General features: G+C 38.7%; 1 protein-coding gene across 3 annotated transcripts; it reads left to right on the forward strand.

The window, feature by feature from the left end:
• Positions 1-37,747: 37,747 nt before the first annotated feature.
• On the forward strand, positions 37,748-41,620 carry BZIP9 (basic leucine zipper 9). 3 transcript variants are annotated; one of them, XM_079051125.1, is made up of 6 exons: positions 37,748-38,184; positions 38,997-39,117; positions 39,336-39,480; positions 39,850-39,925; positions 40,022-40,147; positions 41,213-41,620. In XM_079051125.1, exons 1-6 carry the CDS (start codon positions 37,939-37,941, stop codon positions 41,477-41,479), a joined length of 981 nt encoding a protein of 326 aa, XP_078907251.1. In that variant the 5' UTR covers positions 37,748-37,938; the 3' UTR covers positions 41,480-41,620. The 3 variants fall into 3 exon arrangements, with proteins under 3 accessions (XP_078907251.1, XP_078907252.1, XP_078907253.1); XM_079051126.1 differs by lacking the exon at positions 37,748-38,184 and adding an exon at positions 38,333-38,377; XM_079051127.1 differs by lacking the exon at positions 37,748-38,184 and adding an exon at positions 38,340-38,473.
• The last annotated feature ends 30,469 nt before the right edge of the window (positions 41,621-72,089 follow it).

Here is a 72,089-nt window from a genome sequence, read left to right on the forward strand (position 1 = left end):
AAAAACGTTAGTACTTTCAACATTAATAAATTCTCCTGAAACAAAACCAGATGGCTTGCCATAAACCATGAATGGTTCACTGGCAATCTCCTCTTTGGATAAGGGTTGATACTTATAATTGTGATTGAAAGGAGGAGGTACATTATCGTATCCTAGACCCTTTTTCTGGTTCTGTTTGAACTGCAGGCAATGGTCAATCATGTTGGTAACTACCTCGCTTGATACATCAAACCTTTTAAAATTAAAATTTGCAGATTCAAATTGTCTCTTTAATGTATCAAGCTCAGCAGTTAACTCATCATTCTGTCTCTTAACGTAATCATAAAGTTCACATTTTTCACTGTATTCTGTCTGAATCCTTTTAAAGTCCTTAATTTTTGTTTCTAACTGGGCCTTTAGGGGTTTTTTTCCTCTTCTAAGTTGATAGCCCTCATATCTAAGGTCCTCTACTTCTCTACGTACTAATTGTATTTCATCATGAAGAAGTTTAACAAATTCATTACATGCCTGAGAACAAGAAGGTAGATTTACCTCACTTTTCCTGGGCTCGGAAGTAGAAGACACCATCAGAGCAAACTGCAGCTCCATCATTTCTGCTTCAGGATCAGCTGCATCATTCTTCAGGGGAGCATTATCATTGATTTGAGTTAGGTGAGTGTTTTCTGGCCCTGAAATATTCAGAGCCTGAATCTGGTCCTCCCAGTCAAATGACTGAGAAACCATAGCAGTCTCACCATTAACTGCAGCACCTCCACGATTGTTTCCCACTGCAACCATTGTCCTGTTATTGTTCGTCCTACGATCCGGTTTTGGGCACTCACGAGCAAAATGACCCGGCTCGTGGCAGTTGAAACATTGCAGCATTCCCTTATTGAACCCCGCCTTCTTGTCAGCATTCATTCCCCAGTTATTCTTCCCCGTCTTTTTAGCAAACTGCTTAGCCCTGAAAACAGCCATAGCAATTTGCCATGTAATGTCCATCTCTTCCACGTCTTCTGGATGAATCTGATCCAGATCAGCAAACGACAGCTGAGGTGGAAGCTCTCGAGCTATAAAAGCATTCTATCAGTTAACAAGCCCTGTGGCTAGAGCCAGATTTTCATCAGTTTCCTTCGTGTTTGAGGAAGAGGCTACAACTGGCACATTTGGAGGGGGAATAGCTTGTAGAGTGACAAATGGCTGGCTTTGAGAATGAGGAATGGATGATGCAGCAGTGAAGGTCTAAATCTGAGGTTGTTGAGCAGCAAATGCTTGACCTGAGGAAGACATGATTGATGAGAGTGCATTGTTAGAGGAGATTCCGAGATTTGCAGTTGAATACGAGTTCACATGGTTAATCTCTCTCTGTTTATCATCAATATCACAAGCTTTGATGATCGCCATAGTTTCAGCAAGAGTGAGGCGATTCAGATCCTTAGTCTTCTTAATCACAGCAACATTCATGTCCCATGACCTTGGAAGAGCATTTAGAAGCTTCTTGTTTATCTCGGACTTGGTCAAGAAAATCCCAGATATGTTCATGTCAGTAGTGAGAGTTGTGAACCGATGCAGCTGCGCCTCCAGAGTCTCTCCGGGAATGTAGTTGAACATATTGAATTTTTGTCGCAACATGTCCTGGCGACTCTCCTTCATATCTTCATTTCCTTCATATACCTTAATCAGGGCTTCCCACAAATCTTTAGCTGAAGTATACTCTCGGAAACCTTGAGCAATATCAAGAGATAATGCCATGGTCAGAGTGGCTAAAGCCCTTTCCTGCTCTTCAACTTTCTCAAACTCTTCATCTGTGTAGTTCTCAACAGCTTTGTCAATCACTTGTCCTCCAACCGTCATAGTGATTCGAACAGGACCCTTGATGATGCTTCTCCAGACTTTAAAGTCTTTAATTTTTAATGTACTTTTCAATATGGTATTTCCACTATGGAAAACCATCTGCAGACATCAGTCTTGGAATACGCGTAGTTGTGCCCATGACAGTATCAAGTTCGTGAAAATGGGTTTGACTTTGAGATTCCATCAGAAATTAAAGCAAAATAATATCATAAATGAGTTTACGGTTGATGTGTTTACGGCCGTAAACTGAGTTTACGGCCGGGGTGATTACGATCTAACTGTTTACGGTTATTGAAGATTAGTTTACGGTTAATGAAGATGTTAAGTTTACGGTCCAAGAACACAGTTTACGGTTGATGAATGTTCTTGATTTTACGGTCGTAAGCTGGGTTTACGGCCGTAATCTCTAGGTAGTAAACTCCCAGAAAGTGCGTTTTTGGAGTAGATTCAATCCCTTTAACAACAAAAACACCAAAACCAATCTCGAACAGTAAAGAATGTCAGTTTAAACTGCCGAAAACTCGATTGAATGAAGCTTTGACACCGGTTTTGCTCTGATACCAATTGTAAGGTCCTAAAACGGATCTTTACTAATGATCAAGGCGATCAAACAATCACAAGCAATCATAATAATAGTAGAAGAAGAAGAAGAGAAATCGATCAATCAAGCTTGCACACGTTTATTACTGAAAACGTCTGGTAGAACTCGATATACTGGCCGTGAACTCTATTGCATCAACAACCTTACAATGACCTACAACTCCTCTATTTATACTAGACTTGGGCCGCAAACAGGGTTTACAGCCGTAAACAGGCTTACGGCCGTAAACTCACCATCTGGCCGTAAACAGCTAAACAACCCACAAACTGACATTAAAGACTCAAATGAACAAGTACAATGAAAGCCTAGACCAAACCATTAACTGGACCCTTCACAAACAAAGTCTCTCTCCATCTCTCTCGCTATATCTATCTCTCTCCCAAATCTCTCTCAAAATCTCTTTCAACTTTTTATAATCACTCGGGGCATCCCGAACCTTAATTTATTCAAAAACAACTCAAAACGGGAAGATAAATGGAGAAACAGCTTTAAGGAACCGAACCCTCTTAAAGAACCGAAACCCCTTAAGAAACCGAAACCCTAATAAGAACCGAACCCTCTTAAAGGACCAAAACTTCTTTAGGAACCGAAACCTCTCAAAGGACCGAAACCTCTTAAAGAACCGAAACCCTCTAAGGAACCGAAACTCTCTTAGGAACCGAGACCTATTAGGACCGAACCCTCCTTATAGAACTGATCTCACTTTCGGCCCGGAACAAGCCCTTTCGGTCTATTTCGATCCATTTCGCTCCAACTCGCTTTCGGTTCCCTCCTGACCAAGTTCGCGTGCAAGGCTTTTGGACCGAACCTACCTTTGGTTCTCACCCTATGGGGACCGAACCTTCGGTTCTGGTCTCGTAGTTTCGCTTCTTTTCCCGGTTTTCGAGTAGTTTCGTCTTTTAAGCTCGTTTTTCATGATTTTAACATGGGATTTTCACCCAAATTCGTATTGTGGCATATAAGACCCCATATTATCATATTTTAATCACATTTTGAAAGGGGAGGATATTAACTAAAAATAATATCTATTGGGTGAGATTTTGTGATAGATGGTTGACTTTCCCTAAAGTGTGACACAAGCAATCCCTCATACCCTCATAGGACAACCCTCGGTCACTATTCATCCCTACCTAGTCAACTATTTGTCCTTTGACACCCCTCCTTCAGCTGGATAGCTTGATCAAAAGCTGGAAACTCTCATCTCTCCTTTCACTTTACTCACTCTCTCACCAAGAAGCAAACACTTCTCTCTTATTTCCTTCTCTAGGAACTTGAGACTCCAAGGCTGCCTTTGAGCTTTTCACCCTCATTCAGTAAGTATTCTCATCCTACATTGAACATTATTCACTCCTTCACTCAGATTATGAATCTATCATAACAAAGGTCACCATAATTGTTCTTAGATCTTCAACTCTCCAAGCTCCCACCAAGTGTTCTTAACTTGGAATTTATCTAAGCAAATCACTCAAGGTGAGTTCATACCCCTAAATTTTCATGTTTTCTTCAATTTTTAGGGGGGGGGGATACAAGTTAACACACCAAAAACTTAACTAAATTCAAACAACAGCTTACATCAGAAAAGTTGAGTCCTATTCACGGACTGTTTTGACCATCTTAGACTTAATTTCTTTCAAAACTGTTTAATATGAAAGTCGTTCCAGTTTATACCTTTCTAATGACTACTTGCACATATCCATACGATTTTTCTACAATTTATGGTAATTTTTACAAAACTGCCTATCATTTCAGAAATGAATTCAGACCAGTATGTGAATATGAACAATTTCACACAAGTTAGAGACTTCTAAAAATCATAATAAAAATTATGAATAAACTAGACACATTTTCTAAACTCTCAGAGTTTACAGAATCAGTTTTCAAGTTCGTATGATTTTTCTATGATTTTTCTAAAACGGTGCAGAAAGATTAAAAACTAGTTAACAGCTTACAACTTTCATAACACTTTGTAACATGTTGAGCAAAGTGTTTATCTTTGATGATTTCATATTTTACATGTGTTTTCTGTTAAGTTACATTTAAATAACAGAAATTACTCATTGAATTGTAAGAATCCTTTATCATTGCAAATATACAAGGTGAAACATAAGAATTATAGTTATGTTTTGCTAAACATACTACTTACATAGAAAAAGGTTTACACTCAATACAAACGGGTTTTTTCATATACTACATGATAAACTATAGTAGTAATAGTTTATGGATTTCACATCACGAATTTATTACACAAAGGGAGGTTTCACTTCCACCACTGAAAATGTTTTACATTCAAACTATACGTAAACTAGTTAATGTAAGTTGTGAGACAATTATTCAATTGTACTCTTAGAGTACGGGTTAAAATTCCTGCAAGTTATAACCATAGTCTCTTCTAGGGAGAGCGTGATAATTTTGTATAGATCTATATTGGGATTGACACCCCACACCTCGCTGCTAGCTACAGCAGGACCTGCAGGTCTACGGGTGACAAAAGTCATAAGATCTTGACGTCTGAAAAACGTTGTAGCAGGTTAATTCTAGTTAGAGTATGGTTATAACGACTCACATAGGGAGTTAACAACATTTCAAGTTTATGGGAAAATTCTACTTTAAAAAGGGGTTTTATCTATTTAAAACTACAAACACGTCATACGTACAAAATACACACATACTCTCGGTCTTGGGATTTAAGACTACATGACTTTTATAAGGAAAATATTGGATTTTTCTTGGATACACATTACAATTTCAAACACGTTATAAGTATAAAATACACACATACTCTCGGTCTTGGGATTTAAGACTACATGACTTTTTTTAAGGAAAATAATGGATTTTTATTGAAGCATACATTACCATTACGAACAAAGGTTTTCAAACTCTACATCCAAAAGCTTATGAACTCACCAACTTAATTGTTGACACTCTTTCAAAACTACTTGTATTCTCAGGAAACCAGTGAAACAGGTAACCAACTGCTTTTGAGGATGGGACGCAAGACGTCAATTTATACATTTTGTCATCATAATGAAATTGATTTTGAAACATGTAAACTCATACTATGGTGAAACTTTTTCAATTATATTTATGATGGTTGTATTTACTATGAGCACTATTATACTTGTTGTTGTGATACTATACATGAAGTCAGCCACCTCCGGACATTTCCGCCATCCTTGGTTTGGGGGTGTGACAGACTGGTATCAGAGCATTGTTTATAGTGAACATAGTATATCAAACCACATAAGATATACAAACTATAAACACAAAGGGACTAAGATTCTCCGATTTAAATGTTTTTCCCTACAAATATACTTTTAAAAATAATAAAAGCGTTATTTTTATGAAAAAGTATAAGTACATACATGCATACCGATGTAGTGTCACGTCTAAGGAAAATGCGAAAGTTAAAAATAGAGGAGTTGTGCAATGTGAGTTTACCTTGGGATATGCAATCAAGTCTGGGAGGAATATAGCCTGATCAACTATATTCGTCCGAGAAGTGATTATTATATGCCGGGGATAGTCATAGTGGACAACAAGTCTATTAACTTACCAACACCCATACAAGAAACACGTTAAGAATCAAACACAACCGTTAAAATACTATAGGAGTATTTTATGTTAACTAAGCACAATATTTCTAAGATTCATTATGTGCCTCTTACACCCCTATTCTCGTACAGACGACATGGCAAGATTTCATTTACCCAGAGACCCCTACTTTCCGAACCAGGGGAACGGTGGTTGGTTGGAAGCAGAACCGGAAGAGAATCCCGAGGAAGTATTCGAGGAGGAGCCTGAAGAAGACCCCAAAGAGGACGAAGAAAAAGAGGAATTGGAGGACGAAGAAGAAGAGGAGGAGCTGGAGGAGGAAGTCATCAACCCTCCTTACATCGCCAGGATGCCTGCGAACCGATTTGGCTACAACGGGCCCAAGCCCCGTTGGGCAACAGTGATCGAGAGATGGAGTCGTCAACAACGACAACGATCACTATTTGGCGATCAACGGGGTTACTACGACCTCAGTCATGGGGGACCGGGTAACAGAGCCCTCCCAGTCGTGATCCAGCAGATCACGAACCTTGGGGACCAGAATAGGGAAGTGGCGAATCAAGTTCGGGATCTCAATGCTGTTGTAGAAGCCTCAGATGCTCGTACCAGGGACTTGGAAAAAGACTTCTATCCCATGGACCAATTCATCGAGGACCTTACCACCACTCGGGCGGAGGTAAGGGAGTACCAGATAAGGCACGTGGCTCTCGAGGAAAGAGTGAAAGCGGCCGAACGCCGAATTGCAGAGCTGCAGGGAGCCTCGACCTCGTCTCAAGGCCGCAAGGGACCAGCTGATACCACCCGCCTCGAGTAGTGCTTCCAACTACTCACGTTTTGTTATAAACTAGGTTTATGGGTATGCGTTGGGCTACTTCTTCTTGCAAGTAGTTTTGACCCTGCGTCTAACTGATTACACTAGTCAAAGGGTCTATGTGCTGTCAAAATCTTCTGTTACGTTGATATAATGTAGATCTTCTATAAGGTCAAATTTTCCTAAAAGCATGTACTAAATTACATCAAGGAAAGTTGGCATGCATTTTATTTTACTGGGAGTTCACCTCAGATTGCATAACATAGCATATCAAACGAATTGCTTATGGTAACTCTGAGATTATTTAATATATACCCCGAGGTTATATGTAATTAAGAGGCGATCGACTTAGAAATGGCGAGTCCGCCTTGGACCAACACTCCTTCCGAACAAACTTAACACGCGTGTCAATAAGAAGTTCCGACGACGTCATCCGACATAGATTGGCTCGGTCCTCACCATACCAATCGCATGCGTTACCGAAGAGACCCCTGAGCTTTAACCGACTGATTAACAAAACTCTCGTCACTTTAACGACAAAATAGATATGAACCTCAGAATCGTCTCTCACTTCAAGCCTCCGAAGTACTCATGCGAAGAGTATTATATCCTCCCGTAACCCTCCCGAAGTATTCCCAACAGACCTTTTGGGAATACCATATACGCAGCAAATCAAGTTCAAGCACAGAGGGTAGGGACTAATATGGTTAACCTATCACTGTTAGGTGTAAACGCGAGGGTGGTATATAATTAAGATTATACGGACTTAAGATGTGTGTTTCCGCCCTACTTCCTGTTTCTTGTTTGATTGTGGACTTGGGGTAGAGTCACCCATCTGACCGTCCTATAAATCTTAATTATATACGACTTGTATACATTAGGCGATGATGGATGGACCATGTAAGAGTCCTACCATGAACTTCAGGACAAAAGCTGCCCAGAACTACGAGTGGACATCCTACCAGTGGATAAACATAGACAAGTAAGCCAAGTAAGCCAAACCCACACACCCTCCACCGACCAGAACAGTCGACCCAACAGTGAAGATCCACTGGACTGTCAAGCGAGGATCAAAATTCACTTGGGAACAAGAAGATCGTATGGAACAGAAGTACCCGCCTCTCTCCCTAGTTCATGAGTAACCACTTAGGAGTTGAATTTCGGGACGAAATTCCCTTTAACGGGGGGATGATGTCACAACTCGAAATTTTTAGATCAACTAAAGCCTAAACCCAAACCAAGTACAAGTGAAACTGCATTGCAATTCTTGTTGCATTTTATCATCTATAGCCTTAGGACTTATTTAAAGAATTAACAAAGAGGTATGGATTGAAAACTTAAACTAAATAAGGGTGTTAAAAATGGACATAAGTTAAAGGTATAGGGGTTTAAAACATAAATAACCCTCGTTAAATGAGTTTTCACCCAATGCAATTAATGGATTTAAGGAGTTTACGTTTGAGAAATCTTACCAACATTGAGTTTACGGTCCAAGAAATTAATTCCAAAGTAGTTCACGGTTTGAGAAATTCGAAAACCCCTTATTCTTTTGACTTAAGACCGTAAACACCCCCTATATATATATATATATATATATATATATATATATATATATATATATATATATATATATATATATACATATGTATATATATATATATATATATATATATATATATATATACATATGTATATATATATATATATACATATGTATATATATATATATACATATATATATATATATATATATAGAGGCTTAAACCAATTCATTTCACCCTTTTTCATCCGTAAACACTCTCAAAAATCCTCTCAACTATTATCCGTGAACCTTCAAACCTTCATAGATTTCACCCAAATTCCTTCAAATCTTCATATCCTCATCAAGAACACTCAAATTCATCTTCAAATCTTCAAGGGATCTTCAAGAACATCAAACCTCAACCGTAAACCCATTTTCTAGTCGTGAACCCATTTTCAACATTTTCCAAAATAATTTCCAATTAAATTGTAAGTATCCCTTAACTAATTAAATCACTATATATTTAATTATTATTTAAATTAATATCTTATTAATTTAAATACGACGTCGGAAATAATTATTTTTAGGATACGACTGCTGTCACGTATTCTAATCTGAGGCTTTACCATTAGCACTTCGCAACTCAACCGAGCACACTCTTTCGAGGTGAGTTCATAGCCCCACATTTTTCCAAGCTTTTTCAATGTTTTTAGGGAGGAGAATACAAGTAAAACACAAGTAATCTTGTGTTTAAAAATATAATTTTGTTTATTATATTTTCTTACTGTTAACATGCATTTGAACATGGAACTTATTAAACACGGCAAACATTGTGACTACTAGACCTACAAACAATTTTACGAAACATGTTAAAACTCAACTATTTTAGAGGCTCAGATTATAACACGAAAAAACAAACTTATAAACTATATTAAGTTTAGTTTATGGAACGAACGAACTACTTTTACAAGGTTACACATTGTTTACAAAAAGGTTTTCATTGCATTATTCATGAATTCGTTGAAGGATCAATTTGTGAGACACGTCTTCGAGTACTTACCCAAGTACCAAGGGAAGTCTATACTTATGAACCAGAGTCTCCTGGAGGGAGAGCGTGAGTTTGTGTATAGATCTATACGGGACTGACAATCTCGCGCCCTGACAATTAGCTACAGTCATTCTGGGTGACAAACGTCATTAACATTTACGACGTCCGAAGTATGTCGTAGGGTTTAACGTCCATCGGTATGGTTATAAGAACTCACATGGATAAAACAACGACTCATTCACGTAATAATATACTTAACAATCAGTGTCCAAGGTTAATAACTATGTGATTACTTAGTATATACACAAGGGTAATATGAAATTAACATCCGACATGCAGTGGGATGGGTGACTTCCGCCTCATTTCCTGTTCCTTGTTTGGTTGTGGGCTTAGGGCAGAATCACCCAATCGATGGTCTGTTCGATCTACGATTTTATAACTTGTATGTACAAAGCGATCATAGGATGGTATTAACATCACTTCCAGTTTACATAACAAACACGTTTTCGGCTAGTTTTATTTAATAATAAGGCTACACTTTAACAACTTAAGTATGGGAAATACTCGTACTTTTCAGTTTGGAACATTTAAGTCATCAACTTACTATTATGGGAAATATAGGATTTTCCAGGACAAACATCAGTATTTTACACACAAACGGTTTACCATCAACTAGCGTACAATCATTGCTAATTCTATAATTCCTTAGTTTATACATCAAGGTTATGTATGAATAATATCCGATAAGTAGTGGAATGTGTGGTTTCAGGCTCATTTCCTGTTCCTTGTTTGGTTGTGGGCTTAGGGCAGATCCCCACAATCATTTGTCCATTCGATCTTGGTTTATATATATCTAGTATAAACTAAGTGGTCATAGAAGGAACTGGTATTATCATATTCTTACAAAGAAAATATAGGATTTTCTTAAGGAACATATTCATTACATTCTAAAGGACTACAGTTAACTCTATAAGTACTTATTGAATACGTCAGGGTTACATACATGAGGATCCGATAGACAGTGGGATGTGTGGCTTCCGCCTCGTTTCATGTTCCTTGTTTGGTTGTGGGCTCGGGGTAAAACCACAAAATCAATTCTCTATTCGATCTGGATTGTATGTGACTTGTATACACTAAGTACTCATAGAAGGAACTATTACGAGTCATTTTACTTATCATTCATTACATCAGGAAATATAGGATTTTCTAGAGAAACATATCATGTTTTATAAAGAACAAAGAACCTGTTTTTTAAAACAAAACGCTTATAAACTCATCAACTTTAATGTTGACACTTTCAAAACCACTTCTATTCGCAGGCCACTAGTAGACAGGTACTCGTACAGGGTTCTAGAAGATGGAGCATAATAGCTTCGAGTCGTTATTTTGCTATCTACTTTTGGAGTCAATCAATTATGTTTTGAATATAATGTAAACATTTTAATATCAATACAATGGTTGTTGTTGCTTTGATTACTATTATTCAATTGTTGTGATAATATACATGACGTCCTCCGCCCCCGAACGTTTCCGCCGTTCTGGTTTGGGGGTGTGACAATATATTATTTTCATTTTATTTTTTTTCTTTCTGTTACACACACACCAAAAATTACAAATTACAAATTAAAAATTAAAAATTATTGTAGGTTGTTAATATCGTGCCACTGAAAGGTCAAGGTCAAGATGGGTCTGGTCCCAAGTTTACTCAAAGTACACAATTGGTGACAGAGAGCTACCAAGTTGTTTGATTATGGATCAAAAAGTTTAGTCATTTGGATCCAAACATGATGTATGGCCATAATTCGACGAGCAGGTCTATGAAGGGCATCTTCGTCCAAATGGTAATGAGATATTTGTTTGTTATAAATCTTATGGGAATTGAAATTGAAAATCTCCATTTGACATTTTCAGGTGAAAGGATGTTGGTTTATAAGTATATGCATAAAAATAAGTATATGCATACGACGCGTAAATACATATGATTATGAATACGTATATGCATATACATAAGACTAAGTATATTCATAAAGCGATTAAATACATATGATTATGTTTATGTATATGCATAAGTATATGCATATGCATAAGAATAAGTATATGCATATGCATATGAATAAGTATATGCATATGCATAATATGACATATGCATTAAATAAGTATATGCATATGCATATGAATAAGTATATGCATATGCATAAGAATAAGTATATGCATATTCATATGAATAAGTATATGCATATTCGTAAGTATATGTATATGAATAAGTATATGTATACGCATAAGAATAAGTATATGTATATGCATATGAATATGTATATGTGTATGCATATTAATATTTATATGTATATGCATATGCATAAGAATAAGTAGATGCATAAGGAAAGCATATGATAATGAATAAGTATATGCATATGTATATGTATATGTATATGCATATGCATATGCCTTTTTAGATGCATATGCATATGCACATCCATGTGCACTTATGCATGTACATATGCATATGAATATATCCATATGCATATACATGAACATATACATCAGCATACACATTTTATATGCATATGCATCTTAAGATGCATATGCATATGCACATACACATGAAATATATATGCATGAACATACATTTACGTATATACATATTCATATGCATCTTAAGGTGTATATGGACATGCATACTGATACATTTTTAAAACATCACCCGAGCCCGCTCGTTCTCTCTTCGTTTCAACTTTATTTTCTTCTATCAACTGATCTCATCCTTCTTCTTTCCCCGCGATTACACCTCACCAAACTAGTGTCTATGGAAAGAGAAATATAAAATAATAGTAAGATTATAATAGCAATAAATTGTTGTGACACACAATTAATAGTATTCTAGATTAAGGTCAACTAACAACAACAATCACTGTCTCTTGTTTCGAGTCTTCATGAAAACTGGTAAAGATGTCATATTTGAAAAAAAAAAAAGTTGAAAAACCATTATAATTGTAAACATAGCAGCTCTTAGACACAACACCTAGGGCTACTTTTGTCAACTTCAACAAATATAAAGTTTTCAATATTTTTCATTCCTCCAAGCCACAATTACTGACACCAAGGGTAAGAATGACAATTTTTCTGAAAAAATAAAAGGATAATCTGGTTAATTTTTGTCGAAATTGGTAACCAAAGAGAATTGTATAACAAAATCCCATTAACCAAATAGCAGATCATGGCCTTGAGTACCAACCAGGGGTAATTTTGTCAAAATAAAAGAAAATATTATTTTTATCGTCATATTCACCGTCTCTTCAAACTGCCAATAGAAGCATGAAGTAACATCGCTTGTAACCTTCCAGCAAAAGATTCTTATTTTACATCTATGTATGACCCGCTAATGTAATCAGGTTACCAACTAAGGGGCGGATCGTGTCATTTTACCATGATATATAGACTAAAATCCAAACACTACAACAACTACCATCATATTTATATAAATAATTTTATGCTTCAATCTGACATAAGTGCAATAAATGAACATAAAAATCAAGCAAAATGCAATAAATGACATTGAAATGAAAGTAAGAAAATATATTTTTGAAAGTACAATGCTACTAAAACTGGAATTTCATATATATATATATATATATATATATATATATATATATATATATATATATATATATATATTAAAACCTCACATCTGACTCAACCTGGTACTAATAAACATGAAAAAACTTAGAGAAAAATAATAACTTTGTAGTCAATAGACATGTCATGTGATGCATTATGCTCTAAAATTACCTATCAATTCAGACTACATGATCAATTTGAGAAAATAAACTTTACACCTAACTAATTAATGCATAATTGATGCAAGTGATTACTATTGGTGATGAGTGTTTTAGGTTTCCAGAGGTTCTGTTTCATTCATCCATGATCATAATGGAAGTTAATTGCATTCATGAGACCACATATAGTTCTTTCATGAAGTGTGATATAGATATCAGGTAGTATTTGTATGGTAACATTGTTTGATTATATAGATTGAAACTTATTAATTTCAAGTAAACTTTAAGAAAAAATGCAATAACATGTTCTGAATCGTTTCCCAATTTGTGGTCGTGACCCTAGGATCAGTTATCATAAGGCTTAGGGCCTTAGGGAGAGAGAAATTTAGACCCATTTGGGTGTGGTTAATGTAAGTTAGATGATCCGGTAATTCAGTTTGTGATCAGGAGCCCAAGGGTATAATCGTAAATTGGTAGTTCGGGCTTTTTATGAATTTTGGATTTTAGTTCGCGAAGTTTTAAGAAAAGTATGAGTTGATATGAATGTAGAGCTTCTCGTTACCTTTTCGGGGATATAATGATCGTCGAAAACGGATTTAGAACGAAGAAGATATGGCCTTTGGAAGTTTGGTGGTTTTAGGGTTGAGCCTAGTATGCAGGGCATACATGGAAGTACGTTGGGCGTACTAGCCAGGGTAGTTACGGGACTCCTTTGGAGTATGTTGGGCGTATTGGGAGTACACATGGTGTACTCTAGTCAGACCCAAACCCTAATATAGGGTCTTCGACCCTATTAAGCTTCTTAACTTGTGCCCAAACCCTCTTATATTCAGCCTCCACTCCATTAAACCATATAAATGAAACCCTAGCCTCCATTGGTGTGATTCTTGAGCTTTTGGTGAGATTTCATGCATTATGGTGCTCATTGAAGAAGAAGGAACTTCTTGGAGAAGTGTGGGATTGCTGGAAGCTTGTGGATCTAGGCTTTATGCATCTTGATCTACCTTCTGGAGGTATAAAGCGTCAAACTGTATGGTTCTCTAGTATAGATCTAAATTTGGGTGGTGTTTTTCCATGTTTTGGTCCCAAGGTTGTTGATCTTATGTTTAAGAGCTACTCTAGGACCTTTGAGCCTCATATTTGGTCTTGTTGAGTTAATAAGTCATAAAAATGTCGTCTTGAGGGTTTTTAAGGATGCATGCATGAGTTGGTGTTATTGATATGGATAAAAACAAGAATTTGGTCCCATTAAGTCATGCAAAGGTGTAAATTTGCCAACTTTACGTGTTAAGACATCCTTTAGGGTCATATAAGTGTTTGGGCGATTTGGTCTCAACCATTAAGAGCTTATTTTGGACACTTGGACCTCTGATGTGTATGATAGGTGTACGGGAGTATGCTAAGCGTAATGTAGGTGGCGTGCATTGGCGACTTGTACATTATGCTTCAGCAGTTAGTACGCGGGGTGTACGTTTCAAATATGCATGACGTACTCCCCAGGAACCCATCTTGGGCCTTTTGGGTGTTGGGCCATGAGAAGTTGGACCAGTTTCGGGAAGGGTAAAATGGTCTTTTACCCTTTAGTAATATGGATTTTAGATTGGGTCTTGGGTTTTGGGTTATCAGGTTAATTTTTAACTAAGGTTATATTTATTGTTAGTTGGTCCAAGGTTATCCGGTTCAGCGACTCAGATAGTTATTTGGTTATCAGCTATTGAGGTGAGTCTCATCACTGTACTCGTGGGTCGAAGGCACCAATGTCGGCCCACTAGGATATGTTATGCTAGTTGTCTTTGTGACTCTTGCATGTTACGTTGATCTAGGCCCATTTATATGTTGGGCTAGGCCCATTATATGATGGGCTAGGCCCATTATATGATGGGCTAGGCCCATTTGTATGTTGGGCTAGTCTCATGGATCAGGAAGGGCTAGTCCCATTCTATGCTATGTAGGATGTTAACTATCTTCGTGCCTTTTGCATTGTATGATCGAGCTAGGCCTATTGGTTTAGCAGGGCTAGGCCCATTGTGATGGGTTGGGCCCAATATGTGGGTTAGGCCCAATGTGAGGGCTAGGCCTAATGGTATGTATGGTATGTGGTATTTTGGGGAACATACTAAGTTTTGTGTTTACGGTTTTATGGTTCTAGTCTTAGGTACTTCCGGTTCGAAAGGGAAGGGCCCGACTTGATCGCAGTGCATTCATCTATGTTTTCCGCAACGTGATGATTTTGGAATTGTACTCTGATGACTGTTTTATTATGAAATACTTTCTAGTTTTTGAATAAAATATAATTGGTGATTTGATTGAATTAAAAATTAAATATTTACCTCATAAATTTTGGGACGTTACAAGTTGGTATCAGAGCCTTGGTTTGAGGGATTCAGGCACACTCTCGGGTATGTCTGAAATCAAACTTAGGAATTGATAATCTTTTAAAAGGAATAAATTTCTAAAAGGATTTTATACAGACAAAGGAGGTGTGATGCGTGCAATCGTCCGAGCTCAAGTAAGTGTTCCCAGAATACCCATACACATTGATGTGTTATATGATATGAATGTTTGCATGCTAGGATAAGGCTAGGGATACTTTCAGGAATTGCATGATAGATTAGCCTTATATGTGATGTCTTGTAGCTAGGAAGCATTGGATGCTAGATTGGTAATATGTAATGGTATCAGTAATTGCTAAGTGTATGCTTTAAAAATTATATACGATTAGGATCATATAGCCCTAGAATGAGTGATTTGGCCTTAATTTCCTGTTCCTTGTTTGGTTGTAGTCTTAGGGTAGAGTCTTATATTCGACAGTCTATTTGATCCTATATTGTGCATAATTTGCATGCATAAGGCAACCGTTAGTAAGAGTGGAAGTTCCTAGCATTGGTTGTGGTATATGAGCTTGAATGTCCCTTGTTTTATCTATGACTTGGAGTGTTACTGCACGAATGCTACTTGCTTTGTGCTTTGTGGAACTCTTAAGTGGTGTGAGTTAACTAATAAGTGAATATGTTAAGTCAATTGTGGCAAAGGTTAAGTAATCTCAGAGTGATGGATTTGGCCCTATTGTACAACTCTTGTCTGAGTCCAACTGTTGTAGGGATGAGTCTTTTACTCGAAGGATTATCTAAGCTTTGTTGCATCTGATTGTACTCATGAGGTGGTTGGCTGAAATTATGAGGAGTTCTTCAACAACTGATGGTAGGGTGAGGTCGGAAACCTAGGAAAGCCTAGGAGGTGCTTCAGTGGGTTTAGTTGCGTTGTTTAGCGAGTACTTAGAGTACCACTTTGAGAAGGTAACCCAGAGGATTTGGGATGATTCTTGAGGAAAGTATGGATAGGTGTGGAATGTAATATTGGGCCCGTACTACTGAAAGAACATGATCAATACTCGAATTGAGGAGAGTCTTGGAGAATCTAAGAAGCTTGTGGGATAAGGATTCATGGTTATGTTCTGAACATTTTTATGATTACTTTTCGGAATGGTAATGAGCACACAAGGAACAGGTTCAGGTTCTGGTTTAGGCTCAGGTGCAGGTATTGAGCCGATCGATGAGCGGATGCGGGAGTTCATCTCATCGGAGATTATCCATGGTATTTTGGAGCAGACTCCAGTGATCTTCGATATGTTCAAGGAAGGGATTATGGAGATTTTGGATGAGCGCCTGGGTGCATTTTGTACTGAGATTATGGCTAGTTTTGGAGCTCGTATACTTTCTTTCCGTGAGTTCTGTGCTTGTGGAGCTCCCACGTTCTTTGGAGAGAAGGACCCCATTTCTAGAAGGAGATGGTTAGTGGATATGGTGAAATCTTTTCGAATGAGTTTCTACCCCGAGGGGTCGAAATATAGTTTGCTTCATGTCTTCTGAAATACACAGCCTGAGATTGGTGGGAGAAGGTAGACTTTTCCTTGGGAGGCGAAGCCCTGGAGACGATGACTTGGGATGAGTTTGTGATCGGGTTTAGGGCCGAGTTTGCACCAACTATTGAGGTGCGGCAGTTGGTGAGGGAATTTCAAGACCTTCACCAGACGACTGAGAATGTGGACTAGATCACTGCCAAGTTCTAGGAGAGGGCTTTATTGGTTCCACAGTATGTAGCAGACGAGGAGATGAAGGTGGTAAGGTATCATGACATGATGAGGGATGACATCAGGGATTTTGTGAGTTTGTCAGGGTGAGAGACCCTAAATGATATGAGTGCTAGAGCCTGAGAGAGGGAGATCAATTTGGAGCACCTCGGGAAGAGGAAGTCAGAGAAGACTCAGATCGCAGTGGGCCAGGTGAAGAGGCCCAAGACTCAGGATTCACATTTGGGAGGCCATCAGGGGTGGGGCCATTCTGCCAAGTGTGGGAAGACCCATGAGGGAGGATTTCTGGACACATGTCGAGGTTGTTTCAGTTGTCGTCAGATGGTTCATTTTAGTGAGGATTGTCTCCGTGGGTCGGTTCTGATGTGTTTGCACTGCAACCAGGTAGGCCAAAAGAAGCCCGACTGCCCGATGTTGAGGTGTGGAGTAGTGAGTGCACTACTCAAGTTACTTTGAGGATCACTGACGGTCATGAGGGTAGGACAGGAGCCCCAACAGCGAGGAGCCGAGCATTGCAGTGTCAGTCAGGGGAGGCCAGAGTTTCATAAGATGTTATTACGAGTATGTTATCTTTTGCTTTCTTCATGCTTATTATCAGTATTTATATTTGCCTTGGAATCTTGTATTGGTATGGGTAAGCATTATCTTTGGTTTAGTTCTCTGTTATTGCATGGGTTATATCATCAAGAATTGTTATATTCCATTTTTGCATGCTGAGAGTTATTAGTGGGCCGCATCATGTTGAGCGGGATTCAGTTTGTTCGGTTGTTGTTCCGGTTCTTTGATGGGGTCAATTCAAGGGTATCGCCTGTAATATCTATAGACAAATTAGCAAGATTCTCTCAGTAATGAAGTCAGAGTTCAGAAGTGTTAAATTTTTTTTCAAGTAGGACTGGCAGTCGTTCATGGAAGGGACTTTGGGTCTAATCAATACCATCGCTAAGGATGGAGCGGTAGCGAGAAGGTGATGGTCGTAGTTGCATGAGTTTGTTTGGACATTGGAAGTGCCAAGGAAATTTCATAATCTCAAGGGTTGAAAATGGTTATAATGAAGAGAACCTTCGGAGAGTGGGAAGTTGGAGTGAGGATTCGTGAGTTTCGGTCACGGATTATAGTCTTTGTTACAAGAATTAAGGACTTGACGATTTGGTGTTGTATCATGGCAAGTGATTGGGGTTATCAGACTTGTTGAGATCATGAGGATTGTTCAACTGGATTTTGAGTGTTTGTGCGATCATCGTGGTTGGCTAGTAATGGAATGCTGACATTTGTAAACTCAGGTTGTCGACAGTTCGAATTATAAAAATGTGAGATTGGGCAGAAATCTATCAAACTTTGTGGAATGAAAGATCGAGCAGCATGGAATGAGAAAAAGCTTGTAGATCCGGTATCTACTTTGTTTTGGCTTTCATTTGAAGGTAAAAAGGTCATTACCTTGATTATTTTCTTGTTAGATTTCTACATTCAAGAGTTTAGGGTCTTTTTAGCCACTTTTTGGATCCATTTTTGGAAGCTAAGCATGATTTGAAGTTGTACCTTCCAATCTGGACTCCTTTAGGCCCCATTAGTCATAAAGTTATCAGCTTTATCTAGTCTTGGCCTTTCTCCATGCCCTAAACCTCTTCCTAAGACTAGTTTTGGGTGTTTTAGCCTCTTGAGACCGGGCATGCACGTAAAGTTGGCAAATTTACGTGGTAACTACACCCTAGGAAGTTAGATCTACCGTTTAGAGATTTGGTTTCGCTTAAAAGCATATGAATGAGAAAAGGGTTGAAGGAACTTGATGAGTTGCACAGACAAGAGTGCTGCAGGGTTGGTGGAAGTTTCATGGATAAGTTGTGTGTTGTCAGTCGGCCAGTTATGAGATATTTAGCCTTCCTCTAGGAGTGAGGATTGAGTGCTCGCCTATGTTTATGTATATGGTTAGGGTATTGTGATGATACTTGAGACAAATATGGGTAGGTGTGGAAGGTAGTATGGGCCCGTACTACTGAAAGCACAGGACCCATACGTGTAGCAAGGAAGTCACAACCCCTCGGGCTTTTTTGGGAGTTGGTTCCCCGTTATTATAGGGAATATATGATGTCTTCCTGGTATATTTTCAGTGTGGTGGTTACGAGACGATTTGTGACCAGATCCGGGTCAAGATCAAGAGATGGCTTGACAGAGGATCGTGTCAGGGAGATCATCCAGGAGGAGGTGATTGAGATAGTCCAGGGTCAGATTCCGGAGATGTTCGGATCTATCAAGACTGCGATGATGGAGTACTTTGATGACAGATACACAGCCATTGTTGAGACGGCTGTTGCTGCTGCTTCTGCATCCCCGTGGCGGCTACAGGTGCAGGGGAAGGTCAGGCCTTCCAGTACCGGGACTTCGATAACATGAAATCCCCGAATTTCGATGGGGTTCAGGACCCGATCACATCCATGAGGTGGCTATCTGACGTGGAGGGATGCTTCTTCACATGCTCATGTCCTACTGACCAGAGGGTCAGGTGTGCTCTGAACCTTCTGAGGTACGGGGCAAAGGACTGGTGGAGATTGACGACAGGGTCGTATTCTGATGAGCAAAGATTTGCGGTTACTTGGGATCAGTTTAGGGAGATGTTCCACGCTCTCTACATTCCACGGGTTGAGTGGGAGCGGTTGGCACATGAATTTTTGGATTTGAGGCAGGATGCGGAGTCGGTGACGGAGATCACCCGCATGTTCACTGAGAGGGCAATATTTTTCCCGAAGTTTGCATCTGAGCAGGCTCAGATGACTCCTTTTCTAAACATGCTCAAGACTGAAATCAGACAGTTCGTTGCTACTCAGCGTTGTGATACTTTACTCGAGTTACAGGAGGCAGCTGAGAGAGCAGAGGCAGGCCCCAACACAGTCACAGCCTGGGCCGAAACAATTTAGGGTCGCTGAATCTAGACAGGGGAATCAGAAGGGTCGCACCTATGGGAAGTGCGGCAAGGTGCAAGATGGGGTTTTTCGATCTTCTTCAGGGTGCCACAGGTGTGGCAAGCAGGGCTACACTGCTAGGGAATGTAGGCAGCAAGCTCCAGTTTCTGGGGACAGACTTTGTTCCCATTATGAGAAGGTAGGCTATATGAAGGCCCAATTTCCCCTACTAGATGCCAGACCGGCGCAGGCTCCAACGCCGGCTACACTTAGGATTACTAACGAGAGTCAGGGTAGAGCAGGGCCCCCGATGGCTCAGGGACGCACCTTTCAGCTCACAATCAAGGAGGCCAGGGCAGCACCAGATGTGGTTGTTAGTATGTTTTTATCCCTCATCTTGTTGATTATATTTATTTTATGCTTATATGTGTTGTACCTATGTTAGGTACCTTCGTAGTGAACTCCTTACCTGCTTTGGTATTGTTTGACTCAAGGGCGAGTCGGTCTTTTGTCTCGCAATCTTTTAGAAGGGAGTTTGGTTTTCCCTTAGGAGAGTTAGAGTGTCCATTGCGAGTCTCCATCGCCAATGAAAACGGGATTTCTGCTTCTTCAGTTTATCGGGGGTAGCGTTCTGGAGATCTTTGTGGTATCCTTCCCGATTGATTTGATTCTGATTCCCATAGGGGAAGTTTGTGTGATAGTAGGTATGGACTGGCTGAGTCGATTCGGTGCCATGATCGACTGCCAGGGTCAGTGGGTGGTAGTTCGAACCCCAAGTGGGGGAGAACTGGTTATCTACAGTGAGGGTACCAGGTTGTGTTCAGGGTTATGTTCAGCCGCCAGGGCTCGACAGTATATTCAGCACAGGTGTGCAGGTTATTTGGCGTATGTGGTGGATACGCGGGTCAGGGATCAGGTCTCGGTGTCAGACGTTTCAGTCGTCCGAGAATTTGCTGATGTATTCCTGGAGGAGTTACCCGGAGTGCCTCTGGAGACGCAAGTTGAGTTCAGGATCGAACTCGTACTATGTGGCCCGTGATGGGTTGACCATCCTTCATCCGGGTTGTTATCATGGAGGAGATGATTTCATATCGCTCTTGACTAGCACTCTGATGGTAGCGGTCCATCAAATCCTGGTGCATCTCAAAAGGATAGTAGTCCTCATAGGACTTTTGGAGCTCGGCTGTCATAGTGGCCAACATGATGCATGCCACTTTGGTAGCATCTCTTTCATGGGTCTGATATTCAGCGATCTCCTCAGGAGTAGCAGAAGGCTCGAGTTCTTTAAGCTCCTTGTCGAGGACATATTCTTTGTCCTTATACCGAGTGACCATCCTGATGTTCCTGATCCAATCCATAAAGTTGGATCCATCAAAGATGACTCTCCCACAAAGGTTCATGAGAGAGAAGGAGCCGGTAGGGTTTGAGCCAGAAGCAGCATTGTTGGAAGACATCTGAGAAGAAGAAAGACAAGTTTAGATTAGATATAAAGATAGTCCTTAATAAAACACCCAAATGTAATATTAAGGCTAGGACCCAACACAATATTTTATAACTTAGAAGAGGGATGCCGTAATCCAAGCTATAAAATATTTGAAGGTAGGTGAATGACGATTCACCAATTTCCGCCATGAAAAACGAAATAAATTATTAGGTTTTAATTGGTTTTGAAACTCCTAGATTCTTTGAGATTCATTGAACTTTTCAATGGCATGTTTCAATCTCGAGTGTGCCCTTCAGGTTTTGTGACTGAGATGCCGAGGATCACAAAACAAGGTGTGAAGTAACCATGCAAATTACTTGGTACCCTTAATATTTACCCCTCAATCGATGTGCCGGTTAACCACACGCGCTCCACTGATACTATGATAAATATTAAGTTACCCTTTGCTTACCTTGTTAAGTCCAGGTTAGTGTGCCGGTTAACCACACACGCTCCACTAACGACTTAATCAAAGTGCAAAGTGTAATTTCATGGGTTAGCACCTTATTCACATTTTCCTAAAGTAACTAAGATTGGGAATTTATAAAACATTTAGTTACTTTATATTCATCATACTTTTAATGAAGATTTAAAGTCCTTTTTTTACCCGTTCGGCTAACGACCCTCCACCGATCAAGGAAGCGGTGGGTGAGAGTGGACACCCATTAAGCTGCCATTTTATAGGCAACAACCTTATACCCCGCTTATAGACCGGCTTCGTGAATGAGGCCTACTAACGGTAAAACGAATTTGTTCTTATACATATATAATTATTATTAAACTTATAATATTATAAAGTATAAGGGTTGAATTTTAACTTTTAAAATTCTAGGGGTTGGAACTTAAAGTTTTTAAAGTGACTTTACATGTTCCAAAACTTGAGGGCAAGTTTTGTAACTTTACAAAACTTTTCATTTCATAACTTATGAGTTAATGGTTTAATAAAATGAGTGACTTTTCATTTTATGTAACCTATGTGTTTCTTTAATGGTCTTTAAAAGTGTGAATTTTGGTAATCCATAACTTGAGGACAAATTATGGATTCCATTAAAAACACATAATGATCAAGAATTAAACTAACAAGCAAGTTACAAATAATTCCTATGATCTTCTAAACTCATAAGTTCATGAACATGCATATCAACAATTTCAAGAATCATAAAATTAACCATATAAAACTTGAAATTTTGATAATAGCTATTGAAAATGGATTAGCATAACCATTACACCATCTAAAACAAGTTTTATAACACCAAAACAGTTTAGGGTAATGTTTCTAGTCCATTTCTAGCAGCCAAACTCGAAAAACTGCATTCAGGGGCTCCTACTCGTCGAGTGCATGAACCTACTCGACAAGTAGGATGAGTTTACTCATGGACTCGTCGAGTCCCCACATTGACTCGGCGAGTTCATGCTGCAGAATGCAGAAAAACTGAGTTTTTTTCACAATTTTGCATCAAGTATCAAACAAACAAGCCTAGGCTCTGATAACACTGAAGGGTTTTGAGCATTCTAACACTCCTATGGTGTACATGCAACCTTAGAAACCTTGGATGTATGTTTTATCTATGATACATGCAAAATTGTTTTTCCAAGGTTCATAACCTATCTAGCATACATGGGAACTTTTAAACATAAAAGTTAGTAGGAAATACATACCTTGTAGTAGTTAGGATTCCTTGAAAACCTTGTGATCCTAGCACCTCAAGTGTGATGCCTCAAGTGTCTCACACAACACCAAATGCACTTGGAATAGATTAGAGAGAAATGAAGAACACTTAGAAATCGGCTAGCCCTCACTTGTATATCTTAGTGACCGATTTTGGTGAATAACATGAGGCTTATATAGTATGTTACAATTAGGGTTACACCATGTAAACCCTAATTGTCATGACTTTTCATTTCCATGACCCATGGGTTCTATAACCACCATGGAGCATCCATGGAGCATCCTATGGGTTTTATCCCAACTTGATAATCCATGGAGCATTATCCCACTATACAAGTATGGATGATTTACACAATCAACGCATATATTTAATTAGTCTCCTTTTGATCACTTAATTAATTCCAAATTAAATCTTGTTCAATACTAATTAAATAATATTATTAATATATTAGAACTTATAATATATTAATAAACCTTAAGTGTTATTTCTCTCTTTTTAGTCTATCCAAATGCATGATGCCATGCAACCCAAATGGACCATGCTAATCGGGTCAAGTACATTCCATAAATAGTTATGAACTTAGACACCTAATCCAACAGATTTACCCTTCCTCTTATTCCAACCCTTCTTCTTGCTATTGTTGTTGTTTCCCTTGGGTTGTTCTGGGGCAGCAACCACAGAGTTTTGACGGGTTCCGTGGTCAATAAGGGATTGTGCCAACTCTTTGGCACTATCAGAGGTAACAGGCCTAGAAGCAATGACACTTGCCTAAATCTAGGATGATAGCCCCTAGATGTACCTCTCAATCTTTTTGCTCTCTAGAGCAACCATTTCTGGACAAAGTATCGCTAAGTCACAGAATCAATTTGTATAGGTTGTTATGTCTGAACTAACCATAGTAAGACCCCATAGCTCTTGCTCAAGTTTCTGAATTTCACCCCGCGGACAGTACTCCCGCATCAACATGGTCTTCAAGTTCTCTCACCTTATGGAGTTAGCCACTACCAAGGTTACTGACTTAACATGGCCGTTCCACCATGTTAGGGCTCTATCAGCAAAGGTACAGACAGAAAATTTGACTTTGCTACCCTCCGGGCAGGAGCAGATCTCGAAGACTACCTCTGTTTTCTCGATCTATTGTCTTAACGCCATCACTCCTCCAGTCCCATTAAAGGTCCCAGGTTTAGCATTCGAGAATTCCTTATAGGTACACTCTCGTGAGCGCCTGTGATTCTCGTAGTGGTTGGGGGGATGTGCACCAGCTCCTGATCCACTTGCACCAGGGGTGTTTATATGATACATAGCAGCTGCAACAGCTGTCGTGACTGTCGCCTGAAACATGGCATCGTCAAATTGAGGAGGTGATGGCGGAGGTGGTGTTGGCGCTTCATTAACATTGACACGCCTTGGGTTTCTCCATGGATGCATCTTTTACAATAAAAGTTAAAAGATGGAAAGATGATAAGATATCTCTGAATTAAACATTTGGTTCAATATGAATCTTATAAAGAATTGGTAATAGAAGTCTATTACAAGTACAACTTGCAAAAAGATAATATGAATTTGAGTGGTTATTTTTCAAAAGAGTATGAAAATACATGTCGATTGTATTGGTATATTAAGTACATGTAGTCTAGAAAACTTGACCTTAAAGCATGTCTATAATATACCACAATACTGGGAAAATATCGACATCAAACCGACCTACCGAAAATGAAATTTTCGCGGTCGTACTGAAAAACATGAAAAATATCACTAGAACATATTCATAAATTTACACTATAACCAAAACTTATGAAATACAATATGTTGTTGGGAAAGTTGGACCTATCTAAAGGTCTATAGTACACCAATTTACTGAAAATAAAACATTTAGCCGAAGTCCTAATCTATAACAAAATTGGAAGTAGAATAAACACTACTTGCATCGCGTACTGCGACGAGTACTAGACTCTGCTTCCTGGTGTTTGGTTTCCATTAGCTGTCTTTCCAAGGTAGTATGATGCTCCCTTAATTCTCTTATTTTTGTTAGGGCAACATTCATTTGGTTTTTCAGTGCCTCGGTGTTGGTTTGGGATTCATCTTGAATTTCGTCCAGACGACGAATATCTGCAGCGTTGATTTGTGTCGTTGCATTGACTTCCAGGATCCGGTTTATCGAAACCCTCGCCTAATCGGTTTGGCGAGCAATGCGATGAACAATGACAGGAAGAGCCCTGTCGGCTAATCCTCCGTTACTGAGGTCGTAGAAATCTCGGCACATTCCATAGGGTGGGCGTTGGACCTGTTGTCGGCTCCAGTGGTATATGTGATCTCCCCAAACTGGCGTTGGCCCTTGAAATTCTTGCCTGACTGCGGGAGGTGGAATGGAAGGTGGGGGATTGTATACCGTGGGTTCTGTGTCGGTACCCTCTGAATCTTCATCTTCATCTTCTTCTTCTTCTTCTGGATCCTCTTCCATAATTTCTTCTGGATCCTCTTCCGGATCCTCTACTATCCATCCTTCGTTACCGTGGTTCGGAAAGTAAGGGTGCCCTGGTAAATGAAATACGGCCATTGTGTCTGTGCGAGAATGAGGATAAGAGATATAGAATATAATTAGTAACGATAGATTGCAAATACAAGTTTCTACAAGAGAAACTTACAGTTAACAAATAATGTATTATGTATGACTTGTTTTGGGTATTACTATAACTACAAAGTGTATACTAACTATATATAACTCGGGTATAATCGACCTTCGATTAAATGATCCGGCTCTAAATCCACAACCAAACAAGGAACTGGAAATGAAGCTAGATCACATATTCTAAGTCTATATAACTTTAATTATATATAACTGTAATATACCCTTAATATTTATAGTTCTACCAGCAACGGTTCTTCTGTTTTTACATGGTTGTTATTACTATATGGTGCCTAAAATACTCCTATAGTATTTTAATCTTTATTTTATGTTCTAGAGTTCTGATGTATATGTATAGTTGGTAAGTTTTAGACATGTCGCAACACTACCATCACTCCCAAACACATGTTGTTCATATCTCAAACCAATATAGTTGATCAGACTATATTAATCCCAGATATGATTACATAACTGCCCAGGTTTGACTGCAGTGTCCAACATCCAAATAATTTTAAGTTCTTATGACTGTGATACTGTACTTGTAGGTATGAGTGTTTGTATACTTCTTGTGAAAATACTTAAATTTTTAAAAAGTATACTTGTATTCAGAGCTCTTATCCCCAATGTATTTATAGTTTGTATATCTTTTATGGATTGATATACTGAGTTCACTATAAACAATGCTCTGATACCATTCTGTCACACCCCCAAACCAGACGGCGGAAACGTCCGGGGGTGAAGGAATTCATTTGTAGTATCACAACACATGTATCATAGTAATCAAAGTACAAACAACCATTGTATTTAAAAAGTATAAATATTTACATGTGTTCAATCATTGTATATTGAAACCAAAATAGTTATACAAAAGAAGAAGACATGACTCAAAATAGCTCCATCTTCTCAAAAGCTCGGGGAGTACCAACATAAAGTTGAGAATACAAGTAATTTGAAAAGAGAGTATCAACATAAAGTTGAGTGAGTGCATAAGTATTTATGTTTGAAAGTATGTTTTCTATTGCTTGAATATGTAAACTGTTCCAGAAAATCCTATATTTTCTATTGTATATGAAAAGTAGTTTTAATCACATAAAACCGTTCTATTTGTAAACCGATGTTCTGTTATTGAATTTCTTTTGTATAAACTGTATAAGTGAGAGTGTGCCTGACTTAACCAACTGTTTATTGAATACTGAGATGTAATACTCTAAAAACTGTATAATGGTAAACTGGTACTTTGAAAATGTACTTACGTTTAGTTAATTTTACACTAACGTATTGTTAATATCCTTTTTAATGAGTTATTATAACCATACTGAGACTAGATGGCCTGACCCAATGCTTTGAAGGTGTCCAAAAACTGTTGATAACAACTGCCACTCGTAGGCATGTATGCCTGACTGTAGCTAGCAGTCTGAGTGCGGGGTTGTCAATCCCAATATAGATCTATACACACATTGTTTAGATCCCCGACTGGAGATTTTGGTTATAATGTCAGGACTTTAACTATGTTGTTTAAATGAACTAAACAACCTGAATCAAATGTCTCATAAAAAGCATATAGACGTTACGTGTATAATAGTTATGAAAACTCAATCATTCTGAAATGAATAATTGATAGTATGCCCTTGAATTAGTATTTGAAAGATGTATACTCTTGATTAATTTTGAATCAAACATTTGTTCTTGTAAAGCAATGTATTTTAGTATACTTGAATCGTGATTTAATGTTCCATGAATCATAAATTATACCTATTATAATTTATATATACTTTCTGAATTTATACTAACTATTCATGAATGCAACCCCTTGCTCAACATGTTACAAAGGGTATTTGAACTTGAACGAATTAACTTTTATATTTATATACATATACAAATATATATAAGTAAAATTTAAATGACATTTGGACATATAACCGTTACTTATAATCCCGCATCCAAACAAAGAAAAAGAACCATAGTGAGCTATCAATCCTAAGCCTTTTAAACTTTATTTATATAAATATAAATATAAATATATATATATATATATATATATATATATATATATATATATATATATATATGATTTCTGGGGAAAAATATAAGTTTATAAAACCATTTAAAAAAAGTTTAACATTTTGAAATACTTTTGATGACTTGATTTCATTTTAACACAATCTTTGAAACCATTAGTTTGTAACACAAAATCTTTGTGTTAGACTTGTATTCCCCCCCCCCCCCCTTAAAACAGTAAAAACTATGAAAATACGGGGGTATGAACTCACTTGGTAAGAGTGATGATTTGATGAAAAGCTAGGATTTACGTGTGCAACACTTCGACTGGAAAGAGGTTAGGTTCTCGAGAATTTCGGGGCTTCGGGCTTTCGTTAGAGCTTGGATATGTCACCGGGGCGTCGGGTTAGTCTTGAGAGGCTTAAAAGTGAGCGAATATAAGAGAGAGGTTGGAAATTGGCACTTAAAACCAGAGGTCTCGGTTCCTATTTATAGGAGGCTGAAGCCTCCTCGTACGCGGGGCGTACGCTGCGTACGTTGGGCGTAGCGTACGTGCCTAGCCTATGGGTTACGCGTCGGAGCTAGTGTGCCTGCATGACGTGCATGCGAGAATTGGGTGACGGAGGGTCGGCGTGGCTGGCTCTGGGTCGCATACGTGTGAAGTACACTGGGCGTACAAAGCGAAGTATGTTGGGCGTAAGCCTCTACGTGGGGCGTACCTCCTCGGATAAGTCTCGAATTTTTATTTATTTTTATATAAAAACTTCAAAAATTCATATCTTTTGCATACGAACTCCCTTTTCGACGGTCTTTATATCCACTCGTAGGTGAGATCATGCTCTACAACTTTTTTTAAGACTTCATTGGCTAATTTTGACTTTATTTTTGAAGTTATATTTTTAACAGGCTGGGACAGGAAAAGTCCGTTAAAAATTCATAACTTCTTCATCCGACGTCCGTTTTCGTCTGTCTTTTTATCGTTTTACTACTATTGACGAGATCTTCAAGTCTCGTTTAGATTGCGTCTGCTAAAAATCACTCGACCTTTATTTCGAGTTTTTAGCTGTGTATTGTTATGTCGAATCTTAGAAAAATCATAACTTCTTCATATGAAGTCAGATTTTGGCGTTTTTTTATGGACACTCTCGGTTTAACGTATACTATAAATTTCATTTAGATAGTTAAGGTTAAAAAGCATTTTATTGAAAATTCACTTTTTACGTTAAACAGTGTTTTGCCGGTTTTATCGCGGATTTTCGATAGGTCATAACTTCTTCGTTATAACTCGGAAATGGGCGTTATTTATATTTTTGGAATCCTTGACACGATTTCTACCATTATGTTCATCCCAAACAAGTTTGTTTAACATTTCATTTTTGAGGGTTGATATGTAAATGTACATAGTATACAAAAAATTCCTTTTATTATATATATACTATTACATAAAGTCGAAATAACATATTGCTACAAAAGTGAAGGGCCTGGGTTGATCGCAACGCATCCACCTATGTTTTCCGCAACTTGATGATTTTGGAATTGTTCTCTGATGATTGTTTTATTATGAAATACTATCTAATATTTGAATAAAAGATAATTGATGTTTTCATTCAATTAAAAATGAAATTTTTACCTCATAAATTTTGGGACGTTACAAGTTTGTATCAAAACCTTGGTTTGAGGGATTCAGGCACACATTCAGGTATGTCTGAACTCAAACTGAGGAATTGATAATCTTTTGAAAGAAAATGTGTTTCTAAAAAGATTTTTTGAAACTTCAATAATTTTCATGGACGATCCTGTGATTTCAATCTACAAGAATCAATAGATGAACCAATTGTTTAAGACATTAGATAGAATCACGAGAATGTATATTACCCTTCTGGTAAGATTTTTGCTATTATCGATTAACTCAAGTCAATCCAGTAATGTTATTGAGTTCGTTGGTTCGCTACTATAAACGTGGTTCTCGATCTGTTGAACTTATATATATATATATATATATATATATATATATATATATATATATATATATATATATATATATATATATATATATATATATATATATATATATATAAGTGTTCAATTGAGAAAAAATGTTGAGAATGAGAGAATCATTATCAAACAATCATTTATTTTTGCTGCAAAACACTTGCTCGTACCAGCGAAAATGGACAAGGGATACATGTGTGTTTTCAAACTAAACATGTTTCCTTAAACTATGATAATCATTACCTTAATATTTTAAATATATCAAAATTCATAATTTTTTATTCTCTATAAGTAGACATCCATATTGATATAGTTTTAGGATAAAATAAAATTTTTATTTTTTTATAGTTTCAACTCTCGTTATTCATAAGTGAATAAAAATGCATCAGATTTTTATTATAGTATATTCGTTATTCACTTATGAATAAAACATATACTTAATTTTTTTTATAGTTTAATTATTATTCATATATCTATATGACACAAAATAAAGTTTTCTTACCTAAAATATATATATATATATATATATATATATATATATATATATATATTTACATCATCTTTCGTCACATGTTATATTAATATATTAATAACACGTGTATTAACTTTCATCATATGTTATATTCATATATGAATAAATCATTTATTATATTTTTGTTACAGTTTATTTTTTATTTATATATGAATAAGTAGTATATTAATAAAAGACAGTGTTTTGAAAATTCGAACAACTTATTCATATATGAATAACAAATGAACTGTAACAAAATTCTGATAAATGAGTTATTCATATATGAATATAACTTGTAATGAGAGCTAATACACATTTTATTCTGATGTAAATATAACATGTGACGAGAGCTGATGCAAACTGTAAAAAGCTTATTACATATTATATTCATGTATGAATGATACTTAAATTATAAAATAAATTAAACATACTTTTTCTTCATAAGTGATTAACGAATATATTGTAATAAAAATCTGATTTATTTGTATTCACTTATGAATAACAGTATTGTAATAAAAATCTAAATTGTTTTTATTCACTTATGAATAACGAGAGTTGAACTATAAAAAAATTTATTTTATCTTAAAACTATATCAATATAGATGTCTATTTATAGAGAATAAAAAAGTTTGACTTTTGATATATTTAAAATAGTTTTTCAATAAAAATAGCTCCTTAAAAATTAGAAAAAACAAAAAAACTATGTTTTAGCATATATTAAGGTAATGATTAGCATAGTTTAAGGAAACATGTTTGGTTTGAAAACACACATGTATTCTTTTCCCATTTTCGCTGGTAGGATGGAGGGTTTTGTGGCAAAAATAAATGATTTGCTGAGAATGATTCCCCCATTCTCAATATTTTTTATTTTCTCAATCAAACTTACCTCAATACACACACACACACACACACACATATATATATATATATATATATATATATATATATATATATATATATATATATAAGGCTGAGTTATTGTGCGAAGTAAAAAAAACGTGTGAACTTGCGAACTCATAATCAACTCATCATTTTTCAAAATCAAAAACACAAATCTTCTCCAAATGGTGCATCAAAGCTATATCTAAGCTAAAAAAAGATTTGACACTTTTTTTTATTTATTTTTAAAATTTGTATGCATGCACAATCAACAGTTATATGGACTGCTAGTGAGCACAATCAGTAGTCATATGGAATATTGATTGGTAATCAGCATCAACAGTCAATATGACTGCTGATTGTGCTTATCAACAATCATATAAAAAAACCAAAAAATAAAAATAAAAAATCGTCAAATCTTTTTTGAGCTTAGATATGGCTTAGATGCACCATTTAGAGAATATTGGTGTTTTTGGTGTTAAAAAATGATGGGTTGATTATGTGTTCGCAAGTTCTCACAAATCTTTTGGTTCTTAAAAGAACTTGGCTCTCTCTCTCTCTCTCTCTCTCTCTATATATATATATATATATATATATATATATATATATATATATATATGTGTGTGTGTGTGTGTGTGTGTGTGTGTGTGTGTAGAGGAACATTAGGGTAACGATCTTGGTCAGAATCCAGAAAAATCCCGACTTAATTCAACTTGTATCTCAAGAAAACTGAAATTTATAGTTTTGGCCCCTACAAATTAGTATGCTGGTATCCCTCCTCCAAAACCTATTTCCTTCACGTTAATACTCACTTTCATATTTTCATTTTGTCCCCTAGGATTTTTATAATGTCACTTCCTACCCTAAATCTAAAACCATTAAGATTACTGGTGCTTTGGGATTTGGCAAAACTAACCCTTAAACATTGAAATGTTTTATGTTTGCTTTCTCTTCATTTAACTTATATTTTGAACCCTTATTAATTTATTAATTCACTTTAAAATTTTATTTTTAAAAACTTAGTTATTCCTTTTATTTATTAAGTCAATTTTTATTTATGTTATAATCCTATAATCCCAAGTATACTACACCAAAATAAATGATTAGATAGAACAATTTTTATTTAGAAAAATAAAAATGGGTTGTTGAAACACTTTTAAATATTTAATCGGCTTAACAGTCTTTGAAAATCTAATAATATGTCATATAGATGTTGTTACAACTTACATGTATGGATCACTTGATAGTGATATCTATATAAACATACATGGAGGATTTAAAATGCTTGAAGCATGAAGTACAACACCCCAATAAATGTATTCTATAAAACTTCAAAGATCTTTATACAAATTAAAGCAATCTGGACGCATGTGGTACAATCTTTTAAGTGGTTATTTGACGAACAAAATCCCGATATATCATCATAATTGTCTATGTTGACGATCTACACACTATCGGGGTGAATAAAGAAATTCTCGAAGTGATTGAACTTTTAAAGAAAGAATTTGAATTAAAGACCTTGGAAAAAATGGGTTATTGTCTCGGTTTGCAGATTGAGTATATGCCTAATGGAATACTTATACATCAGTCATATTAGACAGAAAGGGTCTTAAAATGTTTCATTATGGACAATATCAATCCTTTAAGCACTCCAAAATTGTTAGATCATTAAATACGAACAAAGATACATTTCACCCATATGAAGAAAACGAATAAGCTATTGGTCCAGGAGTACCATATTTTAATGCAATTAGGGCTCTTATGTACCTTACCAATGGTACTCGACCTGACATTTCTTTTGTGGAAAACTTGCTAGCAAGCTTTAGTTCATGCTCAACAAAAATACATTGGAACGAGATCAAGCATATGTCTCGATACCTTTGTGGAACTACTGATTTTGGGTTATTTTATAACAACACTTCAAAATAAGGCTTAATTGGTATGGAGATGCATGTTGTTTTCTCGATCCTCACAAAGCTAAATCTCAAACTTGACATATATTCATGAACGGAGGTGCTACAACTTCTTTGTGATCTAAATAGAAAACACTTTTTGCCACATCCATAAATCATGATGAAGTAATTGTTTTAAATGAATCTAACAGAGAATGTACATGGTTAAGATTGATGATACAAATTATTTTCACTTCATGTGGAATAAATAAGGATAAAGGTCTAACATTAATTTATGAAGATCGACACGTGTCACTCAGATGAAAGAAGTAAATATCAAAGGCGACAAGGGAAAACAAATACCTATAAAGTCTTTTGAGTACACTTAAGAGCTTATAATAAACATTAAAATTAAGATAGAAGGTGTTCAATCCAATAACAATGCAACAAACATTTATGCAAGACACATCCTACTATAATATTTAGAAAACATGTATATAGCATCAAAATGCGACAGATGTGCATAACATGTAATGTAACAAATGTCTAAATAAGGGGGATTCAACTACACACCACTCTTATTCTTTTCGGTAAAGTTTTTCCCCACTGAATTTTCTTTAGTAAGGTCTTTAATGAGCCAGTATATCAAAGTTGAACTCAAGTAATCAAAAGGGAGTGTTATAAATATGTCATCTTGTTGATGATGTTATAAACCTTATAACTAAGTGTTCAAATTCACTGTTATAAATATGTCATCTTGTTGATGATGTTATAAACCTTATAACTAAGTGTTCAAATTCGCTCAGGTCTTATTATTCTTCCCATAAAGTTTTAGCATAATTTTGTTGATCTTGTTTAAATTATATCGAATTTATACCAAACTAGGTGTAAAACCCGTGTATTACACGTGCTGATTAAAAAAATAAAATATTAAAATGTAAATAATAAGTATTTTTTAAAATAAAATTTTGAAATAAGGAATGGAGAAACATATTAATTGCAATTTAGTATAATATTTATTTCATTTGATATACTTTACATATATAACTATAAGTATTATTTGGCTTTTTAATTTTAAAAATTAGAAAAAACCATAAATTGACGTGTGGATATTATTTATTTAAAAATTATCACAAAATAACAAGTATCAAAACTCATTAGAGAATGACATGTGGCAAAAAAGTTCTTTATTTATTAGGGAGAATTTCTTTATTTTCTCAATAAAGTATTATCGCATAAAACATGATTATGAAAATGAGAATTTTAACTTGTGAGCAAAACAAATATATTATCACTAAAACAAGCTAATAAATATAGGGGTGCAATACTATCGAAAATCCCGATACGACCAGACCCAGTATCGATATCGTATTTGTATAATCGGTTCGGAATTCAGTACTATCAAATGTCTTAAATCGGTATTTGGTGCTATCTTTATTGGTAATTTCCCATATTTGTATAACATGTTTGATACTCGGTACCATATATTTGTATTTAGTTTGATGCTCGGTTTTGTTCTTTTACCCAACTCGAGAGCCGATATATGCTGATTGGAATTGATTCGGTACCATGTTCTTCAACATATGTTTTTCACGTATATTCATGAGCACAATGATGTGATTGTTGTCATTCTTTTTTCAAGCCCGTGCCATAATTGACAATTTAAGTGCTTTTATCTAATTAGAAAAACATTGAAGCGATAGAATTAAAAGATGATTATTGTTGAATTGAATACCTTTTTAGACCTTTTTGAAAATGACAATATACACAAATAAAGTGTCGAAGGACATCACAAACCACTATTTCTATAAAGAAATGTTTCATGTACATGATATAATGGTAAAAATGCTAGTATGTGAAATAAATTATTTTATTGAATTTTGCAAATATATTTATTTGAAAATCTAGTGACCACTATATCTTTTATTTTAAAAACCAATAATATTATTTGGAATTTCAATATATATATATATATATATATATATATATATATATATATATATATATATATATATATATATATATATATATATATATAAGGGTTATATGGAAAACAAAAAAACCATAAAAAAACCCTAAAAATCATAAAAATGCATAAAAAATACTTAGAGATCACAAATATTTTTTTTTTTGACATTTTTTTACCTAAAAATCGCAGATTTATTTACAAAATCGTTGAAAAAAATAATAAAAAAATCGATTCTTTTTTTTTTTTTTGGTTTTTTTAATTTTTTTTTTGGGTTTTTTTTCAAAAAAAATTTCAGCGAAAATAAAGAAAAAGCTGCGAAAATTCATAATATAAAATAAAAAAAAAGATTTGTGATGTCTAAGTATTTTTTTTATGCATTTTTATGATTTTTAGGGTTTCTTGTTTTCCATAGAATCTAAACCTATATATATATATATATATATATATATATATATATATATATATATATATATATATATATATATATATTAACAACATTTTGAAATATATATATTTAGATGTATGAACTTCATGAAGCTTTGTTTTAGTTAAAAGAATAATCGTAGAAAAAAGTAGTTAAATTTTTTTTTCAAAGTAGTTCAATTTTTTTTTTTCAATATACAAGTTAATTAAAAAAGAGAACACTATAAATTTGGTCTTGTGGTTTGGAAAAAATTATGGATTCCATCCAAATAATTTTCAATTTGCATCATTTGTCTAAACTAATATTTTTTTGGTAGATTTGGTCCTCGACCAATTTAAAATGGTTATTATACCCTTTTAATTCATATTTCATTTTTTTAATATCTATTTTAATATTTTCATAATTGAAAAAAGAAAAAAAAACCTACCCAATCTTTTTCCCACACAACTTTTTTTTTTTCAGGATTTCGGGACATGAACTAGATGAAGATCAAGTTTCTTTGTGTGTGTGTGTGAGACTTTATCTCTTTCATAACATGTTGACAATGAAGATCTAAATTTATTCTCTACAAAACCCAAAAATCGAGTTTCTTGTCATTGGTGATAAAAAAACTCAAAAACTTAAAAATCGAACATTATCATCATTCGTCCTAACAAAACCGAATTATTTATCATCCTCGTTCATCTTAACAAGATTAATAAATCAGCTTCCTTACCGATCTATTCAAATTCAAGTTATAGAGGTTCATATTCAATGAAAATGTCGATTGATTCAGATCTAGATTTCGATTCAAAGAAAATTTTGCATTGTATTTGTTTCTCTTTATCTTTTTGGGTGATTTATGGTGGTGAATCTATAGAAAAAGAGTTGTGGATATGCTCAAGTTTCATTTTATATATCCTGATTCATATTTAAAGTACACGAAGATTGTTCATCCCAAATAATGTGTTTGTGTGTGTTTGATTGTCGATTTTACAGATCCAAATCTAGATTCCGGTCTAAAGTATGTGAAACTTGTTCATCCTAAGGAGAGTGTGTGTATATGACAATGAGTGTGTGTGTATATATATATAAATCCAGACTTAGAGGGAAGCCTAACCTCCACAAATTGTCAATGTACGCCTTCATTTTTCAAGACGTAAGTACAGACGCTAACTCCATCTTTCAGTTTGCAACCCTTTATGAATTTCATGGTCTCAAATCTCCTTTCCCTAATCCTTCTTTAGAACATGTCCTTAAGTTGTTTGATATGTATACATGAAGATGTTTCAACATCTTTTGGAGCTAAGGGGTGGTTTTGCTTGGTGTCCAATAGTAGCACGGACAACCCCTGACCTGTCTGTACGCAGTGCAAAAAAATTCGATTTTTTTTAATATTTTATTTTTTCTATTATTGTGCAACCCCTGACCTGCCACCGACAATACCTACTATGAAATTCCGCGTCTGCCCCTGTGTATGACATGAGGCGGGCCACCTCACTTGAGTTGTTGAGCCATCTTTAATATTCTTCACTAATACCATTTTAGACTAAACGGGAGGATCCTCAAGAACATGTTCCTCATGTTAATAACATGTAGCTTTACACAAAATTGAGCACAACTCTCAAGTTTTGAAATCAATGAATATAGTTTATGCTGTTGAACTTATCCTCTTTGAATAGACTTCGTAGTGAAAAAAACTTGTAACTTAAGAATTTCCGTTTGACATCTATCAATGTATTGATTTAGTTAGTGATTTGAAGGTCACCCTTTATAAAGTTAATTACCCAAAAAAAATATCCATTTGTTGTTCCACCATGTCCTTAGGTTACAACCCAGTCTAGATCAATTCCTAAAGTTGCCTTTGATTAATGCGATTTTTATAAACAGAAGAGTGCCTACAAGCAAAACAACAACAACGTCCACAACAAATGAAATTATCTTGTCCCTTTTAGCCACACTCTTTAGTCTTACGTCGTAGGGATCTTGTCCACCATAATTTACACCATACCGCGCCTTCGGTAGAGATTGATCCTCATGCTACTACTACGTCACGGTCTGCTACGTGTCCTTAGGTTTTTTAAGTAGTTCACAAAGAGTGCAACAAATGAATGTTTTGGACTAAAGGCGTTATATGAAGCTAATAACAGGGACCAAACATGTAACTTACTCACAATATTATACTTCACTGTCTGTCTTTGTAGTTCCCTTTTCACAAAGCCAGTTGAAGCTTGTCTTCTTCCGACCTTTTTCTTCCCAACTTTTTTCATATAATACTTCACCAAACCTCTTCAAATCCTTAGAGGTGAAGCAACCGGAAAGATCCAACCTTTTTCAAAGATTATATATGGGTCTTTGATTCATTGCATCCACTGTTATACACACATTATCATGGATAATTTCACTCACAGCAAAAAGGAAGAACCATTCAACGATTCATCCATGTGCAACCCCATGAGTAGAACCTTATCTGACTACGATATCGGGGAGTTATTAAAGCAATCCATGGCTGCCGATGCTGATCACCGGGGCGATCCTTTCTCCGCCGTTGACGATGTCGTATTCGGTGACTACGATTGTAAGAGTTATGCCGCTGATGGTTGCTCCCCCGATCTCGCTGTTCTCTACAGAAATCTGGTTTATTTTTTACTCTATCTGTCTCTATTACACAGTCACATACACAGCATTTTTGAATATTTTATTCGATTGTCGACATGTAGGCCCCAAATTAGAGCTACCCTCTTGTTCATTTGTTCTTTACATCAATATTATAATTACTCAGTACTTGGTTTCTGTACGTATGTTATTGTGGTTGGTGTGGCGACTGAGGGTAATGGAGCTCCTATTTTGATCCGTTTTCCATTAAAGAATTAGCATGAAACAGTAGATAGAACTCGATAGAAGATAAAAAGAAAGCTTCATGAAGGTTAAAAGATCAAATCTTTTTTTACCACAATAATAAACATCATTTAGATCCATATTGGGTATAGTTTTTTTACCTTTTTCTTGGCTTTCTTCCATAAATTTCAAGATTTTGTTTCTGAATTTGTTCATATGTGTGATATTTGTTAAATCTGAAATGAAATCAGAGATCCATAGCTATGTTTAGGCAAATAAACTATCAATTGTGGTAAATGAAAATTTCTTTTGTAAATTTTGTTGTTACTTGTTCCCTTTTTGCTTTCATTAATAGGTGGGAGATTGATCATTGATAGTACTGTACATCTTTTCAAAATCTAAAATTAGAATCAAGAAAAGTGAAAGATTGAATTTTTTTTTTCTCATTTGTTCATAACTTCATTTATCTCTAGTGTCTAAGGAGCTGAGAATCCATAAATGAGGTCCTTTTGTAAAAAGATAGGACTCAATAAGCCGATTTAATCTATTAAGTCATTCTTTCTGCATTAAGTTAAAAAAAACACTTTTTTTCTTTACTTTTTGGATTACAGGATATTGTAAATAGATTTTCAAGTCATGGTGGAATAACAGGGAATCCTCTTTGGTCAAGAAATCTCACTTCAAAGAATTCTAGTGTCACAATGACTATGGATTCCCAATCCTCAATCTGTGGTAAATATTTATTTTTTCATTTAAATTTCACACACCAAAGTTATATGTATAATTGATGCTAATAAATATCTGAGAAAATGACAACATAGTTGGGGAAATGAAAGAAAAATAGAAACTAACAAAGTAATATTTCCATTAATTCATTAAAAGAAACGTGACCCTTTTGAAGTTGGTATACTATATTAGCTTAATCAAGGGCAAATGTGTAAATTTGTCAGTTGAGAGTCCAACTTCAGCTACAAAACCAATAAATGTGATTGGGGCAACAAGTGATGATGAACAATCAGATGATGATGATACAGAGATTGAAGCAGGTCAATGTGAACAGAGTAATGATCAAATGGATGTTAAACGGTTTAAGAGGTAAGAGGTTTACATTGAGGGCAAAATGGTAAAAAGTTTTGACTTTCTCTATTAAGTCATTCTTTTTTCTGTTAAGTGTTGTATGAGTGAAGTGCTGAATGGATAAGTGCTCTATAGTCTATACATTGAGATTATCTTTTTGGACTTAATGTAAGTGAATGACCTTTTTACCCTTCTAATGATCTAGTTTTCGAATGTCAATTGGAGTACAAGGCTTCACACACATGTTTAAGATACATTTTTCAAAAGCTACACATTTTCAACAACAAATACTAAATGAATATTGTAGACATAAATTGAAATTATAAATCAGTGTTTATTTGATATAACTAATGACACAAATATTTATTAAACTTTCTATGATTTCAGAATGGTTTCAAACAGAGAATCTGCAAGGCGTTCAAGAAAAAGAAAGCAAGATCATTTAACAGAACTTGAGCAACAAGTATGCAATTTTTTTTTTAAAAAGATTGAAAAATTATCACAAACCCTTTTATAAAAATTGCAAGATTTAAAAGTTGTGTGTGTGTGTGTTTTTAAGGTGGAACAACTGCGTGGAGAATACACAACTTTGTTCAAGCAACTCACAAGTGCTAGTCAACAATTCAAAGATGCTTCAACCAACAATCGAGTGCTCAAGGCAGATGTGGAAGCATTGAGAGCTAAGGTAAATTTTTTTTTTTTTTTTCTTATTTTGAGAACATTTTTATTATATAATAAGGTTTATATTCGTATGTATTAGGAAATAGCAATGTACTTCACTATTTTTTACCAATATAGGCAATTTATTATTTTTACATTTGTTACCATAATAAGAACATTATTTATTTATTTACACATAATAGCAATGTAGTTACAATTTATTACCATAATAGCAACATATTTACATTGTCTTAGCATAATAAGTTAATAACAATATCCTCCATAAAAGTCCTTATACATCGATTTAGTCCGTATATATATATTTTTTATTCAATTAAGTCCCAAAAACCGGGAATTATATTAATTTTGACCCTTTTACCATCCCACTTTCAAAATTTACACTTTTGGCCTATATTTCAAAATTTACACTTTTGGCCCAGATTTCAATTTTTTTTTACGTATTCACCCTAAATTTAGTTTTTTTACATCTTTTTTTTTTTCAAAATTTTGTTTTGAATATGTTTTTTTTGCAGTATAAAAGCATATTTATATAAAAAAAACATATTTTCACGTAAAAAGCCTTCTTTTTTCTATATAAAAACAATTTTTTTACAAACATTTTTGTATGCGAAATACCTATTTATAAAAACAATTTTTTTTTTTAATTTTAAATATGTATTTATAAAAACGTAGTTATGTGAAAATGCGTGAAATACACTTATGTAAAATACGTTATTATACCCATATATACCTTAATTTTTTTTGTATAAAATAGGTATTTAATCTTACTAGATTAAGTTATATCTTCATTAAACCGATTAAGTCAAAATCAAAAAGCACATCATTTAGAGTTTGTTTTCCATATTTAGCTCTCGCATTTTCCCACAATACTCATTGATGTTTATATAACCATCTCCTAAATAAGTACCTCTCATTCAACAAACTTAACAAATATGTGTTCATTTACACCACTTATCCATAGATAAAAACTTAGTTACACAAATCATTCTACCAAACTGATAAACCTCCATAGATCCACCAATTTTTTCAAACTAGTGTTTGATAAAAGTACATGATGTTCTTCAAACAGGTGAAGCTGGCTGAAGATATGGTAGCTAGGGGTTCATTAACATCAAGTCTTAGTCACCTTATTCAGAATCATCTAACAACTCCTCAACTCTTCAACAATCAAAACATGTCAAGAATGGGAAATGTGTCACCAACCATAACTGTTCGTGGGGATGACCACCCTGGACTATCCTTGCCAGGTCAGCATGTGATGGTGGGCCATGCGGACATTTTCAAGAATGGTATAAGCAGTGATGCTGGAAGCTGTGTGTCTGATATATGGCCTTAGAAAATTGTCTAATTGTATCACTTGAACATAAAATAAAAAAGGGTTTGTGGCTTTGTAACCCTCTTCGAGTTCGAGTTCTTTGTAGTTTTGGTTTATGTAAGACTTGTATTATTTGAATATGTGACAGATGACCTTGAAGTAGAGTATAGTTTGGTAGTATTTTTGTATTATGATGTGATTGTGGATGGATAATGTTTTTACATAGTTTGGACTAATTTTGTTAATAAGTTGATAATAAAGAAATCGTACTTGCTCTAACATGTGAAGACTTCCGATTCATGTTCCGATGTAGAAGTCGCCGGCTGTGTGCCTTTCCTTTTAAAAAAAAAAATTCAATCGATAACACAATAATAAAAGTCCAATTGAAGCAAATCTAAGACACAAGCGTAAAATAGCATCAGACTAATCGATTGATTGGAAGCAATAACCTGTCGTTTAAAAATATACAAGTCAACATACCTCTCTTCCCATTAGAATATACTTTGAGAAATTTTTTAGTCCTTCAGCCTTCCCATTAGAATATACTTTGAGAAATTTTTTAGTTGCTCAAGGACGCAACACGAAGAATTTTAGTTTATCATCTTCAATCAACATGGGTTAAATTATCAAGTCTCATCGGTGCAAATCACACTTTTTTTTATGTCTGTCAGGTGTTCGATAAAATGTCTAAATGAGGTTTTCAAGTGCTGCAATCATTTTAGGACTCAAGAAGATCTAGACTTTCTTCCTGGTGTTATTTTTCATTCTGCACTCCAACCTTTTGTAGGAGTGTTACATTTTACTTTGGGTTTCTGCTTCTTATTTCGAGCCTCACATTATGGCTTTAATAAGCTTTGTTTGTGTGCTCATGGCGTCTTCTCATACATTTACGAGCGGAACTTGGCCGTGTCCTTTCAGGGGTTCCATTGTTGCCCGAACGGTGAAGTAAGGGGATTGTTTATGTTAGTGGTGACAACATTGAAGACGTTTGGTCAATGAATATGTGGGGATTACATGAGTCTACATGCGCTCGTGTCCCCACTCTGATGGTCTTGTTAAATTTAATGATGGGGTTGATGACATGAGCGGACATATTGTTTGTATTCAAAAGTCGCCATCTAATGAACCGGAGGCCGACCTCAATGAGGGTTTGGTGTTGGATACTCAGCTCCTTGATCGTGTTTTTAAGCTATCTATCACCACAGTAAAAAACATCTCTCATAACTGTTGTATAGCTTTCTCTCAGGCTTTGAAAACAAGCCTTTCCAAGGTGGTTGCTCATCTCGGGTCCGTTGAAGCGTGGGTTGCATTGTTAATTCTTCCTAGGTGCACTATTCAGTAAAAATAGGCAAGAAGGTAAGTCTGGGAATAGGAAGTCCTTGCAACATCGTAATATCCTAAGCGTATTAGCTACTTGGGGTACATAAGACGGTATAATCAAGCTTGTTAAAAACTTGGTTGACAATGCAAGGATGGAGCAACAAGGCAAAAAAGAAGAGTACATTCAGTAGGAAAGAACACTGGGCAACACCAATACCAGGCAATGTCTCCATTAGGTTGTAGATAGACATTTCACAGTAGCAGTGAAAGTATTATGTTCCTAGGGGGTTGCTCCATACGAGGGTGATACCACAAAGGTAATAGAGAATAAACATCCATACATACCACCACCATCCATGCCAAGTATCATGTTTTCAGAACCTCCCCTTATAGTGGATATTTACAATGTCCTTGGGGGCATTAAATCATTCCCTAAAGGAACCTCATATGGGAGAGACGGGTTGAGAGCTTAACACATTTTGGATGCTCTTCGTAGAGAAGGGTCAGTTATAGCCAAAGACCTCCTACGTGCTATTACATTTGTGGTTAATCTATGGCTAGGAGAAAGATGCCCTTCGAGTTTGGAAGAATTTGTTGCCTCTGCTCCTCTTACATCGCTGTTAAAACCTGACAAGAGAATACGAACTATTGCAGTAGGCACTAGATGGAGACGTTTGGTTTCCAAGTTGGCTATGAAAGGTGTTGGTAAATAAACGGCCAAGTATCTCAATGATTTTCAGTTTGGGGTAGGGGTACCAGGTGGCGCTGAGGCCGTATTACATAGCGCCAATAGGGTGTTGAGTAAGTGCCACGATAACGGGTCTCTTTTCTATGCTTACCGTGGACTTCTCCGATTCCTTTAACCTTATGGATAGATCTGCATTACTTCATGAGGTCAGATTGAGGTGCCCTTCTATATCCTTGTGGGTAGATGTGACAACCCAAAATCTCTACCTGTAAGTCAACGCAACCAATAGGAAGTCAGACTTGCTTTTGCTTCGGTCTTACTGTGTTTAGGATCAGTTTGAGAGTCTCTAAGCCTAGTATACTTAAGGATTGAAGGTTGAGAAGTGTCAGTTCGAGATTAGAGGAATGCATTCGAGCCGGAAACATCATCTAGGGATGTTCACGGCCGCAAACTAGGTTCACGGCCGTGAACCCTTGTTAGGCCGTGAACCCCTCTCCATATATATACATATGTTCTTCCTTCATTTACCCCTCATTTCTTCTCTCCTTGGCCGAAAACTCCTTAAGACTCTCTCAAGAATCATCGAACAAAAGCTCTCTTTTCACCCCACAAACGTAAGTAATTCATCCCTCTTCACTTGTTAATCATCTTATTCATGTAAAGAGCTTAGTATTCATCCATTAATTCATCATTTTCATCACCATCTTTATGAACTTGAACGTAAACCCATCAAATGTTCATGTGTTCTTGGGCCGTGAACCCTTCATGTGTTCATGGGCCGTGAACACATCTTAGGCCGTAAATCCATGGTGGTTTGGCCGTGAACTCCATTTCATCCCTCATTCTTGGTTCTAACACTTCATTGCAAGTGTTTCCTACATTCTAAGGGTGTTTCCTATGATCATTAGTGGTTTTAGACACTAAATCTAGGCCTATACATGTTTATATGTGCTTAATAGGGCCGTATTGTGCTCGGGACTTCACTCAGCATACCAAGCATCCTACTTTTGTCATTCATCCAAGTCATTCACAATCAGGTGAGTGCATACCGCTATATTTTCCGAGCTTTTAATGTTTTAAGGGGGGTATACAAGTAAAAGCACAAGAAATCTTGTGTTTGAAAATATAATTTGGTTTAATATATTTTCCTATCATTAGCATACATTGAACGTAGAACTTACTAAACATGGTAAACATTGTTACTACTAGACTTGATATCAGTTTTACAAAACATGTTAAGATACAAACGTTGCAAACACAGTTTTCAAACAAGGAAACAAACTTATGAATTATGAAATAAAAGTACTATTTTATAAGGATTCATATTAATAACAAAAAGGGTTTTCATAGTACTATTCGTGGATTCGTTGAGAGAACTACAGTGTGAGACACGTCTTCTGGGAAGTCTACCCCCTTGTAAGCAGAGTCTCCTGGAGGGAGAGCGTGAGTTTGTGTATAGATCTATACGGGAGTGACAATCCCGCACCCTGACTGTTAGCTACAGTCAACCTAGGGTACAAACGTCATTCAGTTCGCGACGTCCGAAGTACGTCGTAATGCTTATCGTCCATAGTATGGTTATAAGAACTCGCAGGGGAAACAACGACTCGTTCACGTAATAATATACCTAACGAACAGTCAACAGGGTTAGTAACTATGTGATGACTTAGTATGTACATTAGGGTAATGTGAAATTCACATCCGACATGCAGTGGGATGTGTGATCTCCGCCTCATTTCCTGTTCCTTGTTTGGTTGTAGGCTTATGGCAGAATCACCCAATCGACTGTCTGTCCGATCTAGATTTCTATAACTCGTATGTACTAAGTGATCACAGGAGGGTATTAACAAAACTTCTAGCTTACAGAACATACTACATATTACTGGTGGTAGCCAGGGTTTTCAAACAGAACAATGCTTAAACAACATAAGTATGGTAGATACTTGTACACTTTGAATTGGAACGGATGATTCAATAACTTACACTTAGGGAAAATATAGGATTTTCCAGGATAAACATCAATGCTTTACAAATAACTGGGTTATTATTCAACTAACGAACATACATTATTAATTCTATAATTCCTTAGTTTATGCATCCGAGTTACGTATGAAGAATATCCGATAGGCAGTGGAATGTGTGGTTTTTGCCTCATTTCCTGTTACTTGTTTGGTTGTGGGCTTAGGGCGGATCCACACAATCAATTGTCTGTTCGATATTGGTTTATACATAGCTAGTATGCGCTAAGTAGTTATGAAAGGAATTGGTTTAATCATGCTTTCACTAAGAAAATATTGGATTTTCTTGAGGAACACCATCAACAGATTTCAAAGGACCAATACAGTTAACTTTGTAAGTATCTAGTGAATACTTCAGGATTATGTACATAAGGATCCGACAACCAGTGGAATGTGTGGCCTCCGCCTCACTTCCTGTTCCTTGTTTGGTTGTGGGCTTGGGGCAGAACCACATAATCGATTGTTTGTTCGATCTGGATTGTATATGATTTGTATACACTAAGTACTCGCAGGAGGAACTAGTCAGAATCATTTTTACTTAACTTTCATTACATCAGGAAATATAAGTTTTTTCTGGAGAAACACAACGCACCTTTTCGAAAGAACACATAACAATTTTCTAAAACAAAATGCTTATGAACTCACCAGCTTAATGCTGATACTCTTTCAAAACCTACTTGTATTCTCAGGACATTAGTAGACAGATACACACGCCCGATTCAAGAAGTCGGAGCATAGTAACTTCGAGTCTTTACTTGTTATTTACTTTTGGAGTCAATCGTGTATAATTCGAATGTAATGTAAACATTATACAATTAATACAATGGTTGTGGTTGCTTTGATTACTATTATTCAATTGTTGTGATACTATACATGACGTCCTGAGCCCCCGAACGTTTCCGCCGTTCTGGTTTGGGGGTGTGACAGATTGGTATCAGAGCATTGTTTATAGTAAACTTAATATATCAACCAGTAAAAGATATACAACTATAAATACAATGGGGCCGGAGTGCTCTGACTAAAAGTATACTTTTAAAATATAAGTATTTTACGAGAAGTATACTAATAAGAATCCATACTAAGAACAAGTATCACAATAAGAACAAATATGAACAAAACAAACAAAAGTATTTAGATGTTGGACACTACAGTCAAACCTAAGCAGTTATGTAATCATATCTGGAATAAATATAACCTGATCAACTATATCTATTTGAGATATGACCAACATGTGTTTGGGAGTGATGGCGGTGTTGCAACGAGCCTAAAACTTACCTAACTCTATATACAAAGTCTCCCTAGAACAAAACATGAAGATAAAATACTATAGGAGTATTTTAGGCACTATAACAAACTTACATGAGAACTAAAAGACCTTTACTGGCAGGTCTATAGTTGCGAAGTGCATGCTTCCAGGGTTATATATAATTGGGATCTTATAGACTTAGAATTGGTGATTTTCGCTCTACTACCTGTTCCTTGTTTGGTTGTGGTTTTAGAGTAGGATCACCTATTCGAAGGTCTATTTGATCTTGGTTGTATACAGCTTGCATGCACTGCCTGACTATAGGAGGACCCAATTTGGATCATCAATAGCTACAGAAGAAATAATTTACTTAATCTCATAAGATTCTTTAGACATTCTCATTCTCGCGCGAACAACCTAGACATAGATAACCGCTCCACTACAACTACCAAAAGAGAAGCCAATGAGGAATCATACGAGAAGGCAAATCTTCCATCAGGAAGTGATGAAGATCTGTGGTAAAACCCGAAGCATGATCTATAGAGAATAGGAAAAACCATAAGAGAATCCAGAGACAACAAATTCCAACAACTGAATTTAGGACCATCATAACTAGGACAGGAAACCCCTCCCGAGGGTCGCAAGGTGGTAGAGAACCATATACGTCATACTAATAATTAACTAACTAATATGATCTAGTGAGTTAGTGATTACACTGCTCACACTATGTATCAGGCTTATCGCCTTTATCATATCAACTAGTAACAAGTAGACCAGGTCCCAGAACTTCGCAAAGAGGGTAGTCACTATCAAATTCATAAGTCTATGTTGCATAGACATCTGTTATGAATTACTTCAAAAGTCTATTCATGAAACACTCAGAACTAAGATAACTCCGATTCAGATAACACTCGACTTGTAACCACTAAGGACTTACCCTCGTTTCATCTTTTAAACCTTATGACAAAAAGATGCCACCAAAGAAGTCGAACAAAAAAAAAAACAACGCACCACCGCCGCCAACTCTTCAGTATGACCCGGTTGTATTTCAGGCGGCAGTAACAGTCGCAGTGACAACTGTCATGACTCAAATCAACGCAAGTGATACCGGTGGATCGGGTAGTGGTACCAATAGCTTTAACCACAGACACACAAGGGAGTGCTCATACAAAGACTTCATGATTTGTGGACCCAAATACTTCGATGGAAGTGGGGGAGTCATAGCCCTAATGCGATGGTTCGAAAAAACAGAATCGATTTTTGAGTTATGCGCATGCCCAAAGAAGAGCAAAGTGAAGTTTGCTGCCTGCACACCTTCTATGACAGAGCCCTTACATGGTGGAATATCCATGTCAAGTCATTAACTCTTCCGATAGCAAACACAATGGGCTGGGAAAATGTAACACCCCATTTGTTAAATAAATAAATTGTCAAGTTGTAGCCCTAAAATCAATAAATTATATAGAAAGGTGTTGGTCTCGAGGATCCAATTGTCACAATTTTAGAAATCGGGGGTGAAAAGTGTAAAATCCGGACTTAATTTGTAAGTATTATTGAAGTCAGGGACTAAATGGTAATTTATGGGACTTCATTTGAGGAGATTTTGGAGGCTAAGGGGCTGTTTGGTAAACTAGGGATTTAATTTGATAGGAATTATGGAAACAGGGGTGTAATGGGTAAATTTTGTACCTAACTTGTAATGGATTTTATTGTTGAGGGTTAAAGGGTAAAATTGGGATTTATCTTGAAAAGAAAACGGGAAGGAGGGACCAAAGCTGTTATTTGGACGCAAGTTTGGTTGGGATACGGGTATTAAACCCGTCACCTTATTCTACATGCTAAACCCTAACCCTAGCGGTATTAAGTAGCCGCCATCTCCATCCTTATGCCTCCCATCACCAGCCGCCACCCCCCCCCCCCATTCTCCCTTGTTTCTCCGACCGACCAAACCACCGAAGGACCGAGATGACCGGCGACGACCAGCGCTGCAACGGAAGTCTCCAAGGCCGGAGCAACTGTAAGCAATCACCACCATCATCCCTTCGCCACCTCAGTGTCGTTTTCTCTCCACTGCCGCCCGTTTCCACTGAAGGTGATGTCGCCGGAGATTCGTGTGTGCTCCATCAGTGCATGTGTTGACTGGATGATGGGAAAAGACCAAGAGGAGCCTTCACCACCACCGTGAGGTGGTGGCTGTCATCGCAAAACCACCTCCTGCTGCCGTTTCTTTCCATTTCCGTCATCGCTGCCTTGTCTCGTCACCACCAGCTACCATGGGAGTGGCCCTGAGTTCGTATGGGTGTGTTTCAGCTCCAATGCTCGTGTGTGGGTGTGGCTGTTCGACTGGGAACCACTAGGAACCACCGCCACCACCACGAGGTGGTGGCTGCCGACGTGAAATCACCATTGCCGCTGCCATACGCCACCAAATAGGTGGTTGGTTTTCCCATTCCGAGCAAGAGTCGTGTTTTATGGGTGTGAAGTCGGAAAATCGTGGAAGACCGCCACTGCCACTACCGTGAGGTGGTGGCTGCCGCCGTGTACCACCATGGGTGGGTGTACTTTCGTGTGTGTGTGTGTGTATTTGTAATTAGATTAGGGTGTGCGTGTGTTAATTAGATGGGCATTGTAATTGTAACAAAATGGAATAATGGAATGAAACTCAAAACCACCACCGTAGGGTGGTGGCTGCCGCCTCCTGCCGCCACCGGCCGCCGTGACGGGTGGCGGTGTGACTCGTTGTATGGTGACTCATTGGTGATGTTTGGACAAGGGACAAAATCCCTAATGGGCCTAATAAACCCTAATGGGCCCAATGAAGCCTTAATTGACATTAAAGCCCAAACATGTGTCTAATGGACTTAATGGACCCTAATGGATCCAAGGACTTTGCTAATGGGCCTATTGGGCTAAGATGGGTTGGAAACCCTAATTAGGGTTTGGAAAACCCTAATGCCATGAAACCCTAATTTGGTATTTATCGGGATCGCATCGGGATTAATTAATGAACTTAGAATATTAATTAATAATCATTTGCAATCAACCTAAGTAAACATTGGACTTAATGGATTAAGTCCTTAATGGGTTAAGTAGGAACACTTAACCCTAATCGTCATTTTATGTGAAACCCTAATTTCACTTGGGTTTATTGTTGGGCCTCTTTATTGGGCCTTGATGATTGGGTTATTAATGGGCCATCCAAAGTCAAGCAATTGGACTAGAATAATTAATGGGCTTTGTGGTAAGGCCCATATGAGGAGTTGGGTCCAATTTGGAAAATTGGGCCATAGTTTGGGCCTTTATGATTATGTGATATTGGGCCATTAGAATGTCGAATGTTGGACTGGACTTTTGGTTGGGCCTCAGAATGAGACCATGTGAAGGTTTGGGCCCAATTTGGAAAATTGGGCCATATGTTGGCTTTGAGCCATAGTTGGACTTTTGGGCCTTTGGATTGGGCCTCGGGCTTGAATCAAGCCAAGTTAGGGGTAGAGTAGTCTTTTACCCCCAAGCATGGACTTATGGTTATGTATTAGAACCCAATTATTAATTGAGTGTTGTTTTGATGTTGACAGTTCGGGAATCTGTCATCCAGCAGCTGGGGTTGAGTCTGCGGGACTTCAGCAGTGTGGGGTTGAGTCTACGGGACTTCAGCAGTGTGAGGTGCGTTACCTTCCAGTAGAAGTGGGTCTAAGGCACCAATGCCGGCCCAACAGTAGGAGTCGTACGTTAGATGACTGTCTTTGTGATATTCATCTAGGTTTGCTACTACCTGATATGTTATGTGCTAGTATAATATGATGTTATATGCTAGTAGCAGTAGGGGAGATAGTCCCCAAGATTTCCGGTCGATAGGGCCGAAGGGGGTAGTCATACCCAGCCATGCTAGATAGAATATGATTATGTGTTACATGTTATGTGGTAGTAGTAGGGATGAAATAGTCCCCAGTATCCGGTCGAGAGGACCGAAGGGGAGGCCAGCACCCAGATATGCTAGGCAGTATCCGGTCGAGAGGACCGAAGGGGAGGCCAACACCCAGATATGCTAGGCAGTATCCGGTCGAGAGGACCGAAAGGGAGGCCAACACCCAGATATGCTTGGCAGTATCCGATCGAGAGGACCGAAGGGGAGGCCACCACCCAGATATGCTAGGTAGTATCCAGTCGAGAGGACCGAAGGGGAGGCCAGCACCCAGGTATGCTAGGCAGTATCTGGTCGAGAGGACCGAAGGGGTAGGTCGGGAACCCAGATATGCCTGGCAGTATGTATGATTATATGTATTTGTATGGTATGTGGTATGATGGGGGAACTCACTAAGATTTGTGCTTACGGTTTACAGTTTTGGTTTCAGGTACTTGTTTTCAAAGGAAAGGAGTCGGCTTGATCGCAGCGCATCACACTATATTTTCCGCAAATGATATCTTTGGGATTACACTCTGATATTATTTTATGATAATATGTTTTGATTACCAACACTTTGGTTTGACACGAGATATTATTATGAATGTTTTTATACTGATGGTTTTATGTAATAACTTATTTAAAAATGAAACTTTTGCCTTGAATTTTGGGATGTTACAAGTTGGTATCAGAGCCTTGGTTTGAGGGATTCAGACATACTCTCAGGTGTGTCTGAACTCAAACTAAGGGCTTGGTATGAAAATTTTCAAAAGTAAAACCATTTTATAAAAAGGAGTTTGAAAAGAATCTGAAAGGAGAAAAGAACTTATAGAAGAACAAAGTGTGTGATGCGTGCAATCAGCCGATCTCAAGTAAGTTTTCCCAAAGATACTCATACATGTTATGTTATGGTATGATATGATATGATTATGAGAATTGCATGCTAGATTAGGGCTAAGGATATAGGAGGATGCCTTATATGCCTATTGTATGTGCTTGTAGACTTGCATGCTAGTACTGATCAGTCAGTAATAGGATAGCCTATTTAGGTTATGCCTGATTGTATGAGCCTTTGAATTGCATGTACAGATTCCTGATTAGAGGATAAAATGATTTGATTGGAATATGATGGTTAGATTTTCCATTGTCTGAATGCTGCTTGCTTTGTCCTTTGTGGGACTCTTAGTAATGTGAGCTAACTATTAAGTGAATATGCTAAGTCACATGAGACACAGGCCGGATAATCTCAGAGTGAGAGACTTAACCCTATTGCGCAGCTCTTGTCTGAGTCCAACCGTTCTAGGGATGGGTCTTTTACTCGAAGGATTATCTGATCTCTGTTGCATGTGGCTATATTCATGAGGTAGCTAGTTGACATTACTGGGAACCTTTCAGCAGCTGAGGACTGGGTGAGTTCGGGAACCTAGGAAAGCCTAGGATACGTTTCAGTGGGTTAGTAGTGAGGTTCAGTGATACTTGGGTGTACCAGTTGAGGAAGTGACTTGGAGGATCCGCGAGGATTGCTGAGGAAAGTATGGATAGGTGTGGAAGGTAGTATTGGGCCCGTTCTACTGAAAGCACAGGATTTATACTCGAATTGGTGAGAGTCTTGGAGAATCTGAGAAGCTTCAGGGAAGAGTTTGTGACCTAGTTTAGGGACAGAGGATGTTACAGTTGTTGCAGCTTAGCCATTGGCAAGTGAGTTTGTGAGCGTGGCAGGGTGTCAGACCCTGAAGGATATAATTTCTAGGAAGTTGCAGATGCGAGATCGATTTGGAGCACCCTGGAAAGAGAGGGTTGTGCCAGGTGCGTATAGTAGAGGGTCCCGGGAAGAGACCCATGACTTGTGATCATCGGGTGAAAGGCCAGCAGGGACGGAGTCAGTGCAGCACGTACATGAAAGTGCACAAGGGAGTTTGTCACTCCAAGGGTTTAGGCTGCTACGGGTGTGGCAGGGTTGATCATGACAGTTGAGGGTGATCAGTATTCCTCCAGATGTTGCGGGTATGTCATCTTATACTGCTGCTAGATGGATGTTTGGAATACGTATCGCTTTGGAATTATGAGTGAGTTTGGATAAGTCAGACCTCGGGTCGGTTTTCCTGCTAGTATTTGGGTTATCAAGGATCATATATGCCATCCTGCATGCCGAAAGGTCCTTGATGAACCCATAGAGGGACGCATCTTGCGGAGTGGGTTCCGCGTGTACCATTATCATTCCGGATCTTCGCCAGGATCTATGCGGGGTGTTATTTAGAGGATATTCGGTCAGGGTTAGAGCGATAGTTCTCCAGTGAAGTCAGTGTTCAGTGGTTCTATCATGGTTCAGGTATGGTTGACGATCGTCTATGGATGAACTTTAGAGTTCAAGTCACTACCGTTGCAAGAGAAGGACTGGTAGCATGAAGATAGTGGAATCCATTGCGGGTGTTAGATGCATAAGTGGTTGGTCATCGCATGTTCAAGAGAATTGTATTTTCGCATGGGCTGTGTTCAGTTAGAGTTTAGTAGTGCCGCAAGATTGGAAGTGAGGGCGAGGATTCGTCAGCCAGAGTGAGAATTAAGGCCTCTAGTTGTTAGCATGGGAGGTGGATTAAGGTGTCAAATTGGACCAGATTTCAAGAGTACTCTTCAAGATTTCAGAGGATGGGCGATCTTAAGGTTTGATTGGTGATGGATCGCTAGCACTGGTAAGTACAAGTTATCGTCAATGGACTATTACGAAGTAAGAAGGATTGGGAATCCTTCAATTCTCGCGTACAGTGAAGACTTAGTCGAATCTAAGTGGGGGAGATACTTTTTATAAAGTCCTCCAAATGTGAGTTCTGGTTGCACGGGGTGCAATCTCTTGGGCACCTTGTCAACCAGAAGGGTATTCTAGTCAACCCGGCCAAGATATAGGCCGTGATGCAGTGGGAGATTTCGAGGTCTCCATCCGAGATTCGGAGTTTCCCGGGTCTAGCGGGTTATTACCAGAGATTTATTCGAGACTTCTCTGAGATTGAGGTTCCCTGTGACCCGACTGACCAAGAAATCGGTGGCCTTTTGCTGTGGACCTGAGCAGCAGGCAGCCTTCGAGACTCTCAGACAGCGGTTGTGCAATGCACCGATTCTCACCTTGCCAGGGGTGTAGATGATTTCGTGGTTTACTGTAACGCTTTGATCACGGGCATGGGTGCGGTACTGATACAGTGGGGTCACGTGATAGCAGGTTCTGGGAACCAGGTTAGAGTTCCGGTTAGGACTCGAGTTCAGTTGTGTGTTAGGTCGAGTGCGTGTTCGACCAGTATGGAAAGTGTTGTAAGACTACAGGGGTATCCGTAGCATTCACTAGCAGTCAGTTAGTATGGAAAGTGTTGTAAGACTACGGGGGTAGCCGTAGCATTCACTAGCAGTCAGTTAGTATGGAAAGTGTTGTAAGACTACGGGGGTAGCCGTAGCATTCACTTGCAGTTAGTAACGTAGAAGTGTTGTAAGTCTGCGGGCATAGCCGTAGCATGCACAAGGTTAGCAGATAGTGCTTGAGTGATGTAAGACTGTGGGTGTAGCCGCAGCATTCACTAGGTTGGTAGATAGCATGAGCGCGTTGGTAGGACGCGGGAAGAACATGAGTACCCGCCAGTTCGGGTGCAACGGTGAGCATATGGAAATTCACGGATTGGATTATGGATTTCCCCAGAGGAGTTAGATCTGGTTAATCTGGTGATAAGACGTTAGGAACGTCCCTACGGTTATGAGATCAGAGAAGCAACAGACTGCTTAAGGACGTGTGAGATAAGGCTACCATTGGTCAGGTAGCAATCACTTTCAGCCTTGGATTTGATGATGACAGGATTCGACGTATGGACCCGATCAGTTAGATCAGGAGGTTGTTAGAGCCACAGTGGCATGATAGTTAGTGGCAACTAGTTCTAGAGGAGGATTTCATTCAGAAGTTGCATGGAGCGACTGCTTGCGAGTCTTTTGGCTTCGTAATTGGGTTGGAGCCCGGTATTCAGATAGTTGGCGAACGAATTGAGACCAGGCAAGTCTCGATAGACTTGGGAAGCAGCTATGTAGCAGCATACTGCTTCAGGTAGTTTAGTGCTTCATACAGTTTCTGTGCAGTATTAGTATTGTGTATTTGGGGTTGCAAATACAGGCGGAATAGCAGGTTGCTTGGGTTATGCTAAGTGACCAGCAGGGATAATCGGGTTTGTAACCCTGTTTTCCAGTGGGAACCTCGAGTGGTCATAAGTTGAGTAGTCAGTTGAGAGGCAAATGGATCGGGTTCAACAATAACGATTCAGTAAGAGTGGTCCGCCAGAGATTCAGACCAACTCGAAACAGCAGGGTTCAGATAGGGTAGATGTTATCTTGTTGCGAGGAATTCGTTCACCTGCGGATTTTAGGGCTTTACGAAGATTGGACACGGCTACCCTGGGAAGGCTAGGGTGTGCCCAGGATGGTGACTATGTTGCTAGAGTGGTTGGGCGTGTAAGGAAAGGTAAGAAATGATTTCGAGGATGAAATCTAAATTAAGTGGGGGAGAGTTGTAACACCCCATTTGTTAAATAAATAAATTGTCAAGTTGTAGCCTTAAAATCAATAAAGTATATAGCAAGGTGTTGGTCTCGAGGAACCAATTGTCATAATTTTAGAAATCGGGGGTGAAAAGTGTAAAATTCGGACTTAATTTGTAAGTATTATTGAAGTCAGGGACTAAATGGTAATTTATGGGACTTCATTTGAGGAGATTTTAGAGGCTAAGGGGCTGTTTGGTAAACTAGGGATTTAATTTGAGAGGAATTATGGAAACAGGGGTGTAATGGGTAAATTTTGTACCTAACTTGTAATGGATTTTATTGTTGAGGGTTTAAAGTGTAAAATTGGGATTTATCTTGAAAAGAAAATGGGAAGGAGGGACCAAAGCTATTATTTGGACGCAAGTTTGGTTGGGATACGGGTATTAAACCCGTCACCTTATTCTACATGCTAAACCCTAACCCTAGCGGTATTAAGCAGCCGCCATCTCCATCCTTATGCCTCCCATCACCAGCCGCCACCCCCCATTCTCCCTTGTTTCTCCGACCGACCAAACCACCGAAGGACCGAGATGAGCGGCGACGACCAGCGCTGCAACGGAACTCTCCAAGGCCGGAGCAACTGTGAGCAATGACCGCCATCATCCCTTCGTCACCTCAGTCGCGTTTTCTCTCCACTACCGCCCGTTTCCACTGAAGGTGATGTCGCCGGAGATTCGTGTGTGCTCCATCAGTGCATGTGTTGATTGGATGATGGGAAAAGACCAAGAGGAGCCTTCGCCACCACCGTGAGGTGGTGGCTGTCATCGCAAAACCACCTCCTGCTGCCGTTTCTTTCCATTTCCGTCATCGCTGCCTTGTCTCGTCACCACCAGCTACCATGGGAGTGGCCCTGAGTTCGTATGTGTGTGTTTCAGCTCCAATGCTCGTGTGTGGGTGTGGCTGTTCGACTGGGAACCACTAGGAACCACCGCCACCACCACGAGGTGGTGGCTGCCGACGTGAAATCACCATTGCCGCTGCCATACGCCACCAAATAGGTGGTTGGTTTTCCCATTCCGAGCAAGAGTCGTGTTTTATGGGTGTGAAGTCGGAAAATTGTGGAAGACCGCCATTGCCACCACCGTGTACCACCATGGGTAGGTGTACTTTCATGTGTGTGTGTGTGTGTATTTGTAATTAGATTAGGGTGTGCGTGTGTTAATTAGATCGGCATTGTAATTGTAAGAAAATGGAATAATGGAATGAAACTCAAAACCACCACCGTAGGGTGGTGGCTGCCGCCTCCTGCCGCCACCGGCCGCCGTGATGGGTGGCGGTGTGCCTCGTTCTATGGTGACTCATTCGTGATGTTTGGACAAGGGACAAAAACCCTAATGGGCCTAATAAACCCTAATGGGCCCAATGAAGCCCTAATTGACATTAAAGCCCAAACATGTGTCTAATGGGCTTAATGGACCCTAATGGATCCAAGGACTTAGCTAATGGGCCTATTGGGCTAAGATGGGTTGGAAACCCTAATTAGGGTTTGGAAAACCCTAATGCCATGAAACCCTAATTTGGGATTTATCGGGATCGCATCGGGATTAATTAATGAACTTCGAATATTAATTAATATTCATTTGCAATCAACCTAAGTCAACATTGGACTTAATGGATTAAGTCTTAATGGGTTAAGTAGGAACACTTAACCCTAATCGTCATTTTATGTGAAACCCTAATTTCACTTGGGTTTATTGTCGGGCCTCTTTATTGGGCCTTGATGATTGGGTTATTAATGGGCCATCCAAAGTCAAGCAATTAGACTAGAATAATTAATGGGCTTTGTAGTAAGGCCCATATGAGGAGTTGGGCCCAATTTGGAAAATTGGGCCATAGTTTGGGCCTTTATGATTATGTGATATTGGGCCATTAGAATGTCGAATGTTGGACTGGACTTTTGGTTGGGCCTCAGAATGAGACCATCTGAAGGTTTGGGCCCAATTTGGAAAATTGGGCCATATGTTGGCTTTGAGCCATAGTTGGACTTTTGGGCCTTTGGATTGGGCCTCGGGCTTGAATCAAGCCAAGTTAGGGGTAGAGTAGTCTTTTACCCCCAAGCATGGACTTATGGTTATGTATTAGAACCCAATTATTAATTGAGTGTTGTTTTGAGTCATAGGTAGAGAGATACATTTGGGGACTACCTTCTCCAATTCAAGGAAACGTATTGGCAGCAAAACCTCTTACGTTTGATACTGCCAAACACCTGGCTTGAACATTGGTGGACTATGGGATCCGCCAAGGCATAATGGACCCCGTTCATGGGTCAACCAAAGGAGGTGATTGTAAACAAAGGTCCGAGAGTGGGAAGAAGAGACAAACAACACAAGAACCCTCTGAGGGACAACACACAGGTGCAGCCTATGCTGCCACGACACCAACCACTTCAGCACCAGTCAGTCGTTATGCTGGAACCCTCCCTAAATGTAATAAGTGTAACTTCCATTATACCGGAAGGTGTCAGAAGTTGTATTCCAAGAACTGCCTCAGAAGGGGACACACTATCCGCTTCTGTAGGGCACCGGCACGACCAATCTCTCATGTCCCATTTGAGGAAGTAAGTCAGACCTGCTACGAATGTGGTGAAACGGGACACTACATGAGAGATTGTCCATTGGCCAGAAACCCTGGTGAAGAAGGAAGAGTGCTAATGACCACTGCAGGAGAGTCTACCCCGGAACCACCTGAGAACAGCGGTACGTTTCCCAATTAAATCCTAGCTATAATAAATTCTTCCTCGTCTAAACAAAGAACATAGTTTATGTAGAAACTAAATACTCTATCTGGTAAGCTATAATGATTTGGTGTAAACATTAGGGCCATATATAATTAAGAGCCAATAGACTTAGAGTGTGCGATTCCGCCTTATTTCCCGTTCCTTGTCTGGTTGTGGATTTAGGGCAGAATCACTCAGTCGACTGTCTTATCAATCTTAATTATATATGACTTGTAGACACCGAGCGAGTATAGAGAGACTGGATAGGGATCATAATATCAAGTATCATTCACTAGAACAATCTTTCAGTTAGTACACTTAATACAATACAAAACATTCGCAGTAGTAATAACAAGGTCAACACAGAAAGCACTAGAAACGTATACACACAGATGCACTGATTTTATAACAAAACACTCCTTCCAAACTAACTTTACACGCGATCCTACGATGCCATCCCGCTTAGTCTGACTGAATCTACGTTATACCACACCCACGTGTCACTGAGGAGACCCTTTGCCTTAAATCGACCGAATAACAAAACTCTCGTCACTCATAACGACAAACTAGATGCGAACCTCAGAATTGTCTCTCGCTTCAAACCTCCGAAGTACTCATGCGAGGAGTACGGTATCCTCCTGTAACTTTCCTTAAGTATTTCCAGCAGATCACTTGGGACGAATATGGTTAGCCAATCAATGTTTTGTGTATGCGCGAGGGTGGTATATAATTAAGATTCTAAGGGCTTAGGATGTGTGTTTCCGCCCTATCTCCTGTTCCTTGTCTGGTTGTGGACCTGGGGAAGAGCCACACATCCGACCGTCTTATCAATCTTAATTATATATGACTTGTGTACGCAATCCGATGATAGATGAACCAGGTACAAGTCCTACCATGAACTTCAGGACAAAAGCTGCTCAGGACTACGAATGGACATCCTACCAGTTGTATGAACATAGACGAGCAAGTCAAACCTACACACCCTTCACAGACCAGAACAGCAGACACGACAGGGATGAGCCGCTAAAGCACCCAGCGAGGATCTGAATTCACTGAATAACGCAAGGGTTAAATGGAACCAAAGTACCCACCTCATTTCCTTATCCTTAACCAACGACTCGGAATCCGAATTTCGGGACGAAATTCCCTCTATCGGGGGGATGATGTGACAACCCGAAATCCCTACCTGTAAGTCAACGCAACCAATAGGAAGTCAGACTTGCTTTTGCTTCGGTCTTACTGTGTTTAGGATCAGTTTGAGAGTCTCTAAGCCTAGTATACTTACGGATTGAAGGTTGAGAAGTGTCAGTTCGAGATTAGAGGAATGCATTCGAGCCGGAAACATCATCTAGGGATGTTCATGGCCGCAAACTAGGTTCACGGCCGTGAACCCCTCTCCATATATATATATATATGTTCTTCCTTCATTTACCCCTCATTTCTTCTCTCCTTGGCCGAAAACTCCTCAAGACTCTCTCAAGACTCATCGAACAAAAGCTCTCTTTTCACCCCACAAACGTAAGTAATTCATCCCTCTTCACTTGTTAATCATCTTATTCATGTAAAGAGCTTAGTATTCATCCATTAATTCACCATTTTCTTCACCATCTTTATTAACTTGAAGAGTTCACGGTCGTGAACCCTTCATAGGGCCGTGAATCCTTCATAGATGGGCCATAAACCCATAATATGTTCATGTGTTCTTGGGCCATGAACACATCTTGGGCCGTGAACCCTTCATGTGTTCATGGGCCATGAACATATCTTGGGCCGTAAACCCATGGTGGTTTGGCTGTGAACTCCATTTCATCCCTCATTCTTGGTTCTAACACTTCATTGTAAGTGTTTCCTACATTCTAAGGGTGTTTCCTATGATCATTAGTGGTTTTAGACACTAAATCTAGGCCTATTCATGTTTATATGTGCTTAATAGGGCCGTATTGTGCTCGGGGCTTCACTTAGCATACCAAGCATTCTACTTTTGTCATTCATCCAAGTCATTCACAATCAGGTGAGTTCATACCCCTATATTTTGCGAGATTTTAATGTTTTAATGGGGGGGTATACAAGTAAAAGCACAAGAAATCTTGTGTTTGAAAATATAATTTGGTTTATATATTTTCCTATCATTAGCATACATTGAACGTAGAACTTACTAAACATGGTAAACATTGTTACTACTAGACTTGATATCTGTTTTACAAAACATGTTAAGATACAAACGTTGCAAACACAGTTTTCAAACAAGGAAACAAACTTATGAATTATGAAATAAAAGGTACTATTTTATAAGGATTTGTATTAATAACAAAAATGGTTTTCATAGTATTATTCGTGGATTCGTTGAGAGAACTAAAGTGTGAGACACGTCTTCTGGGAAGTCTACCCCCTTGTAAGCAGAGTCTCCTAGAGGGAGAGCGTGAGTTTGTGTATAGATCTATACGGGAGTGACAATCCCGCACCCTGACTGTTAGCTACAGTCAACCTAGGGTGACAAACGTCATTCAGTTCGCAACGTCCGAAGTACGTCGTAATGTTTATCGTCGATAGTATGGTTATAAGAATTCGTAGGGGAAACAACGACTTGTTCACGTAATAATATACCTAACGAACAATCAACATGGTTAGTGACTATGTGATGACTTAGTATGTACATTAGGCTAATGTGAAATTCACATCCGACATGCAGTGGGATGTGTGATCTCCGCCTCATTTCTTGTTCCTTGTTTGGTTGTGGGCTTAGGGCAGAATCACCTAATCGACTGTCTGTTCGATCTAAATTTCTATAACTTGTATGTACTAAGTGATCACAGGAGGGTATTAACAACACTTCTAGCTCACACAACACACTACATATTACTGGTGGTAGCCAGGGTTCTCAAACAGAACAATGCTTAAACAACATAAGTATGGTAGATACTTGTACACTTTGGATTGGAACAAATGATTCAATAAATTACACTTAGGGAAAATATAGGATTTTCCAGGATAAACATCAATGCTTTACAAATAACTGGGTTATTATTCAACTAATGAACATACATTATTAATTCTATAATTCCTTAGTTTATGCATCCGAGTTACGTATGAAGAATATCCGATAGGCAGTGGAATGTGTGGTTTCCGCCTCATTTCCTGTTCGTTGTTTGGTTGTGGGCTTAGGATGGATCCACACAATCAATTGTCTGTTTGATATTAGTTTATACATAGCTAGTATGAGCTAAGTAGTTTTGAAAGGAATTGGTTTAATCATGCTTTCACTAAGAAAATATTGGATTTTCTTGAGGAACACCATCAACAGATTTCAAAGGACCAATACAGTTAACTTTGTAAGTATCTAGTGAATACTTCAGGATTATGTACATAAGGATCCGACAACCAGTGGAATGTGTGACCTTCGCCTCACTTCTTGTTCCCTGTTTGGTTGTGGGCTTGGGGCAGAACCACACAATCGATTGTTTGTTCAATCTGGATTGTATATGATTTGTATACACTAAGTACTCACAGGAGGAACTAGTCAGAATCATTTTTACTTAACATTCATTACATAAGGAAATATAAGGTTTTTCTGGAGAAACACAACGCACCTTTTCGAAAGAACACAGAACAATTTTCTAAAAAAAAACGCTTATGAACTCACCAGCTTAATGCTGATACTCTTTTAAAACCTACTTGTATTCTCAGGACATTAGTAGACAGATACACGCACCGGATTCAAGAAGACGGAGCATAGTAACTTCGAGTCTTTACTTGTTATTTACATTTGGAATCAATCGTGTATGATTCGAATGTAATGTAAACATTATACTATTAATAGAATGGTTGTGGTTGCTTTGATTACTATTATTCAATTGTTGTGATACTATACATGACGTCCTCCGCCCCCGAACGTTTCCGCCGTTCCGGTTTGGGGGTGTGACAGTAGAATTCCTATATGGTCCAGCAACAAGGTTGTATCTAGGAGACACACATATTTAGTCCACTACTGGGTTTAGCAAGGAGAGCCCTTGGGACCACTTCTCTTTGCCCTTGTGCTGCAGTCGCTCTTGCATAATATTAGAGACAATTGCAAGCTTCTTTCCCATGCATGGTAGCTTAATGACGGCACACTTATTGGAGTTTCGTAGGAAGTGGCCAAAGCGTTGGACATCATTAAGGTGATTGGTCCAGATTTGGGCCTTCAGTTGAATATCAAGAATTGTCCCTCATGTGATGGTAGGAAGCTTCGTGAGGGGCTTTTCCCGATTGGCTCTAGCATAATATTAGAGACAATTGCATTGGGAGGCCGCCATTGGGCTGTAACTTCGTGGGGGAGTTGTTAGTAGAGATGCTAGTTTCATTACCAGCTTATCCATAAAAGAGAGCCGAAAACGTTATGAATTTGATGCTCATTCTTCCACAATTGTCTGGCCCGTAGAGTGAGCTCCTTCTCCTTTGGTATTGTATGGGTATTACTAAACTTTTCTTTGGGTTGAGGACGTTCCAACCCATTCATATGGAGGAGGCGATGTTGTTCTTTAACAAAGGCTTGCGCGGGGAGATTGAGGACATTGTGGTTTGTGGTGGCCCTTTATTTGGCGACATACAATGGTGAATTGCTTCCCTACCCATTTGATTTGGTGGTTTGGTTTTGTACTCGACAGTAGAGGTTACCTCACATGCTTTTTTCCTCAAGGGCCCAATCTTGGATGTTGCAAAACCACATCTTACGGGATAGCGGCATATGTGGTATGGATTCTGATTATGCTTGTGCCTTGGCTTCTCTTCGTAACAAGCTTGCGGAAATTGACTTTAGCAGTGGTACTACTAAGGACACCGCCCCCCTAAATCTCAGAATACATTGGTGAGTGCCCTTTTTGGTAAAGTTGTCCATGATATGGAAGTGCATTTCGACATGACGGCTTGACAAAAAGCAGTTTTCCAGTTTTTAGGAGCACCACATGCTTAAGATTTTCTTCTTGCTATCCATATATATATATATATATATATATATATATATATATATATATATATATATATATATATATATTGGGCTTGGCCAATATATGTCTCCTATGGAGTATCGTACTATCATTAAATATCGAATCATGATCCCAATATTCCCAGCTGACGAGATATGTACGGTGTGCCACAAGGCATGTTTGGACTCTTTCGGAGAGCATGCAGTTCATTGTAAAGAACTCCAGGGTTCAAATACAGGCACAATATGGTTAGGGATGTTTTGTTTGAAATATTTAAGCTTGTCGGGATTTCCACCAAGAAAGAGGCACCTATGAATTTCTTGACCGACCCGACAAAAGGAAGGTTAACCCTTAGACTGGATAACGTTTTGATTTTTGGATGGGTTGCAGGGAAACATGCCTGTGTGGACCTTATAGGGGTCTGACTTCTCGTGGGCTTGAGGTTGTGGGATACAAGGCGGGACAAGCTGCTTTAAAAGCTGTTACATTCCAGGTCACAAAACCTGAGAAATCATGTATGAAAAATCAACAAGTGTTCATACCATTTGTGTTTGATACGTTTGGTTTCCTAGCGTCGGATGCGGTGGAGTTCTTAATAGAGTACAACGAATCATGCATAGCAATATTATATCGCCTAGATCTATGGATGTAGTCTTCATAAGAATTGGATTTACCATACAAAAAGGCTTAGCGACACAACTTGTTGCCCGTTTGCCTTCTCACCGAATGTACTGTGATAACTAAGTTGTTTTTTTTATAAAAAAACCACTTACGTTTAATTTGGTTAAAAGTGTGAAAATTTTAAGTTCAACCCTTTTTTAACTTATTTAAAACCATCGTTGGACTAATTTTGTTAATAGGTAGTTGGACTAGAGCTTTTAACTTATTCAAAACCATAATTGGACTAATTTTGTTAATAAATAGATGTGTAACATCCCAAGATTTGTCATTTATAGTTCCTGGAGATAGATGGGTGAAGCCATGAGAAGCCTAAGGGCTAAATTGCAAGTTTGGGATCAGTAGGAGTACGTTGCGCGTACATAAGAGTACGCTGAGCGTACTAGGCGCGCCCTAGTAGGCTAGGCGTACACTTGTGTACGCTGGGCATACTCATGACAGAAGGAAACCCTAATATTTAGGGTTTGAGTGCTATATAAACGTCCTTATGAGAAAAAAAAACCCTTCATCACCCCAGCCTCCACAGTTTTGAGCCGTTCTCCCCAAACCCTAATCCTTTCCTTGAATGTGTGAGCTAAAAGAGTGTGTTTTGTGTAGTTGGAGAAGAAGGTGTTGCATCAAGAAGTTGGAGAAGGAGGACAAGATTGTAGATCTAAAGTTCCTTTGTGCTCTAGAAGCTCCAGAAGGTAAAAAGATCCAAACTTTATGCATGTATGATGTAGATCTTGCCATGCTAGCTTTATGGAACAATTTGTTGTCCCAAAAGTCCCAAGTTGGTGCATGAAATGAGTTGGACGAGATAAGCTGTCCTTTCAGACCCTTGAAGAGGTCTTAAGTGATAAAAATGATGTCCCAATAGCTAAATGTGTCTCATGCATGGAGTACGAAGGTCTTAATGGATTAAGACTATGTGTTAAGAACTTTCTAGACGTCCAAAGTGTTAAAGTTCGAGATTTTATGATTCTTAGGCTTATTTGGTCAATGGATCTGAAGTTTCGGCTTAAGTGCTTAAGCCATTAAGCACTTATTAGAGTTTTGGCAAAACCTCGCGTACGCCCCGTGTAGTTTCTGTACGCCCAGCATACTGAGTCAACCACCCCGATGGTGGTTAACGCAAAATGGAAGTACGTCCAGCGTACCAGAGGAGTAAGCCCCGCGTACGCCCTCTGTTGGGCTTTTGACATTTTGGGCTTCGGGGTTGGGCCACTCTTGCGCCAGTTTGACATGAACATTGCTGGACTTTCTGAACAATGATGTTTTTGGCCAGTTTTGGTAATGGATCTTAGAATAAGGCTAAATAGGGAGTGTGGCCCAATTGGTAAAATTGGGCCATTAATGGGCTTATGTATATGGACTTTTGGATGGTGAATTTGATATTGGGCCTTGGCCCAAATTAGAAAAAAGGAAAAATGGACTATGTGGATTCTTAGTCAAGATTGATATCTCATGTGCTGAATTAGTATTCATTATTTTGGATAGTTCGGGATTTTCGGAGACAGCGGTCGGAGACTTTTAGTCCAGTTCAACACTACTTGCGAGGTGAGTTCTCCTCACTATATCAACATGGTCTACGACACCAAGGCCGACCCTTTATGATTGGCATCCTGGTTTTAGGATGGTTGCTATGATGTTGATCTGTTAGATTTCATCCTGGTTTTAGGATGGTTGCTATACTAGTAATCTGTTAGATTGATATCCTGGTTATAGGATGGTTGCTATGTTAGAGATCGGTTAGATCGGTATCCTGGTAATAGGATGGTTGCTATGTTAGAGATCAGTTAGATCGGTATCCTAGTAATAGGATGGTTGCTATGTTATGGATCGGTTAGATCAGTATCCTGGTTATAGGATGGTTTCCATGTTAGTGATCTGTTAGATCTGTATGACTATCTGTTATTGCATGCTAGCGTATGATATTTATGTGCTCATGTTTGTTGGTTTGGGGGATTGGGTTGAGGAAGGTCCTACTTCGTGCTGTAGGCCAAGATACCCAGGGCGGACCGGATAGACTGCAAACCCGGTTAGGGCATACTAGTCTGGTCGAAGGCCCGACGAGCGGTCCGGATAGGCTGTAGGCCCTGCGAGGTGGTCCAGACGTGAAGAAGGCTCGGAGAGCGGTCCAGATAGGATGAAGGCCTACGAGGCGGTCCAGTCAGGCTGAAGGCTCATTATGCATGTTGTGTTTGTTTATGTGATATGGTTATATCTGTATGACGTTGGTATTTTGGGGGTAACTCACTAAGCCTTCGAGCTTACATTTATTGATTATTGTTTCAGGTACAGCGGATGACCGTGGGAAGGCGAAGGCGTGACCATACACTTCCTCGATTTATGATTATGATTTCTAGGAACTCTGATGTTTAAACTATTTTGAAAACAAATTGTAATAACCGAATGGTTTTAAATGTTTTAAAAAGTTTTATATTGGCTCGAATTTTTTGGATGTTACAAGTTGGTATCAGAGCCTTGGTTTGAGTGAATTGGAGGAACACTCGTGTGAATCCAATCTCAAACTAAGGAAAATATTTTCAAAATGATTTTTTTAAATAGTTTTCAAAATATAAAAGGTGGATGCAAGTGTACGATCAGCCGGAGCCAGTAAGTAGACCCCAAAATACCATGCAGTTATTCGATTATGTGATATGTTAGAACAACATGCTAGTACTAAGATAGGGATCCTCAGGAATCGTATGATAGAATTGCCTGATCTTTGATGCCTTATCTTATGTAGAGTACCTCATTGATTGTTGATGACTCTTTTGCGTGTGAACTAACTATTGGGTGAATACTCTAAGTTACATGTTACATGGGTTAAATGGTCTTAGGGTAAGGGATTTGGTCCTGCTGTACAGCTCTTGTCTGATTCCAACCGTTGTAGGATTAAATCTTTTAGTCTAAGATTGTTTAAGCCGTGCGACATGTGATTGTATTCATGTAATAGTTAACTGGCACCAATGGAGGGTCGTGTGGTAGTTGGTGGATGGGTGGGTTGTGCGAGGTCGGTAGGCCAGTATGAAATATTTAGCATTCCTCTAGGAGTGAGGATTAAGCACTCGCTATGTTTGCATATATATTGTTAGGGCGTTGTGATGATACTTGAGACAAATATGGGTAGGTGTGGAAGGTAGTATGGGCCCGTACTACTGAAAGCACAGGGCCCATATGCGTAGCAAGGAAGTTACAACCCCTAAGGTTTGGTTGGGAGTAGGTTCCCCGTCGTTTATACGGATTATCTGATATCTTCCTGGTATATGTTCAGTATGGTGATGGAAAAACGGATTGAGGCGGGATCCGGATCCGGATTGGGAGCGAGTGGCCAGGATAGGCCGATATTATCCGTTGATCAGATACGGGAGATGATTTCCATGGAGGTTTCTCAGATTTTGCGAGAAGAATTGTTTGGTGTCGTGGACCGGGTCACCGCCAGGGTGATCGCCAAGTTCGAGGAGCAAGTTGCAGCCTTGCACTCTGTGAGAGATGTTGCTTCCAGGATGACTACTGGTGGAGTGCCGGTGGTGGGGTCACAACTAGGGAAGAGGAGGAGGGACTTTCCAACAGAGGACGAAGGGTTGGAGGCTGCTAACCAGGGTACTAGAAGTCAAGAGGGTCAGGAGGTGTGTGGCAAGTATGGTGGGACCCATAAATTTGCTTATCACAAATTCAGGTGCTACAAGTGCGGGGAGAGAGGGCATATACAATGGGATTGCAAGAAGGATCAGATATGCTTTCACTGTCACCAGCCATGTCATTTCAGGTCCAACTGTCCTACGTTGAGGGCGGAAGGAATTTGGACTCCAGCGGTGATCGTTCCTCAGGAGGTCAAAGTCGAGCCGCAAGAAGCCTCTGGTATGTAATTGGAAACCCCCATTCTGTAATAATATTATGGTCAAATCGTCTTTGATCGGTAGTTATTTTGTCTTGGAATATTGTTGAGTGTGGATAAGCAGTAATTTCGGGTTAGTTGCATGTTTTGTCTGATCTATGTGTTGCGGAGCTTCATGAGTCGTTAGGTCATTGGAGGTGTCAGAAGAATTTTATTATCAAAGGATTGTAGGTAGTTAGAGTTCAGGGTTTCATTAGAGGATGGGAAGTAGATGGTTGATTAATGGATTGGAATGTTATCATCTATGAAGAGGGTGGTACCCTTTCAGTTCTTCCATGTTCATAGGAGTAAACAGGCTTGTGACCCAGGGTCAGGTGGTATTTCCAGCCCGGGGTCCGTTGGTCGCAAGAGTTGGCAATAGTATTTCAGCACCGATAAGCACCGGTGAGTTGATGTGGCGTGAGTATCTTGTGAGGCATACGCGATTACCATCCCTACCCATAGGAGATAAGATCCAATTCACCTTGGATCTCTTGTATCGGGCGGTAAGGATTGATTGTGCGATTTATTGCACTTTTGGGATTGGAGACTATGTCTTGGGAGTAGTTTGTAGCCCGATATGGGGCAGAGGTTGCTTCAACTACTGCAGTTCAGCTGTGGACGACTGAGCTGGTGAGTGAGTCAGGGTGCGAGACCCTTAATGATATGATTTCTAGACCCGAAAGTGGGAGATTTATTTGGAGCACCTTGGGAAGAGGGGTATTATGTGGGAGCTCTACAGACAGGTTCCCACAGGATGGTTATTCAACATTGTCAGGATTCAATGGGTTTAATAACCGTTATTGATTGGCGGATGAGAGCGCCAAGGGAAGTAGCTCGTTGCTGAGATATTAGTTGGAGCACCTATCTTTAGTTCTTCAAGATTTGAGTGTGTGATCAGTCAAGTATTAGGGACTGTCGGTTTCACTGGGATTCAGGAAGTGTTCAACTAGTTCTTAGAAGTGTGTGATCACTTGGGATTGGCTGGTAATGGAGCACTAGTTGGAAAGAGTTGGTTGTCATCGGATCGATCGTTGGAAAGTGAGAAGAATTAGGAATTCTCCAATTTTCATGTATTGTGAAGACTTATTCGAATCTAAGTGGGGGAGAATTGTCCCGGAATGCAGAAGCAGGAGGGATTTTGAAACTGGGATAAGTTTCGCATTCCCTTCAGGGAGGAAGGCGGCCCAAGTGGATGTTTGGTTTGGGGGTTGTGTTGGTTGGGGGGTTCGGTAAAACTCCCCAGCATGAGAAACACGTATTCTTGGTGCTTGATTGCAGAATTTGGGGAACCAGGTTAGGGTTCTAGTCATGAGTTGAGTTCAGTTCGGGCGTTCGGTCGAGTGTGTGCTCGACTCTGAGGGTCTTTGCATTGATAGATTGAGGGTTTTGTTTAGCTGACAGGGCTCGACAGTGCATTCAGCACGAGTGTGCGAGTTATTTAAGGTGGAGATACGCGGGTTAGGAGTCAGACCACGTTTTCCCGAGAGGGTAGGTGATCAACATGAGGTCTAGAGTTAGGTCGGGATTATAGTCTACGGATTGGATCAGGAGTTCGAAACCGCAAGTGAGGGAGAACTAACTATATGGGAGAGGGCACCACGATGGGTACAGGGTTATGCTTAACCGACTTAGGGCGGTCCGGATAGACTGCAAGCCCATCGGGGCAAACCAGTTAGGCCGAAGGCCCGGAGAACGGTCCAAACAGGCTGAAGGCCCGGAGAGGCGGTCCAGACATGCTGAAGGTTCTGAGAGTGGTCCAGATAGGCTGAAGGCTCGATGAGGCGGTCCAGTCATACTGAAGACTCTATATGTACTTTGTTATATTTATGTCGGCTATTGAGCATGTTGCTTGGTGACAACAACCCGTAGAACTATATGTTATTTATGCTTGCTGATTATGGAATGCCTTAGGGATTGTCGGTGGTTATGTATGAGAGTCTAAAAACTCTTGGGGTAGCAACTTGTTCTATAAGTGGATAGTGTATGGTGAGGTTTCAGTACTGTGGAACTTGTTGATGTTGTAAAGGACATTGATTAGGCCTTCTTGGGCAATGGATGATGTGAGTATCTCCAGGATGGAGTGTTGGGCAACTGAAGTGACGACAACAGTGTCGATAGGTTATCGGGAGCTTTCCAGTCATGAGCTGAGGGCCGGAGGGGGCATACCAGACTCATGCTGTGGGCTCAGAAGCAATCCAGACCTATGCTCAGGACCATGTAAGGGTAATCCAGTCATAGGATGTGGGCATAGAGATTGTGATAGATATGTCTCTTGTTAGGGCGCGTTCCGAATGGATGTATTGTTGAGATTCGGGTGAGTTGTACTCGGTTGTGACTAATCAGAGGATTATGGATGAGACGCAAGGATAGATCCTTGGATCTCAAGTTATGAGTAGACCCGAGTTATGTTCATAGAGGTATTCCAATCTAGGGTATTCCATCATGAGGATGACCGGACCCTATGATTGATTGGACCTGACATGTTTGGTATTCTAACCCGAGAGTTGATTGGGCCAAACATGTGTGTGATAAGAGGGTATTCCATCCTAAGGATGACTGGACCCGTCATAGACATGCCTGGTATTCCATCCCGAGGCTGATTGGGCTAAGCACGAGTATTCGTTCTTATTAGTGGGTTGATTACATATGTTATTTCGGGAGCTGAAGGATGCATTATCCTGTCAGCACAAAAAGGGTTCACTTCAGGAAGAGGGAAAGTTGGGTTTTCGATACATTGTATCATCAGGATTAATGTTAGGTTTGGCAAGGTGGCATATAGGTTAGACCTTCCGAAGAAGCTCAGTCAGATTCGCGACACTTTTCACGTCTGGCAACTGCAAAAGGCACATATTGGATGAGGAGGCGGTTGTATCACTGAGTGATACTCAGGACTTAGAGCACTTGGACTATGTAGGGAGACCAGTGACAACATCGGAAAGGATCCGAGTAGAATTGGGAGCCGCAGTCGAAGATGCGGGAGCATTATCCTGAATTGTTCGCCGCAGCAAGCTTCGAGGACGAAGCCTAGTTCAAGTGGGGGAGAGTTGTAACATCCCAAGATTTGTCATTTATAGTTCCTGGAGATAGATGGATGAAGCCATGAGAAGCCTAAGGGCTAAATTGCAATTTTGGGATCAGAGGAGTACGCTGCACGTATATAAGAGTACGCTGAGCGTACTAGGCGCACCCTAGTATGCTAGGCGTACACTTGTGTACGCTGGGCATACTCATGACAGAAGGAAACCCTAATATTTTGGGTTTGAGTTCTATATAAACATCCTTATGAGCTCAAAACCCTCCATCACCTCAGCCTCCACAGTTTTGAGCCGTTCTCCCCAAACCCTAATCCTTTCCTTGAGTGTGTGAGCTAAAAGAGTGTGTTTTGAGTAGTTGGAGAAGAAGGTGTTGCATCAAAAAGTTGGAGAAGGAGGACAAGCTTGTATATCTAAAGCTCCTTTGTGCTCTAGAAGCTCCAGAAGGTAAAAAGATCCAAACTATATGCATGTATGATGTAGATCTTGCCATGCTAGCTTTATGGAACCATTTCTTGTCCCAAAAGTTCCAAGTTGGTGCATGACATGAGTTGGACGAGATAAGCTGTCCTTTCAGACCCTTGAAGAGGTCCTAAGTGATAAAAATGATGTCCCAATAGCTAAATGTGTCTCATGCATGGAGTATGAAGGTCTTAATGGATTAAGACCATGTGTTAAGAACTTTCTGGACGTCCAAAGTGTTAAAGTTCGAGACTTTATGATTCTTAGGCATATTTGGTCAATGGATCTGAAGTTTGGGCTTAAGTGCTTAAGAACTTTCTGGACGTCCAAAGTAGTTTCTGGACGCCTAGCGTACTGAGTCAACCACCCCGATGGTGGTCAACGCAAAATGGAGGTATGCTCAGCGTACCAGAGAAGTACGCCCAACGTACGCCCTCCGTTGGGCTTTTGACATTTTAAGCTTCGGGGTTGGGCCACTCTTGGGCCAGTTTGACATGGGCGTTGCTGGACTTTCTGAACAATTATGTTTTGGGCCAGTTTTGGTAATGGATCTTAGATTAAGGCCCAATTAGGGAGTGGGGCCCAATTGGGAAAATTGGGCCATTAATGGGCTTATGTATATGGACTTTTGGATAGTGAATTTGATATTGGGCCTTGGCCCAAATTAGAAAAAAAGTGAAATGGACTATGTGGATTCTTAGTCAAGATTGATATCCCATGTGCTGAATTAGTATTCATTATTTTGGATAGTTCGGGATTTTCGGAGACAGCGGTCAGAGACTTTTAGTCCAGTTCAACACTACTTGCAAGGTGAGTTCTCCTCACTATATCAACAGGGTCTACGGCACCAAGGCCGACCCTTTATGATTTGCATCCTGGTTTTAGGATGGTTGCTATGATGTTGATCTGTTAGATTTCATCTTGGTTTTAGGATGGTTGCTATGCTAGTAATCTGTTAGATTGATATCCTGGTTATAGGATGGTTGCTATCTTAGAGATCGGTTAGATCGGTATCCTGGTAAAAGGATGGTTGCTATGTTAGAGATCGGTTAGATCGGTATCCTGGTAATAGGATGGTTGCTATGTTATTGATCGGTTAGATCGGTATCCTGGTTATAGGATGGTTGCCATGTTAGTGATATGTTAGATCTGTATGACTATCTGTTATTGCATGCTAGC

The sequence above is a fragment of the Lactuca virosa genome, chromosome 5 (genome assembly GCF_052849685.1).
Source record: "Lactuca virosa cultivar CGN04683 chromosome 5, Lactuca_virosa_CGN04683_v6, whole genome shotgun sequence".
NCBI classification, from domain to species: domain Eukaryota; kingdom Viridiplantae; phylum Streptophyta; class Magnoliopsida; order Asterales; family Asteraceae; genus Lactuca; species Lactuca virosa.

Coding starts and splice junctions, on each gene's coding strand:
- BZIP9 (XM_079051125.1), top strand. CDS start 37,939: ATGGATAATTTCACTCACAGCAAAAAGGAAGAACCATTCAACGATTCA. Junction 38,185..38,996: donor CTGTTCTCTACAGAAATCTG/GTTTATTTTTTA, acceptor TTTGGATTACAG/GATATTGTAAATAGATTTTC. Junction 39,926..40,021: donor TAACAGAACTTGAGCAACAA/GTATGCAATTTT, acceptor TGTGTTTTTAAG/GTGGAACAACTGCGTGGAGA.